At 35.3% G+C, this 72,089-nt stretch overlaps 2 long non-coding RNA genes across 2 annotated transcripts in view; both read right to left on the bottom strand.

Annotated features, from left to right (window-relative positions):
- The window catches only part of LOC127472834 (uncharacterized), an 11,516-nt gene extending 6,884 nt beyond the window's left edge, over positions 1–4,632 (bottom strand). The window contains exon 1 of the long non-coding RNA XR_007905184.1: positions 4,569–4,632. This is a non-coding gene — a long non-coding RNA (uncharacterized LOC127472834). The remainder of the gene's footprint in view (positions 1–4,568) is intronic.
- Positions 4,633–31,781: 27,149 nt separating this feature from the next.
- Positions 31,782–44,970, bottom strand: LOC127472833 (uncharacterized). Its single transcript, XR_007905183.1, has 4 exons — positions 44,171–44,970; positions 43,778–43,932; positions 43,589–43,681; positions 31,782–32,220 (listed from the first exon to the last, which is right to left on the bottom strand). It is a non-coding gene; the product is annotated as an uncharacterized LOC127472833 (long non-coding RNA).
- Between the last annotated feature and the right edge of the window lie 27,119 nt (positions 44,971–72,089).

The raw sequence follows: 72,089 nt of genomic DNA on the forward strand, positions 1-72,089 counted from the left end.
GAAAGAAAAAGCTTTTTATTCCTTCCCGTTTTGAAGTATAGTAAAATCACTACCTTGTATTCAGTACACTGAAACATCAGGTTACAGATTCATACATAGACGGCAGTATTTCTGTGCTATATGTCGTCAGGATGCTGATAACTGATTGTATTTTTTGTTCTTGGTCATTCAGTCATGTGTGTTCGTTAGAGTAGCTCACACCTCACTGTCATACTGTTCACCAACTCTGGAGATTGCTGGCATTCTAAATATGAACTGTGACCTGTTGTTTTCAGGACACTTGATGATAAAAATTGATGAAAAATAGTTTTTGGGAGATCAGACATACTTTTTGTAACTTGAAGTTGAGTAGTTCCGTCAGTCTGCCATGACATAGTACCATCACTTCCATTGCCCTGTTAACTGCTCTGCCAGCAGTTCATGGTGCCAGTACTACAGTGGAGGACTGTGATAGATTCTCCTTCATCCAGCTGTTACTCAGTATCAACTCCCACCCCCAGAAAGAAGAGCGGAAGGAGTGAACAGTTGCCTGAATAAGCATTTTCAAAAGTGACATGACTTTAACACCAAAAAATTCTCTGTATTTGAGAATCCAAACAAGAATAACAAATACAATGCAATATGGTGGGGTAGTGGGTTACAACATCTGAAGTTCATGAGGTTGTAAAGTACAATTAGATCCTAATCAGTGACAAAACTAGATCATTTCAGAAATTAACAAGCTGTTTTAATTTATATTAAAATTGCATGTTAAGCTACAGTATCTAACTATGTTTTCCTATCTTGTTGGATATTCTTCTAATTCTGTCACCCAAAACAAAGTTGTCCTGGAAGCCACTCTATAGAAGGGAAGTTGACTTTTAAGGCAAGTTACTTTGCCTAACAGTGTGTCACAGCTATGTCTAATGAATTACTGTCTCTCACATGAAGGACATAGAGGGTGAGAAGTAACATGTTTGAGCAGAGGAAGCAATAACTTCAAGTGCACTACATTTTAAATAGGATAGGATACTATAGAGAAACTCTGTCTTTTATCAAAAGAAGCATGAACAGGCCAAAAAATTAATAAGGTATACCAACTCAGACCAAAAAAATGTGGTCTTTTTTAGTCTTCTATTTCATCCCATGCTGATCTCTTTCACTCTTGTATTGAATAATGAAACCTTGTATTGAATAATGAAGTCCACTAAAAAACACATAGGAGAAGAGTTCCTGATCATTGACCCCTAAAGTGTTTTGTTTGTTTTTATAAGCATAAAAGATGTTTGAGCTCAGTCATCAATAACTTCTTTACAAGTGTAAAGAAGTGTAATAACTTCTTTACAAAATAACAGTACAGTATATTGTATTCCTTGTTCAATACTTACAACTGTTTGTTGGCCAGTTTGTGCTTCAGAAATAGGACATTAATTTAATGACTTTGCTTACAATTAGGATGTCAGGGCAAAAAACACATGTACAGAGAACAAATATATTTTTATGAATTGGCCTTTTTTTTTGAATCAGTGAAACATCAGACCTTCCATGCAGTATCCAGAGCAACTCTATGAATGCAGAGAGAGAAGTCAGGCATTTTTATGATTTAGGCATTGTACATTTAGGCATTAATTGTACATTTCGCCATTTAACTAAATCAGAGAGACTTCGTTAGCAAATTATTTCTAGAAAGAGAAAGTATGTCTGCTATTATTATTTCATTCTTAAGAGAATCCACTACGATTTCAATTTTTAGACATTTCAGTGGTGTGTTTCATGTAAAAGATCAGTTCAAAACCTTTTGCTGTTTACTCTATCTGCTAGTACTGTTTATACCTCCCTGAAGCAGCACACCATTTGGAGACATTTGCAGGTAGTCTGGCCCCAGTCAGAAAGCACCACCTCTACAATCAGCACAGTCAGCTCCTTTGACTGCAGCACAGGTCATCACACATATTGATTACATGGCAATTTTTTGTGCTAAACTGAATCCCACAGGAATATAATCAGTGGTGCTCAAAGCGCCTTTACACATTATTGAGAGTCCTCTTAGGTTAATAAAGCAGAAGAATGGACAATTCATAGGAAAACACTGAAACAAAAGGAAAATTATTTCACAGGTACATAGTGTTCAAGAGAAGACATGATCTTATACTGCAAGAATGGCTTTTTGTTGTAATAAAATCTCTTTCACATGTATGGAGGAGTTCTATATATTACTTTGTCAGAAGTTACACATCAGTTAACATTCAGCCTCACTTTTATTTCTTGTATAAAATACTATATAAACAACCCAAGCACATGCACACACACACACAAAAATCAAACACAAAATATTCTCAAACAAAAAACAACCACCAGATTCCACCACTCCAGCTAGGCAATGAGGTGATATTGTCTTTTCTTGAGGCTAAATATGAACATTTGTCGAGTCAAGTACTGTTTTAAATCAGGTTAAATCAAGACTTTGCTTCACTAAGACACCTTTCTTATGTGAAGTGCTTTATAATGAAAGAAGCAGTTGTGAATCATTAGTCTATGTAGTGTTGAGTGAAGCAGTTTGTGCCTGTCCTATCCCTGAACTACTGAGCGCTGTACTTGATTTAGAAGCCCCAAATGCACTGACTGTTGAGATAAATTTCTAGCAGAGTTCAAATCAGAAAACAGGGTGGCAAGAATATCTATTTCATAAATATATATGGGACCCTCAAACAAGAAGAAAGATGAGCTTTTTTAAAGTCTGTCTATATCTCTTGAGAATTTTGATTAGAACATGTGTAGCTTATAAATAATTAATATCTATTATAATATGTACAGAAATATGACTTCTAATCTGAAGGTATACAAGAACACTATCCCAAATTTATCTGAAAAAGAAATGTGGGCTTTGTGGGTTTTTTTTAAGCAAACAAGGTGTCGGTTGGAGACCTCCTGGTGCTAAAATATTCTCATTCTTGAAAGTGGTTAAGGTGATGGCAGAATTTAGGATGACAGGTAGCATCCACTGGGCCACTGAATGATATCAACATTTTCATTTTTTTTAGTCGGTTTATCAGTAGGGGGAACAAAACATCTCACTGAAAAGCCAAACAGAATCTGTCTACTGGACTGAACTCTTTTCTAAATATGACTTATCAATTTTCTTTTTTAAATGACTGATTAAAAAGAAAAGTCCATTTGAGAAACAGTTACAGTAGAGCTAGGAAAAGAGGTAACAGGAGGCTATTATGTGCTATTTTTTGGTTTATATATCTTAGTAATACATTTGGCCCCTAAGAATTGAACAGGAAACTCGCATTCTTGCAAAAATCTGCAATGCCTTAAGTGACTCTTTTTGAAACTTTTTGTATGATTTCACTATGAGTGTTTTACCTCAGAATTTGTCAGACATCTGTAGTAAAGGATGCTACAAAAATGAAAATATTTAATTAGTGCAGATATATTATTTAATTATTACAGACAAAAATAGTATTTTCTAATTGGATGCAAATAGCTTCCAAACTTTTTCTAGTATTCTGACCTTAGGTCAGAATAATAGTCTCTTGAACGCTTGGGTCAGCCTCTGGTAGTTATATTAAAAGCTGTCAATAATTACTGTCTACTTTTAGAAAAAAGTAAACAAACCCAAAGCAGATTAAAAAATGCTCAGTCTCATAGATGCATAGGTAGGAACATGGCCATTAATAAATCCATCCATGCCTAGCTTTCATAAGCTAATTCATTTGACTAAAAAAGTCAAGCAGAACTCAGAACAGACAACATACAGAACCTTTTCCTGTTCTACAGTGTCACTTATTGTAACCACAGTTACTTCAGGACATTCCTGTGGTCTGTAATATTACTCTACTACATGTAGTCCAATCTATTAAACTCAGGTTTGTCTTCACACAGTGTAAGAAATATAATATTTGATCTTGATTAACTGAACAAGAACAAGCAACAATCAAGTTTCTTCCTGTACTGACACGAGTTGCTTATATATATTCATACTTAAACATGTACTGCCACCTGTGGTTCAGGCAGCAGTTTTAAACTTACTATGCATTTGAAGAGGCAGTAATGTTACTCTATTCCAGTGGATTAGGAAAAAAAAAAGGTATTAAAAATGAAGTATTCGACCAAATACAATTCACATTCTATTTGATACTTCAATGTTTTGTTTAGAAAGCAGTACTTTGATTCTTATAAACATAAAAGCAAACAAGCTCAAATCCACTTATCTTTTTTGAAGCTACAATTTATATTTAAGCAAGTAAGAACTAGATATTTCACACAGAATCGTATCAGAATAACATTTTCATGAAAAAAAATATTTCTTTGGTAACCCTTTACAAATTCTTTCTGTATTTACAACTGAAGGTAATCTTTGAGTAGAAATGGCTTTGCTAAAGAACGCAGCATAGCCAGGTGCTGCTCACTGTCGATGCACAAAATCTTCAATTGCATATTTGAATCCAGGCTGCATATTTGCATATTTGAATCCAGGCTGAAAGCAAACAGCCCAAGCTCAGGCCAAGCAATACAGCAGAATAGCTGAAGAAAGTGCAAGAAGTAAAGAGCTGCTCACTGCTAGCTTCTGCAAGATACACTACCTTTGTCTCAAACTTTTATTCATCTGTCTTCAGCCACCCAAATCTAGTCTAACACCGTAGTGAGAATTTTCCCTAAACAAATTCTATACTTTCTAAGTTCTATACTTTCTAAGACTCACTGTAACTGTACAGCTGTCAAGGTTCTACTTACATCAGCAGACCCTACAATCTCTTCTCCCCCCAGGCCCTTAGTCTGGGCTGATATAGTGCAGCTGTGAGACCTTGGAAGATGCTTCAATCAAAAAGAACCATTAGAAGCCTTGTCTAGATTCTCCTATACTGTCCTTCTCTTTGAGAGCTGCATTAAATTCAGGCCTTTGCCCTTGATTCTTATCCAGACTTATCCTTACCTGTGGCAGTTGTATTTGTGCTCAGCCTTGTACCTTGCACTTGATCTTGGATCTGGTCTATCACTGCAGACTTGTCCACTGATCACTGAAATGCTGGCTGATCTCGAGGTCTGTTCTGTCCTTCCTGTCAGGTATGCTGGGGTTGCACTTCTCAGCTGGCAGGGCACTGTCTCTGTCTCTCCTGCTGTCATCCTTGGCTCCCAGTTCAATTTCCTTTCCAGAGCCACCAGTTTTGCTGCTCCCTGGCAAGAACCTCTTGCATCATAATTTTGAGAGACAAAAGAGAGACCTAAAAAAGAGGCAACGTAAAGCTATCAAAGTAATAGCTGTTGTTGACTTAGCTTTTGGACACTAAGCATAAAGTAGTAGTTTCATATTTTAAAATCCAGTGTGTACAGACAACTACATTATTATGACTTAAAGCTATTGATGGACCTTTTGAAAGTGAAATTCACCTTTTAGGTGAAGAAAATTCAAATGTGTCCAACTCTTGTAGGAAATAAATTAACAGCAATTGCATTAGAACAAACAAACCTACATACCTGAGGTAGACATCTATCAAGGCATTCAGATATATTTGATTTAAATGTGAGGGGTTTTTTACCACCTTTTAGGAAATGAACAATGAAAAAGTGACTTTTTTAAACACTCACTAGTTGCCAGTAATCTAGAATACTAAACACATTTTTCATCCCCAAGAGAGATTATCTAAGTTTTATGATCTCTGTAAATATGTTCAGGCCTTCTGTGTCAAGTAACAAAGCTAACAAAATTAAGTAGTCCTAGACGGTAAAAGTCAAGGTCCTTCTTCCAGCTACAACTTTTCCTACACCTCTAAAGTATGTGAAATAAAGTATTTTGCATGACAGCAGTTGTTAGAACAGAAACTTACCTGTCATGCGCATACTGAGTTATCACCATGCAAAGTATTCTCATGCATGTGTATGAGAACAAATTCTAAAAAGAAAAAATTTAATAATCAACTTTCTATTTCTTAGTGATAAACATTCAGTTCAGGGGCAGTTCACACTGGGTAAAATAAACATCAAGAACAGCTGCTGACATTATATGAATAACTCAAACCTTATGACCTGTAAAACTGAAAAAGAAATTCATAAGGTCAGATTTTACTTTATTAATATAAGTCCTTTGGAGGAGAATAAGAGAGGCAGATGAAAACAATAAAAAAATAGAAAAAATTTTAAAAAGACAAAGAAAGTGTCAGAGCTTGCTAGTAGTAGTTTGATCTCCATCATTCATCTTTAGAGCAATAAAACTAGGGAGTAATCTTTTTAAGGTAGCCATTGAGTTGAGGCTAGCTAGACATGGGTCTGCTTGTGGAAGCTAGTGTGTGATGCCTTCGTATCACTTGCTTTTTGTCTCTTTGTTTATTTAAAAGTCTTTATCTTGACCCACAATTTTTTTTCTCACTTTTGCTCTTCCAGTTCTCTCCCCCATCCTGCTAAGTGGGAAGCAAAGGAAAGTGGTAGGAGGGCAGTGAACAAGAGACTGGTTGATGTTTCAGTGTTGACAACCAACAATCAAGACAACACCACAAATTGTGCTCATGATTCCTTTCCAGATCATCTCTGCTATAACTGAAGTGTAATACCATGAGAAGTCTGTACTGTGTTTCTGGGATACAAAGGAAAATGTGTGTACCTTTTTGTACAGCTGCAAAAATCCTGCTGCACTTCCTTGCTCTACTGTGAAATCACGCTAACTGCCCCAGGCTTTAACAAGAGAGTAAGATTTTGCTTCCAGTAAATAAAATCCTTCTAGCATACTATAGAATAAAACAAAGGTTATCCTTGAGGTTTAAATGTCAAAAGGAGACCTTGAGAGTGCTGGTTGCACATCCCAGTTCTGGCACAAATTTTAGTTTACAGCATGAAGTGTCATTCTGTTCAAGGTTCTTAACTAAAACTCTTTCCCTTGGTTCAGCACATGTAAAAAATGATAATACTTACTTCTTCTGTGTTTTCTCAAATAAATCTTTTTAGAGTCTAACCTCTCTTGTCTGTCTCATGTCATAATATTTTAGCCACTACTGTAACACCTTTAAGCCATTCTTATAAGAAGCTCTCTCAGATGATTGCAGGTATCTTGCCTATATATGAGGAAGAAAATTTTGGTCATTACAGCTCATTTTTAGTTCTGAATTCAGCCAGAGTAATAAATTGTCATGGTGGCAAAATTATGCAATTGTACAAAGGTTTTACTGCTGATTTGGACTTCAATAATAGGTGAGAACTAGTTGATTCTGACTTCTCAATGCTGCAAGATCCAGGAGCCAGGAGCAGCTCATCATTATCTTCCAACATTAATGGGTTTTAAAATGCAATGGTTTTCTCAAAAAAAAATATCTGTATTGAAATTATTTCCTCTGTATGATATTCTGCAATGATTAGACCTAAAACAGAGTTTACATTTGTGGTCTCTCACTGAGAATAGTGCTATGTAGATACTGAATTAAAACAATATAGTCATTTTCAGAAACTCTTATAAAAAATTGGAGCAAAAGAAGGAAAGGTTCACAAGCACCCTATTAAATGACAAGAGCCTGATGACAATGACTGCATGGACAAATTGTGTCTAACACTACCTCCAGAACCTGAAAGGTCTATTTGCCTGAATAAATTGTAGAAACCTAGTCCACACTTTTAAGACCAAGACACAGTCCTTAAGCTCCTGATTTTAGTATTTTAAATTAATAATCCAAATTTGTAATCCAAATGTCCTTTAAATTTAAAAACCATAAAAAATGAACTGTAAAACTTTTTTTTTGAAACTAGAACAAAAATGTCATGCTTGTGCTTACATCTAAATTAGAACATTTTTGTCTAGTTTATCTGTATGCTGTGTTCATCAGTCTAGATTTCTGTGCTTTTTGCTTACACTGAAAAGCACCTCTAGGAGTTCTCAGAACTCTAAGGAGTGAATGCATTGACTGAGACCTTGGAATCTGAAGCATCTTATTTCTGAGGGGAACGTTTGTAGCCCTGATCACATCATGCACCCAAGGGCAGGTAGGAATGTAAGCAAGCCTCAGAATGAGCCCCAAAGAGGTATTCAAAAGAACACTTAAAGAACAAAATAGAACACTTAAAACAGACACACTCTTGAAAAAAAATCACTACTTAGGTTTTAAATTTTTCTAATGTAGATTAATTTTTTTGTTGCAAGCCTCTGTATTTACATGCAGGGGTTGCAGCCAAAATCTATGAGCAAATTAGTTTAAAATTTATCCCTAGGAACATCTTCTCAACTGTTTGAAGTGTTTCTTATCCAATATAGCTGGAATGTTCCTTGCTGTTATTACAATAGTAATAAAACTTGTAATGCATTTTATATCTCATGCCTGTGGCTCAACTTGTATTTAACCTTCAGTGTTCTTTGGCTGTGAATGGAGCAAAAGCATTGAAAACATGCTTCTATTTATCACTGTATGCTAACCTTAATGCATAATATTTAGCAGTTTTCCAATAAGCTGCAATTGCCAATGGTGACATTACCATAACAGATTTTCAGTGCATTTTTCCTAGCTATGTGTAAAAGAGATGAGAATGTCTCCATGCCAGACCAAACACTGAGGCCAGAAGGGAGCATTAGGTTGTGCTTTTATAACAGACTTTGTGTCTAAATGGTTTAAAACATATGCTCTTTGCCCCACATTCATCCAGGCATGCACAGAAAGTGATTGAAAGGTATCTTTATCACTTCTCTTAGTCTTTATAACCCTAGCAGTTCTGCTTAAATTTACAGTAGAAAACACCAACTAAATCAATAAAACAGAATGAAATGCATTATAAGTGTCTTTCTGTCACAGAAGATGTGATTCTGCTTGGCACTGGAATATTGATCTTTTGCATAAAGTTAATTATTGCCACAGAATTAATTCAGGAGAATACAAGATAAACAAATGCAATCTGCAAGGTGAGTCTAACACATGCTACAATTAAAATTGTATTCCTTTACTCCATCACAATCTGTGTCAGCTCCAAATTTGGGTACCTTCTCTGTTTTATTTGAATAACCAATTATTCTACTAGTTGTTCTCAAATTAATAGGAATGCCTATTATAGGGTCATATTTTGATTTTAATGATAACCACCTGCCCATTACAACTTTATGGGTTCCTTTCCTTGATCATCTTGATCATATGCAGTGTGTATTGGCCTGTACTCTTTCTCCTTTTTTCATGCTACATGTGATTGTCCTATTTGTTAAAGAAGTAGAAAAAACATGTTAACTACTATGGAATGATGGTAAAAAATATTAACTAAATAAATATGCAATATCTCCCTTGAAAATTCTAATGAAACTTAGGAAAATCTACAAAAATTAATACAGAGAACTGACTTGCAGTTAAAAATTACTCTCAGTTGTGCATATAGTGTATAACAGATCATAAAGAGAGCGTGGTTGTGGGTTGCACAGAGTTGCACTTAGTGTGACTTTTGTGGGAATGGCACGATAGGTAGCACAGGAAAAAAAAGTAGAAAGAAACATACTGAATGTAATAGTCACAAAAGTCTTTAAGACATTACAAAATGGCACATATAGATAAATGAGGGTTGTTCCAGAGATCTTGGGCAATAGACAGGCATTATATACAATATATTCTTGTAAATATATCACTGATGTTGAATTCACTTACAGTATTGTCTTGTTTACCTTTTCCAGACAAAATTTAGGAAAGCTGCATCCAGTGTTTGGATGAGTTTTAAATAAACATTCCTCTATCTATATTATTACTCTTCTTGAATGACAGCAAACAGCTCTTTCTTCCAGCATAGGATTATTCTAATTCCAACATCAAAATTAATCAAACTCCCTTGGTTAATCAAAATTATATATTATCATCCTGATTGCAATCATCCATCAAAGATTATTTCCTCCTGCAGTTTATATGGTGCATAATCAGTGCAGAAGAGAAACAAACCAACTCTATAAAGTAAAAACAGTAGTTGTTAAATTGTGCAGTAAATAAAACTCTAAACTGGTCAGAAATAGTCTGGCATTAGTAGGCCTCTGTCATATATATATATCATGCCTTTCATAAACTCACGTGAGATCATTCCACAGCCTTAGTTACACGACTTCTTTTTTTTTTTTTTTACCTGATATAAGTGTCCTCATTTAAAGTTGTGAAACTTCCTTGTTAAGGAAGTGTAAGTCATAAATAATTGATACAAAGTTGCTGAAGATTTCTAAGGAAACTTCATGTTTATTTGCTGCTACTTAATGCACAGACACTGATCTTGTCCTTATCTGACTCTATGCTGTCTTTTTCATCAGCCAGAATGTGTCTTTCAGGTTTGTTATCAACTAGGAGATAAACCAGATGGTCTTAACCAACCAGAGATAGCAATATTAAGAAACACTGCTTTTATTTCAGATTCATTCAAAATACACGAGGAATATAAAAGGGAAATAAGTAATTCAATAGTGATGCCTTGAAGCTTTGGGCTGAGTTTTCCACACCTTCTGCAGACTGCATGTCTGACCCAGTTAGAGCCCTGGACTTCAACTCACAAAGTTACAAGGCAAAGTATTTTCTATAAACCACAATTTTAATTGAAACTACCTCAGTTTCAACAGTGTATTACAGAAATATAGCAAATCATCATAGAATTGTTTAAATATTTAGAATTAGCTGGTAAATAATAATTTATGTAATAATAATAATAATAATAATAATAATAAAAATAATAAGTTAATTGGTCAGCATACGACTACAACACACCTTGCATTATCCTTAAAGATTGATGACTAACTTTAGGTGGACTGTAGCCATCAAGAAAAAAGTCCTTCCAAATTTATGTCTAAGTTTTTTATGGGCAAAAGAAGAGTTACTACTCGATTTTTACCCACCAAGAGGCAGAAATGGATAACTCAGTTGTACACTAATGTTTAATTCACCCATCTCTTGAGTACTTGACTGGTTAAATTATAAGTTGCCAGATGATTAGAGGTAACAGTAAAAGTTAGTCAAGGTTAAATCAGAATCTATCATCTACCTTATAAATCAGAAGAAAGCAAAAAAGAAAAGTCTCCTTTGCTATCAAAGACTGGATGTACTTGAAGAAAACAAGTTCTGAAGGATCATTTCAAAAGTATGAATAGTCAATAAAGCTTATCTTGGTGATACATGACTGATGTTGGAAAGGCATTATGGAAGTTATGAAATCCTGAATGGGGATGGTATGTGCTCAGTTGCAAGATTTCTCCAGTTTATATGTACATAACTTTAGGACTAAGGTCTCTTTTGTCTGACCTGATATATTGGAACATATCGTAAGTATATAATCATGACTCCTTGTTTATGTTTTTTTAGATGTTTCTTTTTCATGCTCTTCAGATTGCATAATGAAGCAGACTAATAGAATCATTCTTCAATTCAAAGAGAAATGCTTTGTGTAAGAAGTACATGAAGTGCTATCAGCCTACACTGAAAAAAACACAGAGATGCCTTCACATAATTAAGTATTCAAAGACTGAACATGTTAATTTATCTGATCTTTGTTAAAATTGATTGGTTTTAATTATTCATTCTGGTTTTCAAAGGAATTATTAGTCTTGAATGTGTGAGGTAAGCTTTATGGTTCCTGGAATTTTTGGAGACTTGGAGTTTGGAAATAGGAAACAATGAATGAAGGTGTAGACAATACCATTACATTAAGAAAGATTTGAAAATATGTCAAACACTATGGGCCCAGAATGATTAACAAATGCAGACTTACCAGGTTTTGGGAAAAGAGAAAGAAAGAAGTAGAGAAATATTGACCTCAAAACAACCAACTAGAAATAGCAACAGAAATACCTGCATCTGATGACTTGAAAGACATGTTCTTGCAGAAAAAAGGCAAGATGTGTTCTTGAAGGGATTCGTGATAAAATAAGTAATATAATTGGCAGTGGACAGAAGGCAGCTTGTGGTTTTGGAATACCTATTGTAAAGTCCACAGGCAAACTAAGATTAAATTTTCCCTTCTCATTATAAGAGAAATCAGATCTGGAGTTGCAGATGCAATAGAAATAGGTAAAAAATAAAATGTAAATTGCCTAATTAGGATTTTGGACAATGCTCAATTATGAAGAAAATATATTATTTTGTGTAACAGATTTGATTCATACAGACATTTCACTGGAGCTACATCTGACTTATAGCATCCTAATCCATATCGGTCTTAGACAATGTAATTTTGAAAATAAATTATATAGACTAGGGAACTTGATAAACTAGTTTAAAGAAGTAAAAAGTGTTTCAAAACTTAGAGTAAATGCAAAAATGAAATAAAATAACAAATATTTTATAGAGTTGCAGGTTCTGATTCTTTTGAATTGCCATCTACTTAGATATAACAATATAAAAATGCTTACAGAGTGTAAAGAAATGTGTTTTAAAGTTTCCTGCCCATGGAAACACTTTTCTTTCTTTGCAACACTAGTTGCTATGCCAGAAGACATTTTTAAGACACAGCATACAAATAGTGACTTGCAGATGAATGGGTCAAACCCAAAAGGTCATGTCAGTTTAATTTCATGGTAGGAGATGAGAAATTGCTGATGGGTCAGAGAAAATGGGATCTGAGTACTCATATCCATCTGTTCCTTGGGGTATATATAGAGAGAGGCTTTTTAATCCCATCTGTTTGTGGTAGCCAGAGCACAGGTTGTATGATCAGCACTTAGTAACTGGCTTCTCTTGACACAAGTGTAATTCAAGTTTGGTGTTTTTATTTCATATTTTTGTAACATCAGCAGAATGAATCCAAGCTTTAAAGATATTCTTGACTTTTACTATCCTCATTTAAAATATAGCTGAGCTTAGAAAATATTTTCAAATGCATGCAGACTACAGGGTTGCAAGCAGAATCTGAAAGTACTACCTGATGTTTCAGACCAGTCCAAAATCTATTGTCTGATCCAAAACTTTGCTTTATAAATTTTTATATATCATTAAAAAACCCAATAACTTGTTTTGATTTGTAGGCTAATAAGATTGGTCAAATGTAAATAAGAGACAAATGCGTTACAGGGAACTGAACTGGCTGAAGATGATGCAGACGATTTTATTCTGATGCAACATTCAACACAGCTAAGCAGAAAATCATCAGTGAGCTTGATTGCTGATGAAAATCATAGGAATTAGCAAACAGGATGTGAGTTTCTGATTTAGTAGGAGGGACATAGATGGAACAATGAGAAAGAGAACTCAGTAACTATTCCTTACTATTTCCTGACATTTTCCTACACTCTATAATTTTTCCCCTCTCCATGAATACTACTATATTTTATTTCTAGAGAACATTTTTATCTGAAGGTGTTACAGCCCTTTAAAAGATGAAGGATTTCTTAAAGCATCCTACAATGTGTATATTTTGTATCCATGAAACAAATATTGAAACCAAGGGAAAAATCAAAATCTTCATTTATGAAGAGTTAAGAATTCAAACTCACATGAAAGCACTTGGTGGTGAAATGCAATTTTTTTAGACAAGAAACATCCACAGATTCATTTAAAAAATTGTAAAATCATGCTCTTTATTCAGATATATTTGGCTGATTGAATATAAACAGCTTGGTCTCAGTGAATTGCTTAAGACACATAGTGAATTAATGACAGATGAGAAAATAGAGCACAGGTGCCTCAGGCATCCAATTGTTTTCCTGTGTTAAATAAAAGAATCTTTCTGCTTGACACAGCAATGAATTTCAAATTAAAAAAATTCCTGGTGTTGGCTCACCATGAGGCATCTAGTGGATATAAAATGAGCAAATTACTTCTGTTATTCTAAACTGATCTGGGAAGAAGAAATCAAGCAAGACTAAAGAACTTGTGTGTTCTCATATACATAACTGTAACCCATTAGAAAACTGTGCTACAATAAACAAGATAACTTAAGATAGCTAAGATCTGATTAGATATATGGCACAGAAAATAAAAAAAAAATAATTATAGTAGTCCATGACTTTCTTGCAGATACTACTCATAGGAATAAAGGAGTAAAATACTACATCAACGAAATGGAAAAACAAGATGGGGAGAACAGACTTTATTAGACTAATTTCCCAGGATCTGCTAACAGGTATGAGGGTGAACATGATATTCAGAAGGTACAAAAATGTGCTAAAAGAGATTTCATTCGTTACCAATTCTAAGCTTGGACAAGGTCTGTCGCAAGGATAAAATTAAACATACTCCTAACTTTGTAATTAAGCCTGAAACTAAAATACTTTCTAGAATTGTTGCATCTCATAAATTATGAGATTCTAGAACAAGACAGCAACATTAGCTTACTTGGTTTCATGTCCACGATAAAAGTTTCACTGTCACAGGAGGAACAGTAACGCCTGCTGAAACTGGCGTCAGGACTCAGAATAGCACTGACTTACCGTTTCACACCAAGTGGCCCTCAAAAAAAAGAGCCCATAATCCTGTTTCTTACCCCTTGTCCCTTGCAGTTTTCCTGCCAAAAATCTTCCCCTTATTAGTCTGTCTCTGAACTTTCCAGACCACCACTCTGTGGTTCAATGCTGTGGTTCAATGCTGTTCTCCAACAGATAATTTCAACTGGAATTTCCACGTATAAACAGGCATGATGTATTCACCCATTATCTTCAAAACGTCCCTCACTGCTGAACACGTGCTTAGGTATCAAACTTGTAATAGAAAACAATGTAGACATTCTCCACCATAATGTGTTCTTTTCACTGTCACTCAGGCTCTTCTTACACCATCACACTACCAGCCTTTCTTTCTTTTCATATGATACCTCCCCTGAGCGGTGAGGGAGATGCAGTAACTCTCTCCTGAGAAGGCTGGTCTTAGCAAACCAAGTAGGGACAGTTTATACTGAGCTTTATTGCTGCCTGTCTTGTTTTCCCTCAAACTGTCTTAATATACTTTGATATTTGCCACAACAGTGGACTACTATGTGGTAGCACAGGCATCGAGGGTCCAATCAGATAACAAAAATCACTTTGCAGTAGCTCAGGGTGTAAGAACAATGGTTCAGGAGCATTATGCCATTGGTTTCTTGTGATCATAGAAATCAGAGATGAAGAAGATCCTTCAGGATATCTTATCATCTTTCAATACCAGAGAGATGGATAAATGTTTCTGGGACACATTTACCAATCTTTTATCCAGTCCAGTTTTATGTATTTCATATTTCTCTCTGGAAGTTGGTAGAATCATCATCATGGGAAATTTTTCTTAGTGTTTAGTCTTAAATTTCTTTGCTTAACATCATCCCACATGTTTACATAATGAGCTTAGTAAGCTATAAAGAGAGAAAGAGCACTTGCTGGCCAAGCAGGTTTCTGCAAAACTCTTTCAGCTCCGTCAGAGAAGTTGTACCATCGTTCTTGGCCCTGGTGACATATGCAGTAATTGGGGAATATTTCACTTCTACTGACATAATGAATCCAATACTATGTGTGCAATATGAAGGTGATTAGAACAGAGAAAAAGTTAGCTATAGACAGGACAAAGCAATTTTTTTTCTGTGCATTAATATGGGATCTTCCACAATTGGTATAAGATTTATTTGTTATTAATAGACTAAGGAATTCCTATATGCATTAAACTGTCTATCTCAAAATGAGTGTGGTTGAATTTTATTATCAGTAGTACCAATGGCAGTGTACCTGGAGATCTCAAAACACAAAATATTTTCTGAATTCCTTCCTTTCCCTTCCCTTCCCTGAGGTAACTACGACACATATATTTTCCCTCTGATTCTCCTACAGTTATCTTCTTAATGTATAGCTACCTGTATATAATCTGGCCATAAATTCTTAATACAGGGTGCCTGATTCAGATTTAGACACTATTTTGGTAGAAAGAACCTAGAGAAAGGGATACATTTTTCTGCTTCGTGCCATCATTCACTAAAAATGGCTACTATTCTCACAAAAATAGGCAATATTCACCCATTAAACTTCCTTTTCCTATGCAAATATTAAAATACCTTCAAGAAGATAAATATTCCAAAGAACATGACTATCATTATCTCTTTGTTTATCTAGAGCAGCATTGCATCTGGTGCTTCAATGTGTCATTTTGGTCTTTGATCTTCTGAGAGGGAAGCTGATTCAAGAGCATCAGTGGCGTGTTTGTGTAAGTACTGTAGGACTTCATATGTAGATATAAAGAAAATTTTCATCAAAAATAACTCCTTCTTGGTACTGTATTGCTACCCTTGCTACAATTACATTAGCAAACACTTTAAAAAGAAAACCACTTCCTAATAACAAACAGGGAAATGATTGATGGCGAATACTGATTAGTCTAATTTCCTCCTATGACAAAGTGAAAAGCCTCATGTGTAGAGGGGAAGCAGTGACTGAGACCAGCTGGTTAGACAGTTGCTTTGAATAAAGAGATTTAAGAGATTTAGTTGTCCACCAGCTGATCATGGTGTTGTGCTTTTTGGGAAAAGAAAAAGCATGTGGCAGATTTAAACAAAGTACATTTTCTATGGATATTCACAAAATCTCAGCTGGAGTCCTGTTTTCAGACTAACATTTCAAGAAGGGTTATTGAGGACAGAGGTGTGCACTGAGTGTGAGTATAAATCTAGTAAGTATGATGCTCAAGGAGGGATCAAAAGAGTGGGAGGTCCTAGCCATAACAATGAGAAGACTGAACACAAATGGGATAAGTGCTCTGAGCAAGCTGTTAGCCAAGAGGGGAACAAGCTGTGGTTCACAGTAAATATGATGAGATTTACACTAAGTAAGTTTTTAATGGAAAGTATGTGAGTTTTTTGTTTCTTTTTTTTTTTTCTTTGTTTCTTTTACCAGTCGAATTCCTGGCAAAATTGTAAACAGTGTGACTGGTGAATTTTAAGAGTTGGTAGACAAATATCTAACAAAACCAAAAGAAGTAATATGCCTTTGGCAGAAAAATGAGCTTGGCTTCTGAACTCAGCTCCAGCCTAGAGCTCTAACTTTTTATGGCTGAAGAATGAGAGGTATTTCTTTCCTCTTTCAAAACCCACATTTAAATTAACGATTTCCTTAAAGACACAGAGAAATATTAATACAGATGTTCAAAAATACTAAGTGCCTAATATTCCTAACCTTTTTAAGGACTATAGGTGTATTTATGTTAGACAGAAATATAATGCCTTATCCATAACACTTAAAATTGTATTTATATTATTTCTTATGTGAAGCAGACTAGTGATTTAAGACTCTTTTCCTTAGTATGAACTGGTACTTTTACATTTTAAACAAGTATTTCTTAGTTCTTTTCAGCACTAGCATACAGTAACATACTCTAGTCACAAGTTTTTTTACCTATGTCAGTGAATTTAAGTAAAATCAAGTACACTGAAATATGCTTGAGCTTATCTTTTGGAATCTCTGGAACATCATAAAAATTTAAATCTACATGGTAGTTGTGTCTGCTATAAATCAAAGAAGAAAGAGCTATAACTTTGCAGTGTAGATTAATTTACTTCATTAATAAAATCCAAATTAAAAAAGAAAAAAAGAGAAAGACAAAGAAGTTGAAAGCTTGTGTTTTAAAAAGAACATAAAGCAATAAAAACATTCATAAAACAAATCTCACTTTTACTTTACTATTTTATTTGTCTTAATAATTAAAAATCTAAAAATACTAAGGGTTAAGATTTTTGTTTTATTTAAAAAAAGCAGCAAAACCAACCAACCAAAACAACAACAACAAAACTCCCATACCCAGGAAGCACTGACTCAGGTTTCCCAGAATCTTTGTTTTGCCCCTGATGCAGTTTTGCGAATATCTTTACTTTCTTCTCCCTCAGTTCCTCATATACCTGAAGCTAGAAAGGATATTGTGAAATTTCATTATTGATCATTAAAATATATGTCAATCCTTGGAAGGAAAATACTATAAAAGGAAAAGCATTGTTATTTTTTCATAATATGCCTGTTTTTTACAAAAGAATATTATAGCAATTTTGAGTACTCAAAGATATACATGGCAGCAATGTTTTTCTATTCAGTTACACAAGGAACTTCAACCCCATTAAAGCTGATCCTTGCTTCAGATATTATGCTGATCAGATTTTGGCAGTACCCCTTGAAATATCTGGCAATCTGTCAGATTGTTACAATTTCAGAAGAACTAATTTTCCTTTCAGATGAGGTCCAGTGTTAGACATGTATTTTCTTTGTTACAGCAGATGTAGAACCCAGCAGCCAAGTGATCAACACACACCCCAGCTTTGCCCTGCTGCAAATGTTTCAGTTATCAAACCTATGGTCTGATGTTGTGAGTGTTGCTTAAATGTTGTAACTGAAATCAGCTGTGCAAGAACACTGAAGCCAGGGAGCACTCCACTCGGTTTTGAATGGTAGAATTTCACCCAGACACTTGCAAACTGCTCTCCATTAAGCTGGCACAGACATTCCTATCAAGTTGTAGATGCTGACAGATGGACGTTATTTTATATAATGCTCCTAATCCCCCTTAAATATTTTAAATAACAGACAGGAATGTACAAGAGAAAAAAGGTAGTGAAGGTTTTAATGGGACAATAAAAATGCTGTAGTTCCAAGGAAACTGTAAGTTTAGAGTCTCAAAATATTTTGGAGAATATTTAATTTTCAGAAAACCCTGTGAGAAAGTTACATGATATGTTACAGACACTTTTCCTGATATTAGGGAAAGACTTCTTGGTGAAGACCTGTTTAACAATCCACATCAATAAATTTACAGTGTAGGATATTAAGAAAAATTTTCTATCTAAATTCAAGAACAGAAAAAAGTAAGAATTTGCTGCAGTTTATTAAAGTTTTCTATAGAATCATTATTGATCATATGTTACATTTGGTGTTGATTGGAATTTTAAACTGCTTTCTTTTATTATATTTGTTATAGTGGGAGGCAGACAATTTGAAATTTGTACCATAAGCTTGGAAAAAAAAAAGCCAAACAGATACAAAAAACTCCCAACAAAATAAAAATAATCAACAAAAAAGTGATGGTACTGCAAAAATGGTGATATCACAATACAAAAGTAATTTCAATGTAATAACACTACCTTTTAAACATCTCTCAGTTTGGAGAACCAAAAATGATAGCAAGACATATGGAAAACCTGTATTTTTCTCCTCTCTGATTTTAACTTTTGAACTTACACTCCAGTTTGTGAATTTGTAAGATTTTGTTAAAGATCATTCTACACTTGAATTAGTTCAATGTATCATCCATAATTTTAAAGATATTTATACATGATATTCTTACTTGGTGCATCTCTAACTCTGTCTCTGGGTTACCAAAGGAATTTTATCAGTACTTTATAAGTGCTAGATGGCAATTACTTCAACAGCCTAGAATGTCTTTCAGAAGTCAGAAAAGTAGCAAACTACACCTATGAGGAAATTGATGATTGATGAAGTTGATGATAACTTTCTTCTCCAAGTGACAAAGAAGCAAAAGAGGAGAAGTGCTATGCTGCACCTCACCTACAAGGAGGGGCTTATGGGGAATGTGAGCTCAAGAGCAGCCTGGGCTGCAGTGACCATGAAATATTGGAGTTTGAGATATTTCAGACAGCGAGGAGGGCACTTAGCAAGCTCACTGCCATGGCCTTCAGGAGAGCAGACTTTGGCCTCTGCAGGTATCTGCTTGGTAGAATATCATGGGATAAAAATCTGTGAGGAAACACTCTGAACTGGAGAGACTCAGATTTTATAGATGGACCACTGAGTGGATAAGGAATCGGCTGAGTGGTTACACTCAGGGAGTTGTGGTCAACAGCCTGAAGTCCAAGTGAAGACCAGTGAGTGGAGTTCGTCAGGGGGTCAGCATTGGGACTGGCACCGTTCAGTGTCTTTGTTGTTGAATTGGTCAATGAGACTGAGTGCACCCTCAGCAAGATTGCTCATGACAGCACCCTGAGTGGTGCCGTTGACACACTCAAAGGAAGAAATGCCATCCATAGGGACCATGATAGGCTTGAGAAGTGGGACTGTGAGAACCTCATGAAGTTTGACAAGGCGAAGTAGGGTTATGCATGTGGGTGGGAGCAATCCCAAAAACAAACACATGCTGGGCTGATTGAGAACAGACCTGAGGAGAAGAACTTAGGTATGCTGGTGGTTGAGAGGCTGAACATGACCTGGCAAAGTGCCCTTGCAGCCCGGAAAGCCAATTGTATTCTCAGCTACATCCAAAGCAGCGTGGTCAGCAGGTTGAGAATCACCTCCCCCTCTACTCTGCTCTTCCAAGACCTCACCTGGAGTGCTGCATCCAACTCTGGTGTTCCAACACAAGAAAGAATAGACCTATTGGAGCAGGTCCAGAGGAGAGTCATAAGAATGACTAGAGGACTTGAGACATCTCCAATGAAGACAGGCAGAGAGAGTTGGGATTGTTCAGCCTGGAGAAGAGAGGGCTCCTGGGAGACCTTAGAGCAGCCCTCTGGTACCTATAAGGAGCTCCAAGAAAGCTGGAGAGGGACTTTTGACAAAGGCATGTAGGGATAGAACAAGGGGGAATTGCTTTAAACTGAAAGAGGCTGGGTTTAGATAAGACATTAGGAAGAAATTTTTGCCTATGAAGACAGTGAGACACTGGAACAGGTTTCCCAGAGAACTTATGTCTGCCCCATCCATGGAAGTGTTCTGAGAAACCTGATGAAGTGGAAGGCATCCCTGACCATGTCAGAGAGATTGGAACTAGATAATCTTTAAGGGTCCCTTCCAACCTAAACCATTCTATGATTTCATGATTCTATGAAATTGCTGCAGATGTGATGAAGATTTTGTTAGTATTCTGCTTAAGCAGTACACGACTTATCAGGCTTTTGACTCCCTCTAAGCAAAAATGGAGATAAAATGACTGCGAGTACAGTAATTACCCTAGGTTTGCTTTTCTTAGCATATTTTCCACCTGTGCAAGTAGTTTGTGAGAGAGAAACAGCAGCTTCATTTCAGTTATGATATAAAATGTATCAGCTCAGTTAATTGCATGCTTTTCGATCAACAGTGTTTTGTTTTATTTTAACAAAGTGAGTTCTAATATCCAAACGTAGCACTCAAACAGTTTACAGATGGCTTATATTTTACATGGAAACTTTTCAATTTTTTTTCCCTCTATTTCTAACTAAGGGGTTTTTTTTTGAATTGTGTCCATTTTCCTTTTGCTTTTTGTTTCCTTTCAGTGACATTAAGCTATGGGGAAAATTTAAAAAGCATATAATTGGATGAATATGTAGACATTGCCTTCCAATCTCTAGTATGGTTTGTCGGTGTTTTTCAGAAATAAAGTTTTGTTGATTACAGACTTACTTGTCATACTGATGTTTCAAAAAAGTCACTGATATTCAAGTTCTGATTCTCCATCCCATTCATTCTGTCAGAAAATAAAATATTAACCAATCATTAAGATATAACACAGTAAAGAATAAATCACTGAATTAGTAAATGTCCCAGTAAGATATAAAAAAATTTTTAAGTCATATTCTAAAGTTAGATATTTTAAAATAAATGGAATATTTTTTTGTATCAATACAGAAAACATAAGGATACGTGGATTCTCATTTCAGGTATTTGCTTTGTCTTATGTTGCTCCCATTCTCCACTTAGTGTTAGAATAGTAATGATTCTATTTTACACTTATGATTGTATTTTATTGTTTTGATTATTGGAAGATTTTAGAAGTCAGCCACTAGTTAACTGCTTCTGAAGACTGAGATTTTTGTTTTTGTCTGCCAGCTGGTATTTTATTTAAAAAAATATTGAATGCAATAATGTCTATTTAGTTTTGACCGTTTTCACTGAAACTAGACATGTTGTCCACTTTCCCAATGACACAGTGTTCTTGCTATTTTCTTGTTTTATTGTCATATGGATCATAAACCAGAGTCAGAGAATTTACAGACTTTTCTCAGACTGCATCTTCCAAATACAGACTACTATGACATTAAATGCAAGGATAGATTTGTTAATACATGTATTTTTGTTGAGATGAGCGGAATGAGGAGAAGAATATTTAAGAGAAAAAAAATAATTCCTTGGTTTATTAAATGAGGAAAACAGGCAAACTGTAAAGGCAATAAGAAAGCCACTTCTTTAATGTTAAATTCCTGCACCAGTGACCAGAAAGCTAGAAGTATAAAGTTCAAAATATCAGGACTTTGCAATATAATCTGAAAAGAAAAGAACAGTCATTACTAAAAATAATTAGTGTCTTCAGTGGTCTGCAAGCTATGGAGGGAGTTAGAAAACTAGTCACTCCAAAATCTCTTGTGAAGTCCTTGTCTCAGCGCATAAGCAATTCTGAACTTGTAGAAGTGAATGGGGAGGGACTATAAGAAGAAGTGAAGACTAATTTCAAATTCCTCTCAGTTTAGCTAAACTGTAGTAAAGGGGACATGTGATGACAGTAAACAATTGTCCAGTAGCAAACTGGGAGCTGACCAGAAAGATTTGATCCTTTATTAAGAATAGTTTCCAAGGGACACAATCTAGTTTAATGATAGTTTTCTCTATATGATTGCTAGAGCTACTCAGCACTGGCCAATTACACTTAAGTCCTTTGAACAAAGTACAGAAGACAAATTATGTCTCAACTTAATTTGTCAGGTGACTGCCTTAATTTTTCTATTTTATTTTCTGGAATTAATAATACATTACCGACTTCAGAACGTTATTTTCAGATGCTTTTCCAAGTGCTGCCAGGTTACATATGCTTGAACAAATCTTCTTTAAAGAAATTGCGTGTGTAACCTTGAGGCAATGTAATCCTGAGAGGAAGATTAACCTTTAGTTGCATTTACATTATTTTTGGAGCATGACTAACCTTTTACTTGAAAGTATCAAACAGCAGGAATTGGACTATTTACAGATGGACCAAACCTGCTGATTGAAAGCCAGATTCTGCTCTTAGTGGAATTAGGACTGTTGTTAAAGACATCTGTAAAAGATCAGTTATTTCTCTTGTGCTCAAACTTTGATTTTCAGACACTTGAGTAGTCACAATTTCAACCGTTGCCACAAGGAGTGAAGAGACTCACAGTCTCTCAAAACAGGGACTCTTTAGCTCAGGTACATTTTTCCCCTTGTCTGCACACTATATTGTGACTAGGATACAGCAATGAAACCACTTCAGATGGGTGTACTGCAACTGGGTGTACTTACAATAGCAACACAAAACCCACAGGCATACACTTACTATCTTATTCCCACTTTTTTTAATTCAAATTTATCAATCCAAGCAGACAAAAAGGATTTTTTGGCTCCAAGATTTACAATACTGCCACTAAATAAAATGGAAGAGAGACTTGTAAAGCCAAATATAGCAATAAATACTATCGTATTCGATTACAGTTCAGAAATTATTCCTCTGTGAATGTTCCTCATTACATCAAATGAGATGCTCTTTACCTTGCTGCAGCTAATGGGAATTTACAGCAGAGGACAGAACTAGGTAGTCAGCAAATTTTCCACTGGCTTATATCCACACTGTTCTTTCCCCATGAAATGTTTGTTGTTTTCCAAGAGATTTCCAGGTGTGTGAGTTGGGTGCTGATAGTCTGTTCTTGAAACAAAATGTAAAATGAATCCATTTCAATTCTTTTTACAAAAAAGCCAACAGTGGCTATAAAACAAACACCAGTGTCTGGTATTTACTTGATGAAGTCTTGCTTAGTCAAGACAAAGACTTTGAATCTGAAGAAGCAATTTCTTTTTCCTTAAGTATTCAAAAATCTGATAATATTCTTTTGTTGGTTATTTCAGTAAGCAATAAGCCTCATCTTTTAACTTCCAAATATTTACCAGAAAGGAAACTGCCTTCACCAGGAAGCAAATAGAAAGCAGAATACCAAGTAGAATTTGGTACTAAGGAAAGGGATATTCTGAAATCAACTCAGGCTACATTTCTGTATGTTATAATATAGAATACATCAGATATTTAGTCAAGGACAGGAAAGAGGTTCTGATTTCTTTCAGCTGAAGATCATACAGGAAAACCTTTCAGAGGGACCCAAATGAGTTTACATAACTTTATATAGAAATGTAAGATTCAAGTCTCTCCATGTTTCTCATTTTTTTAACTATACCTAGACATTTCTCAGGCCTGTGATATTTAGTGGCTTAGCTAAAACTTGGAGCAGTTAACTCATGAGCTGGGCACAGGTTAGCCCTGAAACTCTTCTGGTCTAAGAGTTTTTTGACCACAACTACAAGATGTGATCACTTCGCAGACAAATACTGTGAGAGTGGAGTTGGTAATGTAGTTTAGAATACTCTATTTAGGTAATACCTCAGTATTTTGTATAGCTTATCCTTACCCTATGTCTCTGAAGAACCATGAAACACTTCAGCTGCATCCTTTCCAGGAAAAAATGAAATCTACTGTGCATAGGTGTAAAAGAGTTGTCAAGATCATCTCTGCTTTTCTTCTAAAAGATGTGTTAATGGGCTAGAAAAACTGAATGCACCTTTGAGAAGCATGGGTGAAAGAATCTTGGGTATACTTTTTAGTACTATGTGTCATGTTTTTCTGTTCTTGCTGTAACAGAAATTGTGACTGGACTAGATGAGGAAAAAAGCTTATTTTCTACTCAGTACTCCAGCTATTTAAAATGAGCATATTGGGGTAAATCAGGGTAAAATTCAGCTGTGAACTAACCTACAATAATTTGCTGTGGCAATGTGATCCATGTCGCTGCGCCCAGAATGAGATTTCCCTTCTGCTGAGGACATGAATATCTGTTCAACAGAAAACAAGTAAAGAGTTTTGTTGAAACACTGCAGAGTTCTTTCACAGTATGTAAAAGAAAAACACCAGATAAATTTTAATATAACTTCCACTGGTGCGACTGGCAGCTATTGATTTTGAAAGCTTATTGAAATGTAACAAAGAACCATGCTGCTAATAAGGAACGGTTTATAGTAGAGTTAACACATTAATGTTTCATCAGGGCTTTATTTTTAATGTCTGTTTCAAAGACTGGAAGTAGAACTAAAGGCAGGTATCATGTTTGACTGGTTTTTTTTCCTTTCTTTTCTATAAGATGTGAAGATAGCAGAGAGGTTGAGTCTGTGTTGTAATGCACATTGTGTTTGCATGTTTTCCTGTCTTGTTGATTTAGAGGAATCTCTTATGTCAGACAGAGGGTTTGGAAATTGCAGATTTAGTGCTATACAGATCATCAAGCTCAAGTCTTCATCTTCTCATTGCTATATTTTTAGCAACTTATTGCTAACTTTTGTGAAGAATCTTGTCAGAAATTCTGCTAATAGTTCTGTTTGAAATACTCGCTTTGGCGCAAAGTGTATTGCATCAACATAAACAGAAAGGAATGAAACAGGTTCTGGATGTGTGTCAATATAGTTACAGCACAGATTCTGACTCTGTGTATTAAAACATAATTATTATGTTTTCTTTCATGATGAGAACAAGAGATGTTTTCATGTTTGTTTTCATGATTCTTTAGTGTGAGAGCGGTGAGGCACCGGAACAGGTTGTCCAGAGAAGTGTGGATGTCCCATCTCTGTGAGTGTTCAATGCCAAGCTGGATGGGGCTCTGAGCAACTGAAAGCTGTCACTGCCTACGACAAGGGGGTTGAAAGTGGATGATCCTTAAGGTCTCTTCCAGTTCAGATAATTTTGATGCTGGAATGTCATTTTTGAATAAGAGTTGAGAGTTCTCAGTCCTTGAAGAAGACATTCGTTGCTTTAAGGGGTTGAGTTTTTGCATAACCTTTTGAACCTGAAAGTTATAAAGGTAAGTTAGGATCCTTTGAACATACATTAGTTCTACATGCCTACATTTTAACTGACCATCCTCTTCAGGAAGAAAAGTGAAATGTGATCATAGGGGAAAGCACTGCTTATGCACCTAGTCAGGAAAATTTAGAAGTCATATCTGTCAGTTCCTAGGAAAATGTTCCCAAACCAGAATAATTGCAGAGAAAGTTCTCATGATTCACTCTTATAAAAGCTTAGGTAGGAAAAAAGCAAACCTCTCAGGGAAAAAAGTGGATCTCATCTCAAATATAGAAAACCTTTTTTTTATATCTGCCTTTTAGCAATTTATCCTGAATAAAAAAAAAACCACAAAAGTGAACTTATTATCCTCCCGCTGCTACTAATTGAGAGTTACTTTAGGAATTTCAACAACCTCTGTTAAGAGAATGAGAATCTGGTTTATGACTTGACGAATGTCTTGTATGTTCCGCTTTGTCATCAAAAGAAGATAGAACTAACACAAATTCTAATACTGGCCTTCCTTATCAAAACTCACACATTGCACACGAAAATTTTCTCAACCCTTGTAGTTGTGTGGTTTCCTTTAGACTATAAGATGACATCTGTATTAGTGGGCTTCTTCTCTGTGTTTTGTTTTGGGGGTTTTTTTGTTTGTTTGATTTGTTTTGTTTTGTTTTTTTTGTTGTGAAACTTTTTTATAAATTGGCTAGTAGCTTAAAAAGGTGACAAATAGTTTATGTCTGATTAACTGAAGAGCTTCAATTGCAATAAAAATTATTGAGTGCCAGATCAGTTAACTGCATTGTGACACTTTCAAAGCATTTGAGATTTAGGCTGACAAAAAAAATAAGATCAGTAGGTAAAATTAAAATAAATATCAGCAATAAAAAATAAACTCTATTTACCAGATTCCCCAGTGTTGTCTCTCAGGATTGTTGTCTTGCATTTTCACCGTAGAGCTTTGAAAAGAGATACCTGAATCTACTCTGTTTTCTGCATCAGGAGCTGTAGGATTTCTGTGTAGAAAAGTGAATATGACCTAGATTTCTTAATATGTAATTTGCTAGTGACTAGAGAATCTAGCCATGAACATCTAGCTGTTTAATACCTGATTTTCCTGTAGTCACTTAAAAATAAGGTATTCTGGGTTGGCCTAAATTAAAAAACAAATTTAAAAAAATGACATCTAATTTTGTCATATGAACACTAGTTTTTCTAGACTCCTTCTATGTTCATTAAACAATGGAAGGCTTCTCCGAGGGTTATTCAGACCCCGGCAGAAAATATCTCTCATCATGGGTTATTGAAGAAATTTAGGGACACAAGCATTCCACAACTGAAACATTTGCAAATATACTTTAAAACACATACAGAAAAATATATGTCAATTGAACCTGTTCAGCAGCAAAATCAGAAATCAGTGGAAAATTTGGCCTGAATTGCTAACTTATATGTGTGTATGATGTTACGTTCTATTGTTCTGACAGTAAACCAACACCAGAATACTGTTGGGCCTACTGAGATCAGTGCTTGGGTTAAATATGAACTACAAAGCAAGTGCATTATAATGCTTACAATGCTTATTTTTCACAATGAAGTTGGTCCTAGTGGGATCTCAAAGATACGAGTTTGCAGAGGATTAAAGAGGAGCTCTGCTTCAACTGATAGTTGGCATGCTGCAATTATCATGTTATTTTCAATCTTCACTGCTAACTAAATGTTTATTGAAAGACTGCATGCACTGGGAACAGAAAAGTGACAAGAGAAGTGTAAGGACAAGATTTTAGTAGAAAAAGAATATCCTTATCATTAGTATATTATCTTTGGTATCCTTTAGTAAAAAAACCATATTGTCCTCAAACTGTGCTTTCTTTAGACTTTTCTGTTTGATACTCTGCATCCTTAACATAGCACTCTAGAAAAGACTTCATGAATTATAGCTGATAAACCTTGGCTTTTTATAACCTTGTCAAAGAACTATTGGAAGTTTTGTTGTTGTAGAGTGGGGAGAAAGAGTTTGTGCATATGTGGCCAACCTGTGCAGTTTTTAAAATGAGTAATACATTCCCATGGCAGATTCCATTTAATAAATGAAAAATAATAGATAAATAAAAAAGAAATGTTCTGGGTTTTTGAATGATTACTTATTTATCAGACAGGCTCATGAGTGATTTTTACCTCACTCAAATGGAAGACTAAGAATTTGCCAAATTCATGGTAACTTGTGATAAACTCTGCCTCAGTATTTCAAATGTACTGTGTTCCAAGTGTCCCATTAATATTGCTTTGGTTACAGATGGTTTCATAGACATCTTTGTGCCTCCACAAGAATACATCACCAGAAAAATAAACCTTCCTATGCATGCATCTGTATGACTCATCTGAGTAAACCTTAAAAAAACTAGAGAAAAATGATGGCTGAATGTTATCAACACAAAATTTGTGACTTTAACATAATTTCTATTTTCTGTAAGTTTGAAAATTGTGCTCATATTTAATATGAGAAAATCGGCTTTAACTGAAAATTATACAAAATGAAAAATCAACCTCCTTACTTCCACAAGACATTTTTCAGGTTCCAGGAAATTTCAAGAAGCCAAAGATTATGATGTTTTGATATAGTCTAGCCTTTAAACTTTTAGAAGCTCCTTTACTGCTTGAACTTCTAGAACTTTCATTTTTTAAGTTTTCTCTGTAACACAGGTTATCTACTTCTTCCGTTCTGTAGGGAAAATTAAATTCTTATGTACAATAGGGAGAGGTTTTATAATGTTTGTCTTAACAAGATAATTGACCGAGTGTACTCACTTACCTCTAAAATTACCTGAGTTAAATGACTTAAATCTTTGCTGGAGAGCATTCCTCTGAGAAAAGTGAAAAACAGAGCATGTTGGTGCTTCTGTTGCTCTGAACAGAAATGAAGAGCTATCCACCTATCTTGGGGAGTGATGACAAGACATCATGTTTTTAACAAGTGGAAGCCAGGGAGTCAAATGAGAACACCTTGGCTATTAATTTTTACAGTAAATGAGAACAGACAAATTAAGATTCTTTGGGCAAACAAGGCAGACAACTTTGCTAAGTGAGTCCAGGTTAAGATATGTCTTGGTGCTGTAAACAGCAGGACTTTGTAGAGTGTATTTCAGTTAACCAATAACATTGCTTTTTTTTTTTTAAATAAGGTTTCATGATTCAGCGTAATTGTTTTTGATCACATTATTTCTTCAGAAACTAGGAGTTTTAGCACAGTTGTTTCCATGGTTTCTGGAGAATTTGGACAAAATCACAGTTACTGAAGGCATAGTATCCTACAGGAAGAAACCAAGGGGGCTTGCTCTGACATTGAAGTTATGTTGGGAAGTGTATCAAAGAGTTGGAAATGTGTCTTCAACCTGACTACACAGAAAAGAGATGTTGTGCTCTGAGTGCAACAGAGGAGCAGATGACTTTCAGCAGCAGAGTTTTTACTGAACTGAGGATCAAGTCTCCGAGTTCTGCATATCAGTTGTGGTTTCAGTGTGTCATTTTCGATTGTTATAAGAATGTGATCTTGGACATGATATAGAGAGCAAGTTAATCTCATTTTATTAAATTTAGCAACAGTAATATCTTCTAGCATGGTATCAGACCATCTCTATTTAGGATTATGGTTTTTTTGACACGGATTCTGAGTGATCAGGAAGGCATTAGGCCTGTGTATTTGTGACAACTTTAGAAACTGACTATATTTCTATACAGGAAAGAAAATCTAAAAAAGGAACAAATTTATTTGAACAGCAGCAGTGGAAAAACAACAAAATCATGGTATGTTATCTATGGATTAATAAAGCAGTAGAGAAAGCAAGAACAGACCAAAACATCTGCGATTGCTATGTTCATTGCAGTTCATTAAAAACAGTCTCAGACAGTTTGAACATGCAGTTTCATAGAGCAGATATTTTTATTTTTAATTATAGGTATTTAATGCAGACTTAAAGTACATTAAAACAACAAAAGAGCCTAAAAAAAGAAATGCTATCTTATACCTCTAAAACCACCTATGCATAGTTAGTCTTTACATTCTTCCTCTTGAAAAAGATATTTCTTCTTTCCTTCACTCTTCCTTTTTTATTCAGCACTAACATTTGTAAATACTTACACATATTTATTTATATGAGTGCAATGAACTTCTCAAATGTTGAAAAGTAAAAATTTTCAGTGAATGGACTGTCTTTAGTATTTCTTATTCAGAAAGGTAACATGGAGTCCCTTCTTGTTTCCCACCTACACAAATATTGAATGAGAACAAAAACAAATTCAAGTAATAACAGCCATTTTGTCTGGCATGTAAAAAAATGGTAAGTCCTAATTCACTTTATAATAGTGACTACTATGACTCATGATGGTATTGTGAATTTGGATACTCTCAAACCAGACATAAACATTAGTCTGTTAAAAGCAAATAAATAGGTTGGGGTGTTTTTTTAGAAACAAAATATACATAATGCATAATGGAAAAGTCTTTCTTGCTGTAATCAGGCTGTTGCATTTTTCTTGTGGCACTGGTTGATAAAATCTGAGTTTCAAGTATGGTAAGAAAAACAATAAATATTTTCGTCCTGTAATCTGCTAAAATGAATTCCCTTAATTATACAGTTACAATTTACTTATTTTGACAGACTATTTACTTATTTTGAAGTTAAGAAAGAGTTGAATGTTTTAACCCTCTTCTTCATTAGTAATTATATTCTCTCATCTAGGAATAGATCTTATTTTCTATACATCTTATTGTTCTATTTTAAGTCCTTTCTTGGATGTAAATTCATGTTTTAAGTTGTTTTATTTATTTATTTATTATTTTCTTCCTATAAGCCTGAGTTACTTCTTCAAAGTTTTTTTTCCTTTTTTTTTTCCCTGTGTTTTCAGAATCTTTAAATTTAGAAAACTCAAGATTTCCTAATATGACCCTATTGATCTCTTACTAGGATTCTTGTCTTTTTCCTGATATGGAACAATTTGCCAGTGTTGCATTAATATGGTTCCTTTAAACATCTGCCAGGTCTGCTTTATCCCTCAGAATAGTCTTCAACGTCCCTAACAATGAGTTTTCTCAGGTCTTTGAGATCTGCTTTTTCTGAAATCCAGTGTCTTCATTTTGCTGTCACTCCTTTCTATCCTTAAAATTAGAAACACTACTGAAAATAATTTTTACTGTTATTCTAGCATTTTTGATCAAAATTTAATTAAAATAGTTCACCTTTTGATAATTTTCTACAGCTTATGATAATGCTGATCCCAAGATTTTCCAAAAAAATTCTGGAGTTTTCTGAACCTTGGTTAATAGATATTCAATAATTAAAGATTCCTATTATTACCAGGTCCTACTTTGTGAATAATTCTTGTAGTCCTTCAGAAAAAAACCAAACACATTACTCACCTCTTTCCTGAGTAGACATTTCTTTAACGGAACTTGTCATGATCTCCTCCTCCTTCTTCTTCATTACCTTCACAGTGAGAGAGCATTCTCTTATCCCTAAAAGTGTTACTCTTTTAATAATGTATTTAGTAAAGTGCTGCAGAACATCTAACTACTTTATTTTTTTCTTCCATATCTACATTTTTGTCATGGTTTGAGGTGGCTGGGGTTTTTTTTCAGGGAGTGGGGGGCTACATAGGGTGGCTTTGGTTAGAAGCTGCTAGAAGTTTCCCTCCCAGTGAAGCCAATGATAGCTGGCTACAGGAGGAACTTCCTGCTGCTTCCCAAGGGAGATCCAATAATTGTGCCTCTGTGATAACATATTTAAGAACAAGTTTGTTGCGCAGAATAATTTTTTCGAGCCAGGGGAGAGCTGACCGAAGCTCCTGGGCGGCCCTGCCACCTCCTCTGCTGCGGAGGGAGGGGGCGGAGAGGAAAATCCACGCCAGAGCAGGTTATTTCCGGGTAGGACTCATGGCCCTGTGCAGCTGCAGCTGCACATCAGTGCAACTCACCCTACGGAGGACTGCATCCTATGAAGGATGAAGTGACCCTCGGGACAGTTGATATGGAAGAACTGCTGCCTGAGGAGTGGACCCACGCTGGAGAGGTCCGTCAAGGACTGTTACTCCTGGGAGGGACCCCAAAGAGCAGGGGAAGGACTTGGAGTTATGGCTCCCCCTGTAATCCGTGATGAGGACCATGGTGGAGCAGGCTGTCCCCCTGTAGCCCATGGAAGAGTGACCTACAGGACAGCAGATTTGGAAGACCTGTTGTCCAAGGAAGTGGACTTGTCTCCCTGCCCCGCTGCAGGGGGAGGAGGGAGAACATGGAAGGAAGGAGGGGTGGGTGAAAAGTGTATTTAAGACTGTTTTATTTCTCAGTCTTTAGATCTTATCCTGTTAGTATTAAATTTTAGTATTAACCCCAAGCTGAGTTTTTGGGTTGCCTCTGTGACTTCTCCCAGCTCAGAGCGACTTTAGTGGGTGCCTAGAATCTGGCTAAGGTCAACCCATGACAATTTTTTGAGACATTTTTTAATTCTAATTCAGATTGCTCTTGTCAAAAACATTTCTTGATCATTCTCATCTTATTCTGCAGTGATGATTAACAAAGCAAAACCTGTTGGCAGAAACAAAGGGGAATCAATTTAATAGTCTTCTTGAAATAAAAATAAAATTCCTCTGCTTTCTTGGAATATTGTTGACTGGCTTTAGATCCTGTAAATCAATCTTATGTATTCAATAAAAACAACTAAAGTTCTTCATATAACAAATTCTGTGATTTCACACTGAAAAATCTGCACCATTACAAACCCCAGAAACCTGGTTTTCTCCACAGACATGAAAGATACTGTTTCTCCATATCATCCACTCATAAATGAGTATTGTTGTGTCCATTAGCTTTGAATGCATTCATGGATAAATAAGGACTCTGAACTAATCTGACACAAAGCTGGTTTGGCAGGGTTTTGAGATTTAATTGAACTTTGTTTTAATTTACAATTAGTTTGTCTTGTTTACTTTCTGATGGCATTAGCAAACATATTAAAAAGGAGATACAAATAAAATTTGTGCCAATTACATATGAGAATAATTGGATTTTATTAATCCAAGAATTCATGCAATCAATTTCTTTATTGGTACTCTTAGTTCAGATACCTCATTATTCCTCACACTAATTAATCACAACCACTAATGAGTAGTTTTGAAATGGGACTGTTTACTCATTTTCCCTGAATGGAAGGTTCCTTAAACAACCATTGATATTTACTTTAGGGAAACAAACAAGTTTTCTAAATTAATTAATTAATACATTTTCAAAAAAATACATGAGTCTGTAAGATAACAGCAGCTTTCTTGGTTCAAAATGAGAAATTTAAAGATTATTATTCCAGTACTGTCTGAGTTTGAGCAAATGACTTATATTTACCTTTTTCAATGTGGTTTTACTTGGCAAGGATAAATGTATATCAAAATGGAAGACTAACAAATGCTGTAAACAAACAGGGTTATGCAGAAGTCTTTACTGAATAACCATAATAGCTTTTGAAGGCTCTCTTCCTCGTGTCTCTATACATTCGATCTGGAAGTACAACCCATTTTTTATGGTGTTATGTAGAGAAAACACATTAAATGTGAAAGTTAGCAAGTAGGGTATTACTGAGAATATACCCCTCAGAGAGTTGTAAGAGAAAACCCACTTGAAAAAAAGACGCTATTTCTGATGCAATAAAAGATTTGCTAATTCAAAAAGTGAATATGGGAAACACATTTGGATTTTAAGTGATGAGACCAAAGGAAGGGGAATAAAGTCAGGCTGATTAGAAAAAATAATTTCTGATGAACAAAATGGGACAATATTGAGGAGGTTGAAGAATAAGTAACAAAGAAAATTATGTTAAAAAAAAAAAAAAACCACACAAAAAAACCCAAAACATCCCAAAACAACAAACCAAACCAAAACAAAATTGGAAAATAGAAAATAACAAAGACAAGGAAAATAATTTTAGTTGTAAGGCTGCAAGATTAAAAGCAACTCCCAAAGAACCTGAGGAAAAAAACTCTCTCTAAGAGCATATTTCAGGAAAGGTAAAAATGACAGAAAGCTGAGCAGAGAAGAAAAAAAAAAAAGTCTGTGAAACAACAGTGTGAACAGCAAGGTCAACAAAGGAGTGGGGAGGGGGAGGAGCTGCTCCAGGCAGAGTAGAGATTCCCTTGCAGCCTGTGAAAGAGCCCCCTGTGGAGTGGAGATGGTATTTTCCTGCAGACAAGTCCTCACTGAGCAGACATCCACACCGCAGCCCATGAAGGACACCGCGCTGGAGCAGTAGGGTATTTCCTGAAGGAATTGTGACCAGTGGAAAGCCCGTGTTGGAGCAAGGGAAAAGTGTGGACAGGAAGGAGCTCAGGAAAGGCGCTGCTCAGGGAAGGTGTGGAGGGAGTTAGAAGAATCAGGAGCTAAGGAGTGATGCTGAGCCTGGGAAAGGGGAAGATGATGGTTTAATTTTGTCTTTGTCATTATCCAAATCCATTTTAATCGGCAGTAGATGAAATTAATTTTCCCCAAGATGAGTCTGTTTTGTCTGCAACGGGAATTGGTAAATGATCTCCCTCTCTTTATCTTAACCCACATGCTCTTTCATCTTATTTTCTCTCTTTGTTCTGTTGAGGAGAAAGAGTGAGGGAAGGGCTGGATAGGCTGGGTTGACCTTGGCATCTGACCAAAATATTGATATTTTCAGTTCTGGACTGGACTCATTCTATTTTTTTTCCCCTCTGTGGATAACTCAGTTAAAAAAAAAGTATTGATAATGTTAGTTTAATTTGTACTTTTATAAATACCACAATTTTTCATTTTAAATTGCCTAAAATTGATGGTTTTGACTTTCATTAAAAAGTAAAAATATTAATTAAAAATTCTTAGTTAAAATTACTTTTGCTTAGTAAGATGCAATTTAAGGCCAAAAAGTAATTTACAAACAGCAGAAATTACAAAAGCTTTTTTTTCCTCCATATTTATGTCTTATGGTAGAAATTATGATATCTAGTCAGCTGCCAATATCAGTAATAGGATATATTACAATTAGGGTGTTTTAATGCCTTTCTTTTTGGATTCTTTGATGTCTAATAACCGCTGAATTAATTCCCTGTTTTCCCAGTAGAAGTGGCACTACTACAAGGATCATTTCTATCCAGCAGTCACTTTTAAAAAAAAATGTGTAGGAGCTTTGAAAAGCTATGTATATTTGAAAAACATCTTTCAAATCAATCAGCAGACAGAAACTGTGGTTTCTTTGCTTAAAAAGAAGACATTTGCAGAGGAAAAATAGTGAATGAACCAGCTGCCTGAAAGCATATTTTATAAAAAAGACTTTGTCACAGTTAAAATTAGCACCCTTCCTAGTATAACTACAACACATCTGTTGACCAATGTTAATGAAAAACAATATTCTAAGAGAAAGGACTTTCTTTAAAGTGCTTATGAAGCTTCCATCATTTTCAGACTATTCTTGCTGCCTTGTAAAATAAATTAAGGAAAAAATATCCATATAGAAAAACATATTAGGCTATATTAGAGCTACACTTCAAAACATAAAGAAAAAAATATACAAAAGATTTCCAGTTAAAACCAACCATTTTGAAAGTCTCAAAGTCAGATCTAAAAGGACAGATCTGCATCCAATGTCATTACCATTAAATCCACTAAAATTATTTTTTGAATTTATCTTTAAATGTAGGTGTGCTAATGAGAAAAAGGAATTAGTAGATTTCAAAATAAAAATATTTTCAAATTTTTCCACTGTTTTTACTCTTCTGTTTGCACACTGTCATGCAAAAATTAGATCTGGTATTTATCATTACCTCTACAAAAGAAGCTAATTTGCTCATTTGTAGTCCCCAAAAACACAACATGCAACAAGTGTTTGTGCGATGGGTTCTCAGTGCAATATTGGAGCAAGTCACTGATAACAGTTATTTGACAGGTGCAAAGTATTTTAAAGCCTGATTTCAGCACACCTAATTCTGCTTAAGTAAAGGTCTGCATGGTTACTACTAGTAGTGATCACACAAAACTCTAGTTTTGTAATAGTTTAAAAATTTAATCTCTTTAACTAAACTAATTCTGTATGACTCATTTAATAGTTTCATTAGGGTTACTGGTTTTACTGTTAATCTTCACTATCAACCTACTCTCTATATATGTGCTGGTTTTTGCTGGGATAGAGTTAATTTTCTTCAGAGCAGCTGGTATGGCGCTGTGTTTGGATTTGTGCTGGAAACAGTGTTGATATCAGGGATGTTTTACATACTGCTGAGCAGCCTTTACACGAGGTCAAGGCCTTTTCTGCTCCTCACCCTACCTCGCCAATGAGGAGTCTGGGGGTGCACAAGAAGTTGTGAGGGGACACAGCCAGGACAGCTGACCCCGGCTGACAATGGAGATATTCCAAACCATATAATGTCACGCTCAGCCTATAAAGCTGGGGGAAGTAGAAGGAAGATGATCAGAATTATGGTGTTTGTCTTACCAAGTTGCTGTTATGTGTGATGGAGCCCGGCTTTCCTAGGGAGGCTGAGCACAGGTCTGCCCACGGGAAGTGGTGAGCAAATTCCTTGTTTTGCTTTGTTTCTATATGCAGCTTTTGCTTTACTCATTTAACTGTCTTTATCTCAACTCATGAGTTTTCTCACTTTTACTCTTGATTCTCTCCCTCATCCCATTGGTGGGAAGTGACCAAGCAGTTGTGTGGGGCTTAGTTGCCAGCCAGAGTTTAATCATGACAATATAAAATAATTGGACTGTAATAAATTATTAAATCCTTCTAGTACTTACAGCAATAATAGGCATCTATAGGAAATTATTGCGTATAAAATTTCTTCACTGCATCTCTCTTTAACTAAGTATCTGTGGTTATATATGTAACACATTTCTATATATTCCAATTATCAGAAATGTTTCAAATACTTAAAGGGTTTTTTCTTAATATATCAAACATGCTAATGTAAATTTTGTACTTTATATGACCCCTAAAACTATAAACTGTATTTTTTTTAATTTCAATTCAGTACATTTATAGCAGAACTGAAGTTCTTTTCCACAGCAGACACTGTGAGCTAAAACTTGCCACCTCAGTTCACTTTTTCGGCTGGAAAATACATGACAAACACAATCATATCCCAGTAGTTCCCCATGGCAGTTCAGACTTTAAACATAATTCAAATGATATCTCACTAGAGGAAAAAAAAAAAAAAACACAAAAAACAACCCCCAAACTTACAATGATAAAGAGAAAAAGATACTGTAGTCTACCACTTTTAGAAATCAAAAATGTTACTTTGTACTCCAGAAGGTAGAACTTGCCTCTGGGAAAGTCATTGCAGTACTTTTTAGATAAAAATCAACGTTAGAAAAAAATATCAAATTTTAGAATAGTCAGGGACTGTGAGCATGATAATGAACTTTAGCACCCAATTAGGTAGGGAATATCTAAGCTCTTCAAAGCTCCATTTATGTATAAACTAGATCAAAGTTCTCTGTCAACTGTCTTTGAAGAAAAGCATTTACAATTCCTCTTTTCCTTCTTGCCCTGCCATCTGATTTTCCCCTCCTACTTTGAGGGTGCTGACAACCTCTATTGGCATCTCTCAGCAAATCACTGAGCACACCACAGAGAGATGGCTGGAGGAAACATTTAACTTTTACATGGAAGTTGAATCATTGTCATCTACAGAGCTTAGTGGGGACTTCTTATTCCTGATATAATTTTAAAATGTAGAAGAGAATATGGAATCACAGAATCACAGAATGGCTTGGGTTGAAAGGGACCATATAGATTGTCTAGTTCCAATCCTCCCTGCCATGGGCTGGGAAACTTTCACTACACAGGATTGCTCAGAGCCTCATCCAACCTGGTCTTGAACACCTCAAGGGATCGAGAGTCCACAAAAATAAAATTCTGTTCTAGTGTTGCTGAAGGATACTTACATGTGCTATACTTAGGCCCCTAGCTTGAATTAGGAGACTGTCCATATTGTCTGTGCAGACAGATGCCTTCTGCTGGAGCGTGATTCTGGGCAGAAGTTCACTTTAGGGTTTTGATTGCTCTGGACTACCGTCAGTAGCTTTCCAGTATTTTATGCAATTATATATCAGTTGTCTAGTCAATGATAACGGTGAAAAACATATCTACAATAAATTTGTTCATTTGATTTGTTGCCTATTATAGCAGAAGTCTAAGCAAATAGCTTAGCTAAGGCAACCAAATTGTAGAAAGTGAAGACTGCAATGTTTTCAGCTGTGTTGCAACCTAACAGCCCAGTCATTTAAAGACAATCTAATTAAGTTACTAATAAACACAGTAAATTAGGCAATTCAATAATCTGTAGTTATGAATAAAATATTCGTGTTCTATGTTGCCATGTCCCATTTATGATCCAATGTGAATAAAAACTTCTGTTAAACTGTACTTTAACTGAGAAATTGAATCTTAAAGTGAAGGCCTTAATTATAATTTTTTTATTGGCACAACACTTCAAGAAACAGCCAACTGCTTTCTTGAGATATGTGATGTTTACCTTACATTTCACATGAAATCCAATTTTGATATATGATTGTGCAAAACTGAAGACAAAACTTGGTCTCCAAAAATATATTGATAGGACCTAAGCAGGCAAGTGTCCAGTCCAACTTTCTAAACATAAACAGAATTAAAAATTAAAAATATTCATCAAGCCTTGACATGTATATTGGTGTCAGATAATTTTATTGGTTTTTTGTGCAGTATCTAGAACCATTAGTTTTAAAAGTATTCCAAAATTTTAGTAAAAACCACCTTAATGACATAGTATAGCTAAGAATCAAATAAATATGGCAAATCCTGTAGAAATAATTTTTTTGTATATTTTGACTCATTTAAAATATACCTTCTTGTACTTATCTCTCCATTAAGAAAATTCAAACCTTAGCAATTATTCCTCCAGTGGGCTTCGAAGAATCATGATTCCAAACACTGAATCAAAAAACAATCACTAGATAAAATACTGTGGGTCCATGGGTACATGAAACTAAAAAAAAAATCAAAAATAATGTATTTCCTGTTTCTATGTTGTCAGATTTTTTTAATAATGGGCCTTTTGGTCTCCTGAAGGTCAAGAGGAAGGCTTTACGAAATACATTTGTTCCTCTGTGTTACTGCCTTCAAACCAAATACATTCTTTTTTAGTCTGATAACTTAGTTAATAAGTAGCTTCCTGGACACACTTGATCTGGAACAGGAATCATCAGGCAAAATGTATTGTAGTGATGTCAGACATGAAGTTATCTTGTGGAAAGTTCTGTATAAATAGAACTCCCTCGTCAAAAGCATTACAAGGAATTTTCATTAGTGTACCATTTCAAAAGTATATTTTTTCAATCCAAATCATGAAACGGTATTATGAATTATTAGTGCTTCTCATGGTACCTTGTGCTCTTTTTAGAACTGCAGCAGATCAAAACATAGCATTACCTAGGAAAATGAAAGGTTCTGGCAGCAATGCTGAAGATAGCTTGAAAATCTAGTTTCTAAAGATGCTTTTTAAAGAAGCAAATTAAAAGAAGCATGAACTAAAAATCTGATGAATTAAAAGCACATTGCAGTCCTTCCAAGATTTTTGAATGGAATCAATAGCACTGCATAGATCAAGTTCTTTAGAGTTTATGCCATTAAATACTTGAGAATTTGCCTGTAGTAGTCAGGCAAAAAAAATAAAATTTGGTCTTCCCTAGGCAAACCTCACATTGCCTTGAATTTTGTCAGAGATTTTTGTCAGAATAAGGGTTTGAGGATTCGATTTTGTAAGTTTCCAGCTATCCTTAGCACTTTATAGAATGTTTCAGTTAAACAAGATTAACATTTTCATAGTGAGTACTCAATTCCTGCACCGTAATCGTGCAGCTAAGTTCCCATTGACAAATCCAAAAGTAAGGAAGTCTCCAATGAATAGTAATAAGAAAATTTCGGTAGGAAATATTTTGCACTGTATTTTCTATTCAAATAAAAAATACTACAGTCCAAATACAGCTTTCTAATATTTTTGCTTGAATTTCTTATGAATACATTTTAAAATTTATATATATTGTTCTCGGAACTCAAAGCTTCACATTTTAAATGTTTTTGACTACTTTTCAAAAAAAAATTACAAGTAGGAAGAAGGAAAATTGTTTTAACAGAGGGAATAAGTATTAACCTATTTTAATTTTATTGTCACAGTGCATGCCTCTTTGCACTTAAACCCCTAGATTTGAAGAGAAACTAACTAAAATGTTTTTCTTCTGTGTTGTTTGTGTTAAGGAGGCACCCAGAAACCATAATAAAGTATGATTATACTAAGGAAAGAAATTCTTAGATACAATACCTGTGCAAAAAAGTCTGTTCTCTGAAGAGATGGAGTCACAAAAGAAGAGGTACAGAATAGCAAAATGATTGCCAGGGTTACACAGCACACTAGTGTAAGTGGACAATGAAGACTGTATTTCCTATAAGCCTGTGCACTTGCCTTCTTCCTGGAACTATGTTGCCTCTTGTATTCAGTTAATCAATATATCAGCACTGTAGTGCTACATTTACAACTTTTTGCCAGAGAAGAATACATAGATATGAATTAATGAAGATCCATAAGCCAAAGATAAGCAGATAAGAAACATCACTTTCTCAATTATTTCATAGTTGAAAAATGAAAACTCTTGGACCTCAATTCTCTGCAACAGTATCACTAGAAATACACCAGGGCAAAATCTGCATTCCTGAGGAGGAGAAGGCCCAGAACATTCAAATGATTTGCAACAGATTATGTGGGAAATCTATAGTAAAACATTTACCTTAGATTGCTTGACTCCCAACCCTGTATCTTAATCACAGAATGCTTCTTTCTCCCTTAACTAAATGTGATAAATGGACAAATCTAAGCCTAACTCTCCCCCCTCTCTAAAGGTATCTTAGGAACTCTCATTAATTTTGATGGGTTTTCTCTGAGCACAGCTTCAGATAGAAGTTTGGCCTTCTAGTTTGTTGGTTTTTTTTGTTTTGTTCTGTTTTCTTTTAAAATGATTGATACTTTATTAGAAGGAAAATTACTACTACTTCTAAAAAAAATCTTCTTTGTACCAATCTTCTTTGTACTTTTTATTCATTCTTGGTATTTGACATTTTGGTTAAAAGTATGTTTTGAGATACAGTATAATTTCCAAAGTTTAGAAACTATTTCAAAAACTGTTAAATCATTTGTAGATTTATATTTAAGTTACAAGTATTTTAATCCCTTTGGGTTGAAGAGGATTAAATGACACATACATACCCTTCCTATATAGCACTGATTTCTTGAATGCTATTCTAATTGTTATGTTATAAATAAGTTCAAAACAATTATATTTTTACTATGCAACATTTTATGTCCTCTAAATTCTTTGAAATTTTACCTTGGATCTCTTTTTCAACTTCTTTTTTTTTTTTTTCTTTTTTTTTTTTTCCAGGCATAAGAAATAAAAAAGCTCAAAGAAGGAGAGGTAGAATAAGCATACAAACTTAACCATAACAAGAAACTGTTATTGTAGGTAGGTTCCTGAGAATAGTTGTGGAGCCATATGAGTTTATAGAAATAAACTAAAAAGTTTTTTTTTCATAGAAGGGAGTATAGTTTGTTCGGAAATTAATTCAGATATAGATTTTTCCTTTCTGCTTGAAAGTCTACTTGTTTGGTTTGAACAAACAGGAAGAATGGCATATAAAATGGCAGGATGATACCTAACAGAATCCTTGAAAAAAATTCTGTATACATTATCTAACTCACCTGGCCCATTGAGAATTTAGAAGATGGAAGACTTGAATTTAACATTTCATAGTAGGACTAATTTGATGCAAATTAAAATAGCATTTTTGGGATGTTGATTTGCTTGAGAAATTTCAACTCAGTAAACATGAAGTCATTCACTGTACTTGTTAAAAATAAGATTTGGATTCTTGGAAGCAATATCTACAATATCAGCTTGGAATTAGGGGCACAGATATGTTGACAGTAAAATAAGTCTTCACTAAGACAGTTGGATGTGTTTCATGAATATGCGACACAGAGGTACACTCAGAGCATGTTGTTGAAAAGACTGAAAATTTACATAGGTTACTCTATAAATAGTCTAAATTTGGCCTCTAACAATTAAATATTAACAGAGATTGTTTATATCAAACACATAAACTGGTTTAGAAATTTAACATTTAATTATCTACTTTAAGATTCAGCTTTTAAATGTCATGTATGACCTACTTCCCTTTGGCCAAAGGATAAGGCAAAATGCATATTTTTATATTCTGCTACATTCATGTTCTACTACATTTTATATTCATAGTTTTATTTTCTACTGTGTTGGTTGTCTCTTAGGCCACAAGCCTCATTTTCTTAACACGCTTCCATTTTATCCGAAACTACCCATACTAACTGTAAAGCTGGGAGAAAATGCCTACAGGAGTCTGTGTTTACTTACATTCTTTTTCCTAGATATTGCTGCTTTCAGATATTAGAAGAGATGATAATCTCAAATAGCAGCCAAATGGGGAAGGAGAGGAAAGGCGCAACAGGTAAAGAACCAAAGTTTATCATGCCATTCACTTCTTGTTTTTATATACACTTTCAAGTAAAATCCAGAACCATCCTAAACATCTTGATTTGCAGTAATACTCCATGTTGATTCTGTACCCTAGCAATGTGTCTACAGTATATAAACCACATCTATAGTGACACTGGCATAAATAATACTGAAAATGGTATTGCAAGTAAAGATATGTTATATAACTCTTCATACTTACAGATAATTTCAGATTATTTTCTATTTCATTTACTGGTCCATCTACAAGTATCCATGAAGCAGTATTTCACCTTTTACTTAAAACCCATGTCATTTACTATGTATCCTGTATTACATCAAGGTGAGAGACTGTAATAAGTCCACTCAAACACCCTAGAAGCCTTTTTGCAAAATAGCCTGTATTATTGTGATGAGTATTTCATTTAATTGATTGCAGGGAGAAAACAATCAGATTTTCCACCTAGTATAGTTACCAGTTTGTCAGAAGATCAGGAGATGAAGGATCATAAAATTTAGAGAAATATTGACAAACACGTGTCACAGCTGAAATCACATCAGAAAGGCACAGCACAGAGATCATTCCTGTATGAAGATCCACCATGTCCCCATTATCCCCTATGAAGTCAAAACCCTGTAACTACAGAGACTTCTAACTCCTGTTTGCAGTCCATTCTGCTCACATCAGTGCAGGGGCACTTCAGAGAGGCAGCCAAGTGTACTAATTCGCTACTACATGCTTGAAAGCTTTCTCCTAGAACATGCTTTACAGGCATTTAGTTGTTTACATGTCTACCTCACAAAGATCCACTTCAGTTTCAGCTGACCAGCTTGCTGCTGAATATAACGTTTCCCCATGTAGCCAAGCAGATCTTGTCTCTTCCAAAGAGCTGTTGAGCATCTTAAGGGTCCCATGGTCATAGACACCAAAACCTTCTTGACACCACAAGCTATACGACACATTGGATCCACTGAGTCTTCCACTGCACCCAGAATCCTACAGGTAAGACTTCCTACTCCCCAGGTCACCCCAGTAGTATCAATAGTGCTTACATACAAAAGCAATGAGGTAGCAGTCAAAAGGCCAGAAGAGCCTCTGTAGTCTCTCCACAACATCTCAAATGCAAACCTCCATGAAGAAACAACCAAATAAACCTCCCAAGGGGACAAGTCAAATAAGCAGATGAGGGTCTTCGTGCCCTGCAGTAGGGAGTCTCCTACCATTGTCGCTCACTACTTCCTTCTAGTGGTTATGTGTGTGACTCAGATTCAGCCATCTGAGGTGCTCCATTTGACAGCACTCCAAGACTCTCATCTGCTACAAGGGCAGTTAACCTCTTCTGTAACTACAAATTGGGAGATAGGGCAGGACCTTTTCTTCTGGTAGGAGAAATCATCAGCTTCTGGCCTTCTTTGCAATGAGAGTCTTCATTTCTGATTTCACAGGTACAGGATCTTTCTACCCCTGCAGTTAGAGATTCAGAGTCTGGAAACTGAAGAGCCCAGAGGAGATCTGGTTGATCTCTTTCTTATAACTTCTGATACTGCGCAGTCTGCTGACCTCCACACAAAGCACTTGGCAGCACAGCTTCTCAACAACTGGCATCTCTTGCACGCTAAAAGACTGTGTGACCAAGAGTCAGCAAGAGGTCTTGGACAATCCCCACAGCCAGAAACACGCAGAGCTGCAGCCTCCCTGCAAAGTCCTGTATGGTTCTAAGAATGCATTAGTAAATGGACAGTCATTCTTGCAGAATTGGAGGAAAAAACTGTGATGTGTGATCATGTGATCACCATACCTAAGAACGTATACGCAGTACAGGAAAAGCTTGCTAGTCTGCTGGGGTAGAATTAATTTTCTTCATAGCAAATAGCATGGGGCCATGTTCACATTTGTCCTAAAAACAGCATTGCTAAGACAGGGATATTTTCATTATTGCTAAGCAGTGCTCACACAGAATCAGGGCTTTTTCAACTCCTCACCCCACCAGAGAGGAGGTTGGGGGATCTCAAGAAGTTAAGAGGGGACACTGCTGGGACAACAGACACCAACTAGCCAAAGAGATATCCCACAAAATATGACATCATAGGTGGGGGAAGAAGAAGGAGGCGGGGGGATGGGATGATCAGAGTTATGATGTTTGTCTTACCAAGTAGCCATTACGAGTGATGGAGCCCTGTCTTTCTGAGGATGGCTGAACACCTGTCTGCCAAAAGGAAGTGGTGAATTAATTCCTTATTTTATTTTACTTGTGTGCACTTGGCTTTTGTTTTACCTATTGAACTGTCTTTATCTCAACCCCTGAGCTTTCTCACTTTTATCCTTCTGATTGTTTCCCCCACCCCACCAGGGTTGAGTGAGTAAGTGCCTGTGTGATGCTTAGCTACTAGCTGGAGTTAAACTCTGACATCACCCTGATGCATAAACTGCCTGGCACTTAACAGGATTAGAGAGCTTGATCCTCCCCAGTCCAAGGTTAGCTGGAACAAAGCCTTGATCAATGACAGTTGACAGAGTTCCTTAGGAGCTGCTAGGGTTCCCCTTTGTTCTTAGCCTTACCTCTTAGCAGCAGAACCTTCAGAGGGTTCCCAGGAGTTCCCGTATCCCAGGCAAGGTGCCCAGAAATCTTGACAAGATCTCAAGAAAATCTGAAAGAAGCAGAGCCCAGAAACTTCTGTGCAAACCACTGCATCTCTTGGCTGCCTCTGGGAGCTGTGCTATTACCTACCATAAAAGCCTAAATTTGGTTTGTAGCATATTTTCTTCTGTTAGCTGGAACATTAAAGCATTGTGGTAGGCAGAGGAGCAACATTGCTTGCTTAAGGCAACATATCTAATTTGGATTTATTTTCTATGTATTTCTCAATACACAATAAACATTGGTCCTAAATTAATATATGTGAATTGTCCCTTTCAACAGATAGTGCTTAGGGAAACTTCTCAATCAAGGTTTAAAAATTTGAATTTTATTACACATTCATAGAAAAGGACTAGTTTCTAACGGCAATTTAAATGTAGTCTTGAGTCTTAAAGAGGATTTAATCAGAGATACTCATCACCCAATATATAACAATGAAATTAGAGATTAGGCCACAGAATTTACTTGAATTGTCACACATTTTCAAACATATTTCTTACTTCATATATCACTTTCTTCATTTAGACAGACTCAAAATGAAATACTGACTCAGCTGAAATGATTAGTTTCAGAGGTTTTATGATTTTCACACATTAATCTATACACAAGTTAATGCCCCAAAGGTCTGAATAGATATTTTGAATGAATTTATTGCTGCTTTGTGTAGTGACCTTGTCAAGAAGTATCTACTAGATGCTATCTTATGTACCCCCTTAAAAAGTGGTAGTCATGCTCATTACATAGTAAGTTTTTCTTCCTTGTGCATATAATCATATTTAAAGAGAAAATTTCTCTGATGTTGATCACTCAAGAAAATGTCTGTATTTGGGATAAGTCTTTTATGCAAATGAGAATGAGTAGAATCATTCCTATCCTAAACATGGCTAATTCACTAATCACCCTACCATCTGTATAATGAATCACATAACTCTTCCTACCAAAAGAAAAGGAAGAACAGAAAAATGTCATTAATAGGAAGAAAAATAACAAGAAACAAGCAAATATTTTATTTCAGAATCATTGCATCATCAAGAAAATGGCATCTTTGACAAATGCTACCACGTAAATGGATATCAAGAATCATTTTTTCAGTTATAGTGGCGAATTTTCTCCTGAATACAGACTTGCATGCACTGGGAGTGGCCTATGGAAATACTTGCTTTACTTTCCCAAAATATTCAGTTCTCTCAGATAATGGATATTATTAGTCTCTTCTTTGACTTTTTTTTAGAGTTTGAATTTTTTTTCCCTTTGAAAATTATCTGCCAATTGAATGCAAGAGTACCTGATTCATGATAAAGAGGAATGCAAAATCTGGTCCTAGCAGGTAAGTGAAAAAAGGAAGATGATTTTCTGCCCTTCTCTTTATTCTTTCTAAGTTTACCTACATAATCTGCTATCATTTTGAGGTGCCCTATAGTTCAGGAAAAATATTTTCAGTACGCCTTTGAACACTTGTCAGTGCAATATTGAAGGTTCAGAGATAGCAATACCAATATTACCAATAATTTTAAGAGCAAAAAGAACCATGAATAATCAGCATTATTTTCAAAAGGTCATTCAGCACAACTGAGCTCTGCTATCTTATATCAAAACATATACAGGATGTTATTGCTAAGAATGTTAGATGACATTCAAAGCAAAGGCTTGCTGTAAAGGGAGTACTATGATGGCTATTTTCAGTAACTTGCCATTTAGTTCTGTCATTGATAAACTGCATAATGTCACAGGACATCCACTGGTTTTTGTTTTGAGCTGGAAACTCAATTCTGAAATGTACCTGAAAATAAGATGAAATCAAGGGTCATTAAATTTATTGCAGAACTATATTTAATTTAACAAAGTTTAAGAAATTGGTGTTTGTTGGCTTTACTTAGACATGAAATACTCTTCTTTACTGTCTAATTTGAAGTAGCTCCTACAATTTCAATTTAACACTTGTGTTTTTGAGTACAGTTTTGTACCTTTCCCAAAGTGCAGCCTCACAGATCCAAGGAAGAATAATATTGAGAATAGAAGAGAAAATGAAGATAATAGGAGTGTTATCTATTTGTGTATGCTATCAGCGTTCACTACTGATAATTCTGAATTCTTATTTTGGTATTTACATAAATAATAAACTCAAGGTGAATTTCAGATGTCTTAATTGTCTCGTCTTCTGATATTTGAATATGGCATAAGTAGTTATGGAGAGTGGAGGGTGGATTTAGAGAAATAAAAATATAGTGATTTGGTTTGGAAGTAATATCATGTATAATTACATGCAATGGAACAATGAAAAATACCCAAATAAGTGGAGAAGTAGATGAAGGATGACATCTCCATCAGAACAAATATTGGAACAGGAGAAGAAAAAGGATACCAGTCTTGTAAGGAAAGTTGACAGAAGTTTCCAGATTTGTGGTTTGCAATGAGACTATCTTGTCTCGAAAGTTTTAAATATTTCTTGAAGAACAATTATGATCAGAAATCTTCAGCAACTTTTTTAGAATAGGAACTTGTGCTAAAAAAGGAGGAGGGGGCAAAATTCAAAAATTCAGTGGGGCGAAAGAAAATACTGTGACTATGACTTCACACACTTCGTATCCAGTTCTGGGAGGACTGTGTCACAGGGAAAGATGAAGAGCATAATCAGAGCTTTTACTTTTGGCCACTCCCATATTTATTTGTGCTTCACATTGTGCAACATTTTTTTTTCTCTGATAACTCATGCATAGGGTGCAACACGCCTATTCCATTTCAAGAATTCTGCTACACTTAGGTAGTAATAGTGTATTCTATGGAACTGGGTCACACAATGTGATGAGCATGGAACCAAAAAAGAAAATATTATTTTGCATCAACTCAAACACAATATTAGTGGTCTTGTTTATACAAGATGTCGATGAGAATGTACATTTGTAACTACATGTAGGAATATGAGTACATTTCCTCTCATCAGGAATTAAAAATTAATTAAATAGCTATTAAAACAGAGATTCTGCCTAATACTCTCTTTAAAAGTCAGTCATCGAAATCAAATTACCTTAAGGTCTCAGCAACTAGCAAATGTCTGTTGCACACTTCATCAAAACAAGTTTTCTGTTTTCTTCAGTGAGGATGCTTAAGCAATCCTCAATCTTTACCTGTGTTTGCTACATATATAATATATAATAGAAGTATTATATATCCCCTTCCTCCTCCTCCCAGAAAACAAATTTTTAGGTACAAAAATACGAAAGTCATCTCACACCAAAGTTAACAATTCCCTGAATTGACTAGTTTTCAAATTACCGAAACCTAACAGAATAAGTGTTAGTGAATGAATGAAGATCATAAGATCATAACATCATAGAATGGTCTGGGTTGATTAAAGGTCATCTACTTCCAAACTTCCCTGCCATGGGCAGGGTCACCTTCCACTAGACTAGGTTGCTCAAAGCCCCACCCAACCTGACATTCAACACTTCCAGAGATGGGGCATCTACAACTTCTTTGGGTAACCTGCACCAGTGCCTCACCACAAAGAATATCTAACAGAAACCTACATTCTGTGAGTTTAAAGCCATTCTCCCTTGCCCTATCCCTACACACCCTTGTAAAATGTCCCTCTCCATCTTTCTGTTAGGTACCCTTTATGTACTGGAAGGCTGCTAGAAGGTCTCCCCAGTGTCTTCTCCAGGCTGAACCCCAACTCTCTCAGCCTGTCTGTGTAGGAGAGGTGGTGCAGTACTCTGATCATCTTTGTGGCTCTCCTCTGGACTCAATCCAGCAGGTCCTTGTCCTCATTGTGTTGGGGGCCCCAGAGCAGGATGGAGTACTACGAGTGGGGTCTTGTAAGAACAGAGTAGAGGAGTATCATCTCCTTTAACCCACCGACCACACTTGATGCAGCCTTTCTGGACTGCAACTGCACATTGCTGGGTCATGTCAAGCCTTTCATTCACCAGCATCCCCAAGTCCTTCTCCTCAGGACTGCTCTCAATCAGTTCTTGGCCCAGCCTTTATTTGTGCTGGGGATTGCCCCAGTCCAGGTGCAGGACCTTTCATTTGACCTTGTTGAACTTCATGATGTTTGCACAGGCCCACCTCTCAAGCCTGTCAACGTCTCTCTGGATGACATTCTTTCTCTGCAGCGTGTCAACTGCACCACATAGCTTGATGTCAGAAAATTTGCTGAGGGTACACGTGGTCCCACTGTCCATGTTGCTAACTATAAACTATTAATTATTAACTGCATAAACTATTAACTACATAAGCTATTAACTGTAAACTATTAGCATTTCTTTATGCTTATAGTTTGTTAAATATTAATTTTAAAAATAATTCCTCTAACTACAGTTAATAAAAGTAATACTCATAGTCATAACAACAAACTATTCTGCCATAAACAGCAAATAATTTCAAGCACAATTTAATAGGTTAATAAATTCATTGTTATTACTCTAAAATATTAACAAAAAGTCTGCTACACTGAATTCTTATTATAGGCATATATATTCCACTTTGGAATGCTTATGCTAGGAGAGTCTTGTTCTCTGTAGTATGACAGCAGGATGGGCCCTGGAAGTCAAGGCTCTGTGTTGTTGCCTTGGGGAACCCCCCCACTCCTGATCCCTAGGGAGTCTCCAGTCTGACTGCAGCCTGACCTCGTCTCAGTCACTGCACAGAGCAACCCAGTGGCAAGGAACAGTGTATATGCTGTTTGTTAAACAAATGAGGGTGGATAGAAAAAATTAAACATGCTAGGGATAATTGCCAAAATTTGGGGATTTTTTTTTCCTTCTGAATGCATTGCAAAAGGCAAGATAGAGTTGCATTTTTACTTATTAGGCCCTGGTTCTTTAATTTTCTTTTTTTTCTTCCCTATAAAAAAGTTGTATGTTTTAAAATTTATGATATAGGTAAACATCTTTCTTTAAGAAGTGATGCAATGTAAAGGCTACTGAACAAACATGAATGCAGCCTAGTGCAGCCTAGTGCATTGTGACATCTGTACTTTCAGTAACCACTTTCTGAATATTAAATGCAAAAGGACATCCATCTGAATAGGAAACACATCAAAAAACCTCAAGTTTGTCTTGTCAGAGTATGGCATACCACTTGTATCATAGTGCCAATTCAAGGTTATGCCTCAGAGTATAGGGAATAAAAATTGGTAATTTCACTTAGTATTTATTCTGAAAAGTTTGGTTTAGATTGACTTCTGGAAAGATTTAACATTTGTTTCTAAGAATGAAGTACTTGAGCTGATGGGCACCACTAACTTAATTTTTCTGGATCGTTTAGCCTATTCCTCCTCATGACTTATTGCTCGCCCCTTGGAATCATTCTGAACAATATACTGCACAATATAGAGTGCACTATATCTCATCATTTTATGACTTTTTATTGCTGCTATATTTTTCTGTGACCTTAAGATGCATTAAATATGATAAATAATATAGCTTTTTCATAGAACACTGCGAAGCACATTTACATTTCTGATATGAAGTATAGGTAACTCCCATTTGGGCTGCTTTCATGGCATCACAATTGAAATCCAGTTTGAACCTTGCCTGAAACCACACTTAAGTTAACTGTCTTTATTTATGTGTTTTAATAAGCTTTTGGCTACACTTTAATGAAGCTTGGAAAAGCTTGTCAGCATAGATCCAAAACCTGCAAATTTTTGTTCAGAATAATCACGTCTTGCCCTGAAACAGAATGAGCAGTCATCCACAAAAGAGTGGGAAAATGTGTAATCAGCGGGTTTTCTTTTCAAGCTACTACTATTTATGAGCTATTTATCATAGTGGTGAATAGGATTTAATCCTTTTTTTGCAGAAACAGAGGCTTACACTCAGAAGTTATTGAGCTATTGGAGACATTAATCTCCAAAAAATTTATCCATTTAAGGTAAAGTTGTTATTAGGTATGCATATTAAGGTATGTAAGGCGATTAACACCTAGAAATTTTAACCTGGAGGAGGATGAAAGTAGCCTTAGTCAAGATGCATGAAAATTTCTACAGTGAAGTGAGAGATATACATTTAGCTTTTATTTTAGCACCTCAAATATTTTTTAATATTAAATGTTTTCAAAGCATTTCAGGTATGTACACGTGCTTGAATATGCTATAAGATCTTGCTTTTATACCTCCAGAACGATGTAAAGAAAATGCTGATACTCAAATAACAGCTGTGTTAGATGCAGAGCTATCACATAAAACCACACCATAACACATTAGTATTTCAAAGCAAATACCCATTAAATTTGCTGTTATTTTTAGCTGATATCCAATAGGGCTCACAGTAGTGCTTCAATAACACAACTATGTATGTTATTATTAAGATACACACAGATATGTAAGAGGTGCTTTTAAAATTATTAATGCTGTTATAATTTATCACTGAACTGGCTGATCATTGAATTCTAGCCTGCATATTTGAAAAAATAACCCTTTATCTTGTACAATGCAAGAGATGATTTCAAGTTATATTCATTGAAACAGAAGCCTGAGAAGCAAATCAGTATGGATTCATAATAAGGAGATTTAAGAATATCAGTGTTCCCAGTCTCTCCAGAAAAATAAATACCAAACAAACTGGATCATCTCAAAAGAATAAGAGAACTGAGCAGATATGTTTTGCAAAATGGAAAGATACCATCAAGCAGACTGCAGGCATATTTTTGTCCTTTTACCATCAAGTTGACTGCAGATATATTTTTGTTGTTTTATTTATTCTTCTCAAAATCTGTCTTTCATTGGCATTTTGACCTTTTAAAGCACTTCTCCTTGCTTTTTGAACTCTTCTGTCTTCTATATTCAGATATGTTTTATTTCCATTGACAGAGAGAAAACATAGCAGCAGGCTAACATTTTAGTTTTACTTTTAGAAGTCTGGAAGTAGAAACATTCAATCAAGTAGCATGAAGAACTATGAAGTTACATTGTCTACCTATATATATATTCATAAATTAATTTCAAATTTTTAATGAGTCCACTTTCTGAAGGGTCTAGAGAATAAGTAATATGAGTAACAGCTGAGGGAGCTGGGGTTGTTTAGCTTGGATAAAAGGAGGCTCAGGGGAGACCTTATCACTCTCTACAGCTACGTGAAAGGAGGGTGTAGCAAGATGGGGGGTGGCTTCTTCTTCGAGGCAACTAAGAGATGTTCAGATTGGACATCAAGAAGAATTTCTTCATAGAAAGGACTGTTAAGCACTGAAATGGACTGCTCAGGGACATGGTGGAGTCACCATCCCCAGAGGTGTTTTTTTACAGTAAAAGACTGAACATGGCACTTAGTTCTATAGTCTCATTGACAAGGTGGTGATTATTTAAAGGTTGGACTTGATGATCTTGGAGGTCTTTTCCAACCTAAATGATTCTGTGATTCTTATGAATAACACTTTCAAGCTTCAGTAAAATGGTATCAGTGTGAGGGCCTATAGCAGCATTTAGCAGCTGGATATATGTGGTATATGATTACAGCCAGATAGTGATTTTTGTTCTAAAAGAAGTAAATACAACTCCTGAATATGTCAAGCTCAAGAGAAGATACGGTATTTAGCATTACATAGGAAGAAAAACTGTGCTTTACTTCAGTACGCCCTGTTTTAAGGAATTTCATTTTTGAACATGAACTCCCTTACACATCTCCAACGTCAGAAAACAAGGAAAAGCATATAGTAAGGAACTTGACAATATAGTAAGGAACATGACAGAAAGATGTTTTAAAATTTGAAACATAAAGAAAACTCTTTAATGAGATTTTCATTTAAAATTTTCCTCTCAGTTATACTGGGATAACAAATCACAAATTAATTTTGCTCTATGCTTTTATAGGCTAGCCACTGACTAAATTAATTACTTTGAATCTTTCTTTATCCAGTGCAAATATATTTACTCTTCAGCTTTCATTCAATATTTGAGCTGGAACAATATGTTTTTTCTTGAGAGTTTACTCTTTGAGTAATTTAATTTAAGAAATACAAATCACAAAAGGAATGAATTTATATAGCAATTGATACTTTTTAGGTTTCTGTAGTTTCAACTTTTTTTAAATTGTTTTTTATTATACACTGGGTACAGTACCAACAGGTTTTCATAGGACTCCTTATGTTTTTAATCCATTGGTTCCAAAAACTCATAGGAAATTAAACCGAAAAGTAAAATAAAAAAGTAAATAAATAAAAATAAATAGAAGAGTAGTACTGAGTACGAGAAGAGTAGTACTGAAAATGCTAGAGAATAAGAGAGAATGTTCATTAGCTGTAAAATACACTTAACCCTGACTCTGCTGTTGAACTGTTGGGTCTGGCAACTCAGTCCCTAAGCTTCCAGTCAAATTTTCCGTTTATTTTTTTTTGTCCATTCATTCAGTGTAGTATAACAGATACAAATGCAAAGTCAGCACAACAGCAAAAGCCTTTAAGCTTTGATTTGACAAGAATCATAAAATAAGGTGATGCAAACAAGAATTATCATTGAAGAATATCATTGGAGTAACCAAAATGCCAATAAGAAGCAAGCATGGAAGACATTGGAGATCTGCAGGGAAATGTTTGGAACGTAGAGAAAGGTGAAAGTGGCAGATAATGGGGAAGACAAAACATCTTATGCGTGAGAGGAATCTGTTCCTGTTGCCAATTTTGTGCTTTAGAAATTATTGTTATGGGGAGAGGCATCTGGATTTGCTACTTACCATTACTTTGTTTTTTACTATGTAAAATGCATTTAAATTCCAGTGGTTAAAATTACTTCATCAATGGAGAATAAAAGAGAAGACTAAAGCTTGTTCTGAAGATTATTTTCATTCTTAGAATATGATCTGACATCAGTTTCCTTATGAAGCATCCTGAAAATAAATGATGAACCTTTACTGGGAGTTCATAACTCAAGGAAATTGTTCAGTTTTTATTTCAATCTCAGGTTTTAATATCTCTTCTGCTACTGTTAGCAAAAGAGGTCAAAAGACTGATGTGATTGTGTTCTGTGAAATGATCTGGAACCACACTGATATTTCACATGTACTAAAATTAAAGTCAACCTAATTTCATTTTTATTCTGCTCCACCAAAAAACCATACAGTTCAATTTTTTTTTTAAAATAAATATTTCCTCTGTCATTGTCCAATCTGAAATTGATCTTCAATTTATAAAGCTATTTCTTCATAAATTATTAAAATATCTAAAGATGTAGGACATATCTGTTGTATGCAGTTCAGCTTTCATGGAAGTATTGTAGAATCAGAAGTTTAGTCTCTATAAGAAATCTATCCAGAATGTCTTATGCCGTAGAAACAGCAGAGCATGACAAAACTACATTTGTCCTATTACTTTCCCTTCCTCATTATATCTGCATCTTATTAATGCCAGATAAGTATGTATTTATGAGTTGTTTTCAAATTGGTAAAGCGAATAATTTGTGAAACAAAGAAACATCATACCTTTTTTGCGAGCATTGGTATCTTGAAAACACTTGGCTAGATTTTCAACTGAGCTATTTTTCAAAATACATTACAAAGTATTCAATACTGCATTTTTCATAGATATAAATTTGGTTCAACTAGTAACCTATCTTTTAGGGTCTATTTTGTCAAAAATTCAGCAAAAAGAAGATATTAGACTGTCTATAAATCGGGTTAATTTTGGAGGCAGAAGAGATTTTTGTTCTTATTTTGACCACTGAGCATACAACTAAAAATGAAGGAAGAGAAGTACTAAGACTAAATATATAGATTTTTAGAAGTCTATGCAAGGCTAATAATCTGTAGGGAAAACTGCATTGATCAGTAAGAATTTCATATTCAGAAGTAAGATTAAAAAAATTCTGATTTAAAACATTTTTTTCCTGCTGAAACCACTTTAGTTCGTCAATTTGGCCAAAGGCAACTGTTAGAATGTGCCTCAGGAAAATCTCCAATACTGTGCCAATTGATTGTGCTGTTTCCAGTATAAATAAGAAAGGGAAGAGAGGGTACCCAGAATTATGCCTGGATTGTAAGTGATGCTCAGGGAGGTGGTGGACTCACCATCTCTTGAAGTGACCAGATGCTATGGTTTAGTTGCTATGGTGGTGTTTGGTCAAAGGTTGGGCTCCATGATATTGGAGATGTTTTCCAACCTTAATGATCCTGTGATTCTATGATTCTCTGAACGAGAGCAGTCAGATATAAAGACAATCAAGTTGAGGTGACAATTTTAAATGTTGTTTTTCTAAAAGTTCAGAGACATTTCTGAAATTATGATTAACTGAAATGATATTCTGAAAGATGATTAGCAGTCACTTTAATGGTTGTCATCATTAGTAATAGATAACTTCTATTTCAGGATAGTAAACATCAATAGTAGCAAATCATTCATAATTACTGCAAAACACCAAATTAACAGCACACACCTGTCTTGACCAAGTGACTTGAATAGTTGAAAGGAGGCTTTGTATATTGATGACATAATAAACCTTTCAGTCTGAACATTTCTCTTTATTTATCAGTTATAATCAAACTGTAGAAAGGATGCAATATAATTTTTTTTTTCAATGGAAAGAGAGAAAAAAAAAGCTGTAGTTTTTATTTTGGAAAATTTTGACCGAGGGAAAATATGTTCAGGTTTTTTGACATATATTTTGATTTTTTATTAGTTGAGTAGGATGGCATAGAAACCAAGATCTATTAACAAAACAGACTTAAATAGGAAGGATACCTTTCTGCATTAAAAAGATAACAGTGTAGACTTTTTCTAGGTCATTTTACTGAATACCAGTGGACTGATTCATGCAATCCTTATCATTAACAGACTGTTCCACAGTTATTTTTGTGGTATGTTGGGCAAATATTCTGGGCAAAGAATATCTGTCTCTCATTCTAAACTCAACTATTTTTCTCTCTTCCATGAGGAGTAGCAACATGTACCTAGACTCTCCAGAATCTTAAATACATGATTTTTCCAACTATTTTTCTTGAGATTTTAGATTTTCAGTTAGACTATTTAGAAGAACGTGGTTGAAAAGATTTTTAAAAAAACTCAAACAAATGTCCACCAAAAATTCCAACAAAAAGCAGTTATTGTGTCAGATCCTGAAAGCGTTTCTATTTTAATGATGTATACTGGTACTGTCAAAACAAAAAGCTTCACATTAATGGTGTGTTTCAGTATTTGCCTTGAGCATTCAATAGGCTGAGGTCGCAGACACATGAACTCTCCCTTGTAGCTCAGAAATTGCCCACAAATGAAATAAAAATCTCTTCTTCCCCCCCTTCACTCTGTAGAAAATTATTTTAGCTGTTTTTCAGGTATTTTTCAGAAATTGAGTTTCTGCCTGCTGCTAATGCCTACTTCTCATCTTTTTTCTGTAGGGACAAATCCTTTGTTCTGTGAGTTTCTCCAATTCTCTCCTATTTCTGTAATTTTCGCAGTTGAATACCTGCACCTTCCATTCTTTCTTCTGAATTAGATCATACACTGTTCCCTAGACTCACTCCCTGTGTTGAGATAAGGGGTTGTTCACTGGATCAGGCATTTCCACTTAAATAGCCTGGTATTTCAGGTGCTGTTGTCCATCTGTGTGCTTGGCCCATGAGAGCAGGGTGTCTGACACATCTGTGAACAAGCCGACTTATTCACTGGAGCAAAGGTTTAATACCACTGTCAGGCTTGGGGTGCACTGACAGGGCTCCACAGCCCTGAGCAGCCTTCTTCCCTGGAGACTCCGCCTACTCCTCTAAATGGTCCCAGGAGCCCCTTTCCTGCTCAGCCCAAGGCCACCAGTTGCTGTCAAGCTAATCACTGCAGTGCCAGTCTCCAGCCACATTCTTGGAATGCCTGGATTTCCTGGATTGACCTTGGAACTGGTTTGTGACCTCGGACCTGGTTTGTGACCTCATGTTTACTTGGATCACTGAACTGTCAGTAGAAGCAGTTGCTGTAAGCATCCTGCTCTTCCTGCCTGCTTTAGGACTACCCTAGAAGGCCTCTCAGGGACAGATGGAATGCTCCACTTGGCTTGAAAACCCTTCAGTGCTGGTGGTTTGATGTCTCTGCCCACCCTGTGACCTGACATTGTCCCCTGGCAACTCCTGCCTGGGCACACCATGGTGTTTGGGGACTGATCTATGATCATGCCAACCCACAGAGCCACAGAAATCCCTGAAATAAAGCTATTGGGAGCCTTGACCTGGCCTGGGATCCAGCTGACATTGTGCATGCCCTGACTGTGACCACAGCATTTCATAACCAAGTGCCTACAGAGCTGTGTAAGGCGTGAGGGCAAACCTTGCTGAAAGAAGCTGGTTCCAGGGCCCTGAATGTGTCCCTGCTCCTGGGGATTTGGCGGTGGGGCCAAGGGCTGGTGCATGTGAGAGCTACCCCCTCCCCACAGCCATCGCTCCCTGGCAGTGCTGTGGCAGTAAAGCCTGAGCCCAGATGGACACCTGTCTCACAGAAAACACTTCAGCCCTAGGCTCCAGTGCTGGGCCCCACTGGAGCTCCATTCCTACCACCTTGCAGCTGGGATGCAAATCACTGGCTGAATTCCTGGCTTGATCCCCACCTGCCTCACCACTGCAGACTTGCAGTGACCCAGTGATGAGGCTGTGTCTGACCCTGTTCACTGTCACCATGCCTGTCCCTGACCCTAGCTAACTCGTGAGTTCCTGTCCTGACCTCAGAGCTGCCTTGCTGACAGGGAATTGCATGGCAATCTGGGCTCTCAGTTGAAGCTGGCTGTTCCTCCAAATGTGGCCTGTCCTTCTGCCACCCTGAAGGCAATGGAAGAATCCCTGTCTGGTCAGGTCTCTGCCTCGTCCCTTTGGGGACCCCCTGTCATTCCTGGCAACCTGTGTCTTAGGGAGCAGTTGACATACCCTGTGACAAAACAACAGCAAATTTATAACCACTATGGGAATGTATGCAGCTTCTGTTCGAATCATCAAACCTTTTCATTTATTTATCTCTTTTGGTATGCTAGATAACAAACTTACTCTTGAAAAATGTCTGTAATCATTCAGGATTACATTTCCTTGACCCTCAAAATTACACTGTTTGTTAAGACAGCTCTTTGTTTTACAGAGACAGGATCCTTAGAATAGCTTTTTCTTGAAAAATAATTAATGATAGATCATGTAAAATCCAATAAAGAATGGAACTTTTTTGTTCCAATTCCACTTGCTTTCAGATTTTGATTTTCCCAGTGAGATTTCCCAATGCTCTTAAATGTTGATACATTAATCATTGTGGCTCAAGATTATATTAATTTAAATTTAAAAAATATTACTAAATCATCCTTGTTTATTATGCCTTATTACAAAGTCTTGAATTTCATGAATATTTAGATCTCTCTTGAATCTGTGACTGTTGTCTGTTCTTAACATGAAATTGTCCAATACACTTAGCCAACAATTTTGGGACAGGTGGCAGGACTGAAACCTAGATGATAATCCAAATTTTGCATCTAACCTCTCTGTTACACAATGCTGTTGTCACAGGTGATGTATACCAAAAAAAATAAAATATTGTTTTAGGAGGCTTTTGACTGGAAGGTTAAACATATATTTTTCCAAGAGAAACAATAAATGGCATTCTTTATGTTATATATCATAGAATAAGTTAGTTTCACACATAAAAGTCACAATAACAGGTATCCTCATAAGAAGAGGTAAGCAGTTTGAAGATTTTCAGGACCGAACTTTAAATACATTAAATAAGAAGAATTTCTGTAATATGGAACATCACAGAACATATCAGTTAAGTGGATAAAACAGAAAAACGTGAATAGTAATATGAAGATGTGATACAATTATCAGTAAGGGAAAATAGTACAGGTGGCAATGGTGTTCTGTGAACACCAATACTGATACAAAAGAAACGCTAACACAAAGGAAATATTTTCATTGGTCTAATATATACTCTTCTTACTATTTACAAGGTAACAGTCAAATTTATTTTCTGCTTTTAATATGCATATGTAGGTGTGTGTAAACTGGAGATAGGAATACAGGAAAAGCTGAACCGGTGCTCTAATATGCTGAAAACACATTAGAAGTTTAATACTGTGAATAGTTGGGCAGTTATAATTCACTTAATTTCATTTTTATATGTCTCAGTTAAGGAAAACTAGGAGATAAAACTGCAAAAACCATTCTGCATGAAAGATAAACATGAAATGATGATATTTCTTGCTGTTAAAATAGATATTAAAACTTGTTTAGAAAAAAATGAATCAGATTCTTTTTTGTGTCAGGTTTTCTCTGTGTATGCAGCTTAGTATAGGAGTTGAAAACCTTTCATAGAGAGATTGCCAGACTGACTTTTCACTTTTCCAAATTTCTGCCTTTCAAATAGTCAAGTAGTTGCAGGTAGTCTCCTGTGGTATTTTGTCTCTGAAAGAGAATATTCTCTGGTTTTCAGCCCTTCCCAAATTTTGTCCTCCATGTGAGTGAGATGGGAGTTGCTGACACTAAATACTGTTTTAAGATGCCTTGTCTTCCACTGTCCTGTATAGCCTCACGGCAGGCCATTTAATGGCTGTGTGCTGTCTTTGCCAGGTTGTATTTTACGATGACTTTTAGTGCCTACAATTCTTGTATGAAAATTGACCATGATAATTTTAGCTGCCTTTCCTAAGTTATAAGCTCATATTAATTTTATTATGCATACTATTTATTTTGCAAATAATAACCCATTATTAATGAATATTTACTTTATTTGGGAGTGCTTGAAATAAGAATTTGGACTGTAATTACTTACTTGTGTTTTACAATAATAGGTCGTGTAAGGAAAGAGGAAAACATGTACTGAAAGAATTTAGTAGAGAGAAGGTTCCTACAGTGAATTGTTACTCAACCATAATGCTGCACCAGTGTGTGCTCCTGGTGATATTAAATGTGAATAGATGTAAAACTGAGGTCATGAGGTTGGAAAATACCTGCTTATATTTATGAAAAGAGAAGTTACTTTCTGTAACATACTCAGACTTTATATCAGATGAGCACTTTCAGATTCTTCACATTTTCTCAAAATTTTGTCCCAACATATCTGTGGCCCTGAGTGCTCTGCTCACTCTATTCTGTTAAGAAGCGCCTGAAACAATATCAGAGAAGAATAAAACTGGTATCTGGAAAGGAAACACAGAAACAGAGCCAAAGACATCTGTAAACAAAACAAAGGTATATTGAAAAAGACAAGAGAAGTTAATGAGGGAAAAAAGAATCTGAGGAGGAATTCTCCAATGAAATATTCCTGGCTATCTAAAGAATAACATATACCACTTCTAGAAGATGTCCAAGTTGTTTTCAATAGGGATATTTGGAGTGACTGGTGATTCTACTTATGCAGACTTAGATAACCAAGAAAGTTTTGCAGCAAGTGTGCCTACGCTCCAGTTGTCCAGAGATACTTTAACAAACATGGAAAATTCAAAATTTGGTAAAAAAATAAATTAAAATATTCCTGTATGTTGCGCTTTGAATAATATTCACTGAGAGAGAATCTTTTGTCATTTCCCCATAAGTAATGGCACTTTTTAAGACCAGAATTCTTTTACCACCCAGGCATGAATGGAGTGATTTGTGATAAATTTCAGCTGTTCTTTATGCAAAAGAGTAAGAATACTGAAACAAAGTTGCCCTTCAACAGCATTTCTGTTCTATATTTTTATTCCTTTTTTTTGAGGAGCCTTGATACCCTAGTTTTTAACTTCTTCCCTTACACAATTTGCATTATTATCATGGACCTGATGTTGTAGAGAAGTTCTAGCAGCTGCTTCCAAAAACTCAGCTGAACATCTGGCTGACAGGGCTTGCAATGTAGTAGACATCTGTGTGAGTAATTAATTGTGTATTGTTCATACACTTTTAGGAAAAGTGAATAATTGAAAAAATAATTTCAAAAATGCTTCCAATGTTAGCACTTAATATTCCTGATGAAATTATATAAAGTCTATCACAGAGTACTGGTGGGGCTGCTAAGATAAATATATAATTTTCAGATATACAATTAGCACTTTCTTTGAATTAAAACAAACTAAACCAAAGCAACCAAATAAACAACCATCCAAACAAAATAAAACAAAAAAATAACCCCCAAATCAACAAAGCCATTTAGATTAATGAATTTCATAATAATGGTATTCAATTCCACTTACATTCCTAGGGCACTTTTAACCATCTGTCTTGACTGAGTTTTCCTTTCACTGGCTGATGATTTCAAAAATTTGGAACATGTGTCTTGAGACAGCCTTGCATTGATTTAGGTAAGCCATTTGGAGAAACTGATATTAACTATTTAAGACAAACAATAGTTAGAGAATCCATATAAGTTCCAGACCATGTCATAAAAGTTACTCTATTTTTTATCCCTTTCTCATAGTTAATTCAACTTGAGCGCAATACTACTCCCAACAGGGAGCAAAAAAACTCCCACTATAGTCATCATCCTGATTATTGCTGATAGTTTAATGGTACTTATGATGTGTAATTGAAGATAAATGTACTGTGCAAAAAGTTACATCACCTGATGTTTATATTTTTCCTTTTGTTCCGTTAGTCTCTTTTGCATTTTTTTTCAAATGAAATGGTGAGGAAAGGTACCTATCTTCTTGTACATCATTCCAAGCCCAGCAAAAGGAGATTGTGTTATTTCTGGCAAATAGGTGTGATTAGAGTACAGCACTAAGGTAAATGGTTGAAAAAGCAAAGAACTGGAGAACTTCTCAGAAAAATAAATGGATTCTAAAGGCAAGATTGAAATGTACCACTCTCACTGCATGGTTCCCTTTAGTATCAACATCCATGATATTCTGAGTAAAGGGTTTTCATACACAAAATTTCCAGGAGAAAACAAAGATACTCATCTACTACATTCCAGACAAGGGATTTTCATAGGTAATACAGTATTTTTTATTTTCTAAACAGTGGGGCTGATACTATAAGAAAGCAGAAGGACAAATGTGAAGAGTTGCCCTTGTAAGAGGCACTCAGTTGAGATGAATGCTTGAATTCACTCAGGTATGTCATAGTATTATGTGAGTGTTGTAAATTTCTATTGACAGCATCTGTTACTTGTCATGGCCCAGAGGGTCTCAAACTAGATACAAATTTGAAAATGCAAATACTATATCTTCCATTCAAAATTAAATTTTCGCTATATATCTGAAACAATGAATAAATCTGGGATTTTCTCTTTTCCCTCTACACACAGAGTACATATATTAAAACAAAGTGCATTACTGGGTGCCTTTAGAAATTTTTAAGGAAATGTCACACACGCAGTTGGCAAGTGGCTGAACTGCAGGGAGAGCTGACAGTCTTATTCATTGAACAGCAATCGTAATATGTAGGTGACCAAGACAATCTTTTTCTCTTATTACAACCCTTTCAAGAATGTTGCAATGTTTCCCCACCCAAAAACAAAACAATCAACAACCAAAAAATAAGCCTCCACTAAAACAAACAATTTAGAAATAGCACGGATTTCCTATCTTAGTCAAATGAGACTGAAAAATATCTTTTACTTTACATTTGAATTTTTTTGCTCAGTGTCTTTTCAACTAAAAACAAGAGAAAAGTTTAGCAGATAACTTTTCAGCTAAGTGGCATGAGTTGGACCTGAGTGCTACTACATTGCTGTTTCCCATCATTTCAGATTTGGAAGGCTTCCAAGGAAATCTGTGTGGTCCGCTAGAAGATCATCAGGCACTCAGGTCATAACTCTTAGAAAAACTTTCATTTTTGACCTTGGTTTGTTAGTTCTCTGATCTCCCAATGCTTCTGCACATGGCAGAGCGAACACTTTGAAGTATGTGCGATATTTTAGCCATGGTGGTTAGTGAGCTTGCATCATTAAGCTTTCTGCAACTTTAATTCTTCCTATTCATCCTTCTTCCTGATGGAACAATATTAATTGTCTTTGGGCACATGATTGGGCCTATCACTGTAAACTCTCTTCAGTTTGTCTTGTTGAATTTTTGTCTTTCATAGAATCAGAATTGAAAAAGAAATGGATTTATGCTTTATTTTTGATGTAATAAATTTCACATGCTCCTTTTTACCTTTTTGGTCCTGCATCTTCTTCCAATGGCAATGTTGATGGCATATGATGTTTACTATAATTCTTACCCCACTCCAATATAAGTCATATAACTAGTTCAGCTTATAAACACAAACTAGACTTTCTTGCTACCTTATATTTTGATAGTGTTCTTTTAGAATCCTATAAATAAGATCAAATGTTAAAAGAGACACAGACTCATAAAAGCATAGATAAAGCCTTATCTAATTCAGATACTTATTTAAGAAGAGTATCATGACTCAGAAATGCCAATTTGTTTATGTGTATTTGCAAGTATTTAGCTCCCTTCAAAAACAAAATATTCTTTAAAGAGATTTGTTAATATGCATCCCGATTTAAAATCAGAAAGTAAAAATCATTGTGAATGAATACTAATGCATATTAAAAACACAATGGGAAAAAAAATCTCAACGTCTAATCAGTGAAAATCTAGGAATCTCTGTCTGATTTCAAAACAAACCCAAATGTCACCTGCTTGCCTTTCTTGGCTTAATCAATTCAAGGTACGAGTCTACGAATGTCAATATATGCAGTCCATGAGAAAAAGAAGTCCACCCTTTAGGAGCTAAACACTGGAGTACAGTCTGTGATTTTGGCATAGAGTTACAGTACTTCTGTAACAGTATCATACACTCTTCTTTCCTCAAACTAGTAAAAAACCCAAATCACTCTAACCTACAAAAAAGAATGTATACTGTTACAACTCTTCCATGTGCATACAACTTATGACAGAGTAATCATGAGTTTCTTGTACTTCTCTGACTTATGACGGCTGGATATATAAATCTTGTTTAAGCTTAAATTCATTCAAGAGAATACAGACCTGCAACAGATAATGTTTTTGTTTACATAATTTTTCCATAAACCTCTGTACATTTTCCTATTTTCAAAACAAGTGTACAGAGAACACAGTGGAATTTATGCTTTTATCGTGTCTCATACATTTAAAACACAAAGCTCTTTTCCAAAGGACTGAAAATATTTGATCATCACTGATCACTGTGCTATTCAGAAAACCCCAGCTCAGTGATATTTTATTGACACTGCAAGCACACAGCTTACACAATTTGCAGTGCACCCCAATGTTATTAACCTTGTAACATACAGAATAGGAGCAACATTAGCAGTCAATTCACTGGTGTTGCATGAGGAGGAGTAGGTCTGAGGAGGAGTAGTTAATAGCAGCTTATTCTCTAAACCCCAGTAAGAAATACAACCTTCCTTAATCATCATTTGGTGCAGTTTCATATCTGGTCTCAAACCTTCCTGATAGTTATTGAATACAATGCCATTTGGCTTTATTTTCCTACACTAACAGCAAATACAACCAAATGGTATAGAATTTTCACTTACATTGCTCTGCATTACAGCACCAAGAAATTTCATTATGACTTTTCATTTATGCCCTTTTAGATCCTGCTCACAATTACAATTTATCCTTTTGAATATATAATTTCTCAGTGACCTGAGGCTTATTTTGTAATTGCTCCTAACTTAGGGTTGATGAAAATAAACACATAAATAAAAATATGACTAAAATAACCAGTATATGTGCCTCACATATTTTATAAGCATATTATTTTTTTTCCATCCATGGAAACCAAATAGTTCAATCTGCTTTAGGCTTTAGCTTTTCATCATATCACTCCCCTTCACTGTTGATCTTAATCCAAGTTGGAGCATAAGTGACAGAAAGCAAGCATGAAGGTAATAAGAACATCTTGATTACAAACCAAAGTAAACAAATTGTCATAAACTTGTGGAATAGCTTAGATGACATACAACATTTGCTTTCTGAAAGCAATGATTTTTGTTCCTTAGATCAAATAATCTGTAATTTTTAAGGGCCAAAGAAAGTAGGTATTTGTCTTTCAGTTGGCTCAATCAATTAAAAGCAGAAATCTACAAGGTACTGAGGATAGTGGTGGCAATAGATTTCCCCATGCACCAAAAAAAACCACTACTTGACTGTACTAATCCTTGTTGGATCAGAATTTATTACAACAGTAGCACATTTTAGTTGATTACCATGGCTGTATTTGATCCTGAATTCCTATTTTTTTTCATTGAAAGAACAGTGAGAAAAAGCTTTTATGTTGATATTTAAAGACTGTCAGTCACATTAATATGGAGATACTGAATATACTGTTACCTGAAATAAAAATTTGTGTGTGGGTAATATGCTGATTTGAAACAGCTCAATGAAGTGCTGGGGGAGAGCAGTGTGTTTCAAAATCTATTTTCTTTTTTTTTTTTTTTTTTGGTATAGCAGCCAAGTAGGCAATTTGAAAATAGAAAAAGTAGGGTTTACAGGCTTCAGAGCACTGGTCCACACTCCCTGACCTCAGCCATCCCAGCACGCAGGTGGTCTATGGGAGGCGCACCTGTCCTAGCAGGGCTCAGGGCTCTCCAGCCAGTGACCTGTGACTGACCTCAGCCATGTAAACACCAGCTTCAGGTCTGTGCTGCCAATGCCCTGTGCTGGCTGACCCCCACCTTGTCTGCACAGTGGCTGTTGTGGGGCAGGTCAGACCCCCCAGCCAATGAGGACCAGTGTGACCAGATGTGACCACAGATGTGATGTGACTATGCTATGAATGGAGCCCTGCGGGGGGGTCAGTTCTGTCATTCCTCCTTGCAGCAGCAGGGCTGCAGTAGGTGGCTATTACCTTGGGTCTGGATGCTGCCCAAGGGAACTCCTCAATGTTGAGAGACCTCAACTGATTGAGTGATTGCACATTCTGAGTTATCATTTCTAAAATCTCAAGAATTTGTACTTCAATCAGGTAGTGGCAATTCCATTTCACATCACAAATCTGCATTCAAATATTGACAGAGCTTTAATTGGTTTAACTGGTTTATCTGGTTTAACTGGCTTATAAAATAAATCTCATTTGAATATATTATTATAAGCCTTCTCAACACTCTTTCAGGGTCAGGATTTTATTTCTCTTCTTAGATATACTTTGGCATGTTCTTTTATTTGTTCCAAAAATGAATTAAATGAAGGGATGAAATATATGAAGCAAAGAACCATTTTTTTTTTGCTTAAACCTATTTCTGTTCACAAGAGTAAAAAATTAGATTCTTGGGATTAAATCATAGGGAGTTGGGTTATTTTTAAATATAAGTCTAATTTTGTTCACAAATGTACGTGACAATATTATATATACATATAACTATCATATTTACACTTTTTTACTCATAGTGACTCCTGGTGATTAAATAAGTTTTTTTGTATCTCCTTTTAATCATTTCTTGATAGTCATTGTTGGAGACATCATGCTCGACTGGAAAGCTTCTGCTCCTGTTCATGTAGTAACTATATCCACTGCCCATCTTTTGTTTCGGCCTCTAGACAGATGCTTTTAGAGAATGTAGACAAAGTTAAAAACAGGAAAATGCACTCTTCCTCTCTTTATTCCCAGAATAAGTCCAAACGCTTATTTAAATCTTGCTAAATTTAATTTTCGGTAATCAGAATGTACCAAAGAGTTCCACATTTCTCATGACTTTGGACCAGAATGTATTTTACCAGGATTTATAGCTGCTGCATCAATCTTTTATGTCATTCTGGGATTTTATGTTATAATTTTTTTGATCAACATTCTCTGTACTATTTATCATTGTGCATTTACCCCACTCATTCTTAATCATCTGTTTTTTTGTGATAGTCTTCAATTTTCTCAATCAAAAATATTAAGGTTTCTGATCACTTTGTCCATATGATTTTGCAATGCCCTTAAAGTCATGGGTATTAAATCAATAAAATATTGAGCAGATATGGTATGTTGCATTAATTAATGACTACTTATAACTACATTTTAATAGTGGGTCTTTGTAATGGTCTATGAAGTTACTGAGACTAGAGTACATTCTGTTATACTTCTCTGACAAAAAACTAGTTCATCTCTAGTTCACTTTGAATGGATTCTAATATGGTGAAGTGTGATTTTTTTTGAATGAATGTGATATGCATTGTTAAATTAAGGTCATTATTTAGTGTTAATATTGCAAACTTAAAGATTGCCTCAAACTAATAAACAAAAAAATGAAATAAATGAAAATATTTCAATTATTTTATCTAGAAAGTGTAACAGTGTGCAAGTGACTTCTAGAATTTCTCATGGTAAGATTATACCATCTGAGCCTGGAGTTTCAATACCTTGAGGTTTATGAAACACAGGAGAATATACTAAAAAATCAATTCTAGCATCCCCCTGTACATTTATTTAGTATAGTCTGAGGTAGAAAATAAGAGATAAAGACTGCTATGACTTTGTATTGACTTTTAGATTATTTCTTCACAAAAGGAAGTACACAAAATAGAAAAAAAATTAAGATTATGCACTTCAAGATTTTAACTTCCTTTTAAAATCTAGATTTATTTGTTGCCTTTTTCAGAAATTACTTCAGAATTTTGAATTAATCTGATAAAGCTGATACACTTTTAGGTCATATTTTTTTCTGAGGTAGATGTAAAACAGAGTTCAGGAACAAGGGTTTCAGAGCTGACATAAACAGGATATTATTTTTAATGTGGGTAATAGAATTTGCCCCCTCATATATACTGAAATGTAATCTGTAATATTTATTTGATTTTTTCGTACACAGAAGGTGTATATGTGCTTATTAGCTCAGTAACATCTTACAGGTCTTCCTTTGACTTACTTTTTACTTCTTTCATTGTTCAGAAGAATATTAGAGGCATCCGCATGCAATGAAAACAAAGTGAAAACAGAAACAAAAATTAACAAAATTACAAAGCTAAGTTTTTAAGCTTGAAAAAAATAAGTGTAATCATTCGTCATTGGTTAAAAAGAAAACTATGACCCTTTATGAAGAACAGTTTCCCCTTCTGTGTTTTAATCAGGCCTTTGTGCTTTGGGTCTACACTTAAAATCTGCTTCTGTGAATGACAAGCGTTTATTACATTTACACTCTAGAGTTTGTCAAAACACACAGTTTTCTAGTTCCGTGGATATAATAAAAGTAAATTGTTGATTTTTTTTAACCTAATAAGGAGGTGATCATTCAGATTTATAGTGAAAGCAGTAGGCTTATATTTTTGGCTTGTTTTCTGTGTTTCATATATGTTTAGAATGTTTTAACAGGCCTGTTTCTTTTTCATTACAACATCAGAAGGAAACTATTAGGTGTTTTAGTTTGGTGCAAAATTTGAAAATAATGGTTTATAGAAATAGTAAGATACATCAGCAAAGAGTTGAGGGGAAGAAAGAAAAAAAAGGGTGGTAAAAACTTTGGATGTGAAGTATGTTATTTGCAATATTAAATTAATGGAACATATCAATGGTTAATATGTGTTCAAAATTGATAATATTGGTATATCTTCTAAGTCTCTCACTCATTTGACATAAGTGTTGTGATGGACTGAACAGATCATAACAAATGTTTATTTAAAGATGTGTACTTGTATAATCCTCATAGCTCTGAAATAGCTCCCCTATACATGATTATCTAAGAAATGAGGATTATATGTCACTGTGAGCAGCCAGTTCTTTCCCTTGCTGAGTGGGTTTAATGGTATCCAAAACTGCTCTAAGAGGACAAACTCAGTATCACCAGGTTCTTAATAGGGGTTGTCTGAAGGAGGCAAGAATGGAGCGTATTAGGAGCCAAAACCAAACATCAAAGCCAGAATACTGTGTATCCCTATAATTTCCTTTGAATGAAAGTTACAAATTAGAACAATTCTTACTACTGGCTATTTTCCTATGAGGTGATGGAACAGAGACAGACAAACAAACAAAACCCAACAAACCAGCACTCCTAAGGGGTTTACTGCAGTTGTACACCATAACATTTCTGATAGACCTCCCACTGCTTTGTGGGATATTTTTGAGCTTTCAATCTCTAATTGAGAATGAAGCATAATGGCATAGGCATTATGCTTCATATACAAATGCACTAATAAATCTGTATGGATATTTATCAAAAAGTTGGTGAATATACATCACACACATGCTTCTGTGGCAAAGCGGATCTCATATTAAAATGCCAGCAGTGGTGCATTCAAAGAATTCCAGAAACAAAACATAGAAAATTTCTATTACGTAACTGAAATATTTTATTTGTCTCCTTTTCTGATCTATATTGATTTGATAATGTTTCAAGTGCATTGCATTTATATTATGTCTCTACTATACTAAAAATATAGCTTTATTGTCCTGGATCACTCAGAAAGGATGCTACTGCCCTTCATGATGCCAAAGACGCTAGAAATGTGTTATCATTTCCATGACTGAATGAATAGAAATCACTTCTGGAATGAGATACATTAATTGGATTAACCAAGAGTCAGACCAGCTTTGGGATCTTCCTTCATTTTGGGGAGATTCCATACTTGGAAAACATAGAAATTGTCACAGCAGACAAAAGAATTCCAGTGAATAGAATTGTACCAAATAGAATTTTCTTGAAGTTTAAGTTACATCATGATGAGAAAGTTGAACTACCAGTTTATCTGGGAATTCAAGAGCAGCCTGAGATCTGAAAACTTTCAACCCTAAAGTTTAATCCCTTTGGTACTAGAGGAGAAACATAGTTCAGTACTCTATCCATAAACCAGAGATACATTTGCTCTGCTAAATCATTTCTGTCATGTTACAGTTGCTTTTGTCTAACTGCTGCTCTCCATTTTTGAGCCTCTTCTGTGATAGGGAGAAAGAAAAATCACGGCCAAAGAAAAAATCATGAACCTCCACAAGTAATGCAACCTAATTGCTACATCCATGGCAACAACTGACCTGAAACAAGCTCAAAAATATTAGCTTCCAAATTGCTCTGAACTTCTCTAATGACAGAACAAGAGATGTAGGCTCCTTGGAAAAGTAAACTGTCCTGCATTGGATATCACCAGCTGACATATCCAACATGTTCTGAAATCACTGCTTACATAAGAAAAAAAGAAACCTTTTTTTTGTGTTTTCACAAGAATTTTCAGTGCTGAATATTAGAAAAATCATTGATTGGCTTTCAAGCCTACAGATTCATACACTAAAGAAATTTCCTAAGAGATTGCTGAATGTGAATAAATTATCATAAATCATACCTACAGCATTCTGCTATTATGATAAAAGTGATCAGACTCTACAGGTATTAGAAATGCCTATACATTACAAAAATGTAAATTGAACAAGTAGAATTTTTTTCTCAATTTTGGTCTGTAATTAGACTCACAAAATACTCACTAGCAAACTGATTGCAATCCTAACTCTCCAGTACAGAAAATTTGTTAACTGCATCTTAGAAAACAATCCCTCTTCCCATCTGTGGGTAAGAAAAGAAAAAAAGAAAGAAAACAAAAAGGTATTGATAGCTTTGGAAACTTCCAAGGCAATTTTGTTTAAGTAATGGTAATTCAAAATCTTCTATTCTTTCAATTAAATCCTTATGAAAATACATAAGAAATTCTCATGTAACCTTAATGCAATATGACAACATTCAATACCATGTCATATTTTCAATTTCTTGAATTTTTTCCATTTGTACACATTGTATTTTCAGCATCACATAAAACAATTTCCTTCTGGGGTGATTTCTTTTTCCTAAAAATTTCATAAAAAATTAGCTATAATTCCTTTGCATAAATTTAGCTTTAGATTAATTTATTCATAATTTTAAAAAGTTGAGAGCAAAATAGGGATTTAATATGACCCTGTATTTCTGGGGTTTTATAGAAAAAAAAACACTGTAGGGACTGTAAAATAAAATGTATACATTTTAAAGAGGTTTCTATGAATAGGCAAATTTAGAAAATTTCCTGCTGCAAGTCATACAATTTTTTTGTCACAGCAAATGTGATAACTTGTGTCTACCATCCAGACATTTGCAGAAGTTTTCCATTGCTAAGTGGTAATTAATTGGATACCTAGGAGTTGTGATTTTAGACACTTTGGATGATTTTGAAACTCAAGTGATAAAAAGAATGAGCCTCATTTACTGGACATTTTCCTCTAATGCCATTTTTATAGTCTATTTTCAAGATTTACTAGTAGTAATGCTTAAAGGTTGAAAGGAAGAGAAGCGAGAGGTTGGGTACTTTTGTAGCCCCCACATGAGAACTTGCAAACACACTTACCAACCTAGATGAGGGCACTCACTTCCTCTGCCCAAAGCTGTTTCAGCTAATTACCTGGGTATTTCTTTTCCTCTTTCTCCTTCAAGATACTGCTGTTCCAAGTAAAACTGGATTGGTTTGGTAAGATTCACTTTGCTGTGTATTTAGGCAAACATACAAGTTACATGTTGGGCAGAGTGAAAATTGCTGAAGACAGAATTTCTCTGAGGTTTACTGCTGTGCTGCAGTCGCAGTGTGTTGTTCTCTTCTGGAAAGCTCCTGGAAGTATCAGAACAGACAAAGAGAAAAGTAGGAAAAAAAATCAGCAAGACCTTGAGAGGAAGAGAATTTAGCAAATAGAATGAGAATCAACATTGTGCTACTGGCATGGAAAGAGTTACATAAATGAAAAGCTATATCAGCAGAGAAATTGCAATGTGGCATTAGACTTCTAAACATGCTCAATATCAACAATATTTTATTCAGAAACTGTGCACTTTGGCCCAAATCTGCTCCATTAGACACACTATTGCAATTTATCTAGTTTCAGAAGATGAATGAGGTTAACTCTGAGTACTTTTGAAAAATCCAGGTTAGATATTTGCAGAAGCCTGAACACAGTCAAATAGAATGGGATGCTTATACAGCTAATGTAAGTAACCTAAATAACCTCACAGGGAGAAAAAACGTGAACAAGAAAAAAAACTACTGTGAAAATGGACTATATTTTGTGCTGAGAAAGAAAAATACAAAAAAATCTGAGAAAAAATTTCTGAAGTGGAAGTGAACATGTCATATTACTGACAGAAATCCATAGATGATTGCTTTTCTTTCCTGAATTTACAATGATTTTCCTTTTGATCTCCCTTTCTTTTTTCTTTCTTTTTTTGGGCATTTTTCTACATCTTTAACAAGGATACAAATAAATCTAGTTCAATTAAGACCAGCATTTGGAATATCAAGTGCATCAACAAACAATGTAGGGAAATTCCAAACCTCCTTTCATCAGGTTTCTAGAGAAAACTACATAATGAATGTGATTTTGCTGCATTTCCCAGTTAAGAAAGATATTTTTTAGGAGAAAATACATGTCCTTCTAAGAAAACCAGACTTTTGGGTGATAG

Source organism: Manacus candei, unplaced genomic scaffold (assembly GCF_025592945.1).
Source record: "Manacus candei isolate 608988 ecotype Guabito, Panama unplaced genomic scaffold, ASM2559294v1 h1tg000033l, whole genome shotgun sequence".
Taxonomy (NCBI): Eukaryota; Metazoa; Chordata; class Aves; order Passeriformes; family Pipridae; genus Manacus; species Manacus candei.